Source organism: Lonchura striata, chromosome 3 (assembly GCF_046129695.1).
Source record: "Lonchura striata isolate bLonStr1 chromosome 3, bLonStr1.mat, whole genome shotgun sequence".
NCBI lineage: Eukaryota > Metazoa > Chordata > Aves > Passeriformes > Estrildidae > Lonchura > Lonchura striata.
Window position 1 is genome coordinate 64772377 of NC_134605.1, and position 72089 is coordinate 64844465.

Below are 72089 nucleotides of genomic sequence, written 5' to 3' on the forward strand. Positions count from 1 at the left end.
CCTTTGCACTGAGACTTTTCTATAGAACCCTTATAAGCTATAAACTTTACTAAAAAAAATCCCCAAGACATGAACAGTGTTAGCCTTCAAGAAATGCATGAAGAGTGTCTCCATGCTCTTTCTATAGCCCAGAGAGAATGAGGATGCAGTTCTTCTTCTCTCAGGTGGGAGAGAACCACCTGTGTGTCCCTTGCAGAAAACTATGGAAGGAAAAGATCAAGCCTGTCAGTACATTAAATCACCTCACTCAAACAACAACAATGAATGAGATAGAACCTGCTCACTGCCCCATAGCAGGGAGCAGCTGGTTCTTTCTACCTTTTTTACCAAGCTCTGCCTGGCAGGGCATCTTGGACTGCATGTGCCAAGAACACAGTTCCATTCACTCCCCAGAAAGACCCCCCTTCAACACCATATCTATGAAATTCTCATAGCCTTCTCCTTTTTTATGCCCTGTATCATCTCCTACTAAAGTTCTGTACATAAATACACTGCTATGAGTGAATTTGGAAAGTAATTATAAACCCCCAAAAGATTTTACTTAGGACAAAATCATTAACTCACTGATAGTATTAGAGGTGACCTCTGACATAAAATGTAATGTGGCAGTAAAGGGGTTAGTTTCTAAAGATACATTCAAATCCATTGCATGGTAATAACTCAGAAATTGGCAATCATTTTCCAAACCTCTTGTGCAGAATATTGCTATCTCTTTGACTATCTCTTTCGAGAGGTGAGTTACAGAAGTATGACATCTCTTGAGAATAGTTAAAATAAGTCTTTACTGACATGTTTTTCAAACAGCAAGAAAAAATCTACTACAAAGAAGCTTCAAGTTAAAATGTTACCCAAATTGAGATTCAAACTTTCTATTTGCTAGAAAAGATGTGTGGTTGTCTCCAGGTGCTTGATGCTACTTGTTCTGAGCAGTGGAAGTAGTGATGCTACTCCAGGGGAAGCATCTTTGACTCTGGAATCGTTGATCTTAAAATACAATGTAGTATAAATACACAAAGTCATGTCAATCAGACAGGTACTATTCTGAGATACAAATTACACTCTCATGATATACATACAGAGTAGTGCTGTGTAGGTGTTGAAAGGAGCTGATCAGCAGTATCTGACTTGCAACAGATAAGTTTGATTTATTATGACCCCTGCTTGGGAACTGAGGTGTCAGCATCTACACTGAACCCCTGTAAGGGAGGAAGGTTTTCCTGCTTTGTTTGTTCTGTGTTGTCACAGTAAGCTCTTTTGTTGTTACTGTAAGCTTTTATGGGTTGTGCTTTATAACCAGTTCCTTCAGCCTACAAAAACAAAGAAAATTTCTATGCTGAAACGCACATCACATCACATAGCAAAGTAGAAAAAAAAAAATAAATTAAAAAAAAAAAAAAAATATATATATATATATATATATATATATATATATATATATATATATAAAGGCTTACTGCATTGGTTTATAAATCTGTTCTAGTAAATAGCCTGGAGAACTTTGGTCTGTTACAGGTCTGTTGGGTTTGGTAATGAAAAAGCAAAACTGTGGAAGCAAAATACACAGCAACTGAGATTCTAAGATTTCACACATGTTTACATATATACCTGTCATCACTGAAAATTATCTCCAAAAGTTGTGGGCACTCCTGACAGGAAGTACAATAAGCTTTGTGTGCAGAACAGGAATTGAAATACAAGCAGAAAATACTCCAATTCAAAGGAAATAGGATAAAAGCTGTTTTCTGGCCATGCATAAAATCTGTGGCCAAAATAATAAAATACTTTCCCACTGATGACATGGAAACTAAGCCTTTCACTAATTTTACTATGCCACTGACAACCCCTCAGATGGAATTTTCCACTTCATAACAGTAGGACTGAATAAAGAACTGATACTAATTGGACCTAGAAAACAAACTGTCATTGCATCCTTCCAGTAAATAGAGATGAAAGGCCAGATTCTGATCCCAGGCAGATGATGTTGGCTTGCATCAGCAGGTTTATGAAGAGCACAACAGCATCTGTAAGTGGTGAAGGGTGGCCTGTGACACAATGGCCAAAACCACCCAAGTTCCCAAGTGAACCACTTACTAGAAAAGTTGTACTTACAGCTGCCCCTTCCTAAAAGATGTAACTTCCCTGTCATTTGAAATTAAAGGAATCCAGGGACGCAGAAAGGGAGCTCTTCTACCTTAGAAGTGAAGACTGATGAATTTAGACAAGGGACAGATCTGAAAGTAAACTTTCTATTAGATTAAGAAACCCAGCTCATACAGTAAATCATTATTCATTTCATCCCTGACTAATGGCCAGGGGCTTTAGTGTACTGAATGAGATGTTGGGCTGCATCTATGTGAATATTTGCCCGTGCCAAGTTTCTTTCCAATAACCAGTATGTCATCCCAAGGAAATTATGACCTGTCTCATACAAAACACAGAATCTTCCAAGCCTCTTGCTCAGTTCATGCTTTTGGGTTCACATATTTGTGTAGAAAAATAATGGAGGAATAGGGAGCTATAAATAGTTTCAAATATTAGGTAATTAAAAGTCATTGGAGTTAAAACATATAATGCATGTGATCCAGTGAAGACAAGTGCAAACCATTATTCTAAACAGGAACTACCAGGTAACTAATTATAAATGCAAAATTTCCATCTATACAGAAACACTCTGAAAAGGGATCCACAAAGTTAAAATGTTCAGGAACAGCTCAGAGTCAACATTATCATTTCACTTCTCTGCTTCTTTTCAGGCCACCTATTTGTAAAATGGAGCTTCTTTCATGCAATCTTCCCTCATAACTCAGAGAGGTTACAGCTCAACCAACACTTCATTATGTCCTTTTGGCTGCCAAACCCCAAGAAAGAAGCTAACTAGAAAACGTCCACAGAGAACAATAAGGGCGAAAAAACACACAAACAAACAAGTAAAAAACTCAAAAGTAGAGAAAATAGACCCTTGAATAAAAATGGGAAAAGGTGAAGTTTAATTTTCTGAGTTGGGGAATAAAAAATACATGGTAACAATTTCCAGATATTTAAAAGATAAATGTTCTTTGTGTCTGGTGGTAAATGAAAAATCAGTAATGGTTTTAAATTAAGAAAATAAAATGTAAGATAAATACAAGGGGTAAAAAATGTCTATAATTCAAAGGATAATTAGGCAGTAGTGTAGAGGAACATGAAGGAGAGTGACCCACTTGACTGCGATACTTTTAAGAGCAGAGTATGCAAAGATGTATGAGAAAGTCACTCAGTATAACTAAATCTCTCTCAATAGAAAATGAATAGGAACTCTCAAGGACCCTTCTAGCCATATTTACCATAATTATATCATTTTACAGTTTGGGTAAAAACTTTTGCACTTGTAATGTAATAGACACTTTGAAGATACGTAGTTGTTGTACCTGGAGAAGGAACCCTGGTTATATATATATATATGTGTGTGTGTGTGTGTGTGTGTGTGTGTGTGTGTGTGTGTGTGTGTGTATGTGTGTATATATATAGATATACAAGCACTCCTGGTTTTGAAAAAATTAGCTGTTCTTTCGGAGAAATGTGAGAAGCAAATAAATCTTCTCTCAAAGTGAGGGGAAGCAGTTGTTGCTACACCCAGAATCTCAGCTTCACATAACACCAGTCAGAAACTGAGCTATGCAGAGGAAGAAAAACAGGCGTAATTCACCGTGGGCATTCCGTACATTCAGAGATCTGTCTGCTGTTTGCGGAAGCTGTCATTACACAACCAAAGCCTGAAATGCCAGATGCATAAACACAGGGGGTGGCAGGAGGTCTGACAGGCAGAGATGCACTTATGTGGTCTAGAAACAAAAATGAGAGGATTTTTAAATGAAATGCAGTAAAAGACTGTAAAAGACAGCAGGGGAGAGGGGGGAAGGAAGGCTCAGTTTATCAGGAAAGGAAACTACTTTCTTTTACTCACTTTTACCATATTAGAAGTCTTGGAATTTTGTAGATTATGGTTCTATTAAGAAATTCTCCAACCTCCCCTTACAAACAAAAATAATATTCTAAAGGCCAAACACAGTCAAAGCAGTTCAGTCAAAAGGAGTTAGATAATAAACATGATAATGTGCAGCTGAGTACACAAAGCTGACATTGGTGTAAAGTTCTCTGTTTGCCTTAGAAGTCAGACACATGATTTTAACAAAAATAGAAGCTCTGTATTTAGCCTCAATTCATTCATGTTTTTTTTAAGGGCATTAATAGTTCAAGTGAATGCAAGCATACTTTTAAAATTAGTCCTATACTTATATTTTTGTATTTGGTCATCATGTAATGAGTGAAAATGGGAAACATAGAAATGGAAATATAGCTTTTCATTTCACAAAAGTTCTGTTTATCTGTCAACAATCTTCTTTTTTAAGGTCTCAGACAATGTAATAAGCCCACATCATCTTCATGGCTAAATTAGGACTTAAGTAGGGTTTTTCTTTACAAACAAATTCTATTTATATGTGCAATTCACTTCTGAAGGTTTAAGTCAATATATAAATCTGCAACAAATTCATTGCATTATTCTGAAATAAAAGAAAGACTGGGAAAGCAGGGAAAAAATTAGGTGCAGGAGGTGAACATTTGTAAAAAGTAATGCGCTAGTTACAATTTTCTTAATCTCATTTTCTGATACTTGAGTGATTTTGAACAAGGAATTTCCTTTTCTATGACCCAGCTTCTTCTGTTAATCCTCCTCCAAAGATATAATTCTTTCTTATGGCAGTTCAACTCCCTGCCATGCAAATGAACATAAATGTTATAAACTCATCATTAAGACCATACTGAAGAAGCGACAGTAAAAAACGAGCTGTGGAGAGAAGAAAACGCCATTAAAAAAAATATTGGATGATTGGAAGTTTGGTAGCTCCCTTTTCTCTCTAGCAAAGAACTCATTTAACACATATAACTCATTCCAAAGCTATTCAGAACCACTTAGCTTAAATCAATAGGGCTACTCTCAATTTATATCGGTATTAGAAATATCAGAATTTAATTTTTATGTTTCCATTTACTTATGTATTAGTAATGATCCCTCTTGCACATATTTAGGGTAATTAGGGAAAATAAAAGGTTTAGGAGATGAAAAGTTGAGTACTGGGTGAGAAAGAAGACATCTATTTTAATTTTTGTAATTTCTAAAGGTAATTAGAAATCACCCACTTTCCTTCAAAGAAAGTTAATTACCTTCAGAAAGAAGCTATGGTACTCCCATTATTTCCCACATTCCCACATCATAATTCCAAAACAACCATTTTCAAATCATCAAAAAGCAACAGCACAGTGAGCAGGGGGAACTGAATCAGAATCCACTGTTCTAAAGAAAAAAGATCACTGTCACAGCATAATAGTTGTATTCCAGATTAGAACAACAATAAGAGTTTGGACAACTGGACAAGACAAATCCAACAGTATCAACCACAAAAACAATAAAATAGACATATAAATAAATAAATGTGGATGTAAAAAAAAAAAAAACCAAAGCAACGCAACATTTATAATTGGTATATCACTGGCAAGATTTTTGATATTATGGGTTTTAGGACACTGTCCTCATGGTTTTTTTCAAAGCTTCCTCACACAGTTATTCTGTAGAAAAGATTTAAACAGGTCTTCATTTGTATTATGCATTCTTTCTGATGGCTTAGAAACCACTTTGACTCAAATTTGGAAAGCAAATACAGTGAGACAGGAGTTTCAGCAGAAGCCCAGACTCACCAGTATCTGGGGATTAGATATAACAATAGTCAATATACTGTGGAGAGGGAGAGGGAGAGGCCAAAACAAAATTTAGGATGGAAAAATAGTTAGGAGGAGCTGGGTGAACTGTTGATAAAACCAGGTACAAGGGAGTAATGAGGAAAAAACACAAGTGGTGCTTCTCAGGAGAAGCAAAGGAGTAGGAAATGGAGGAAGCCCAGCATCTACCGCTGTGGTCTGATACAGTGGAAAAACTAAAAGTTAGGTAACTTCCCAAGCAATAGAGCTCAGGTGTCAGACACACCAAGTAGCAGAGGGGCAACAATGGAGAGGATTGACCTATTCATTTTGAATAAGACTGAGGGAACTTCTGGAGTATGAAAGAGAAGGACACCAGATGGACACAACGCAAAGGAAGGCAGGGCAAGAGGATAGCAGTGGTAGCAGTGGTGAGAGGTAAAGGGATGCCTCAAGAAGAAAAGGAGCTAGAAAAGAAAAGAGCAAGGAGATGTAGGGGCAGAATAAATATGGTCAGTTGCAGACAAGCACAGCTGCAAACAAACCAAGAAAAATCCTCTCAGCTCTTCTCTGGGAAAATGGCATGTGCTCCCCTCCACCCACATGTGGAGCACTGCAAGAACAAAATGGAGTGTGTGGCATCACAAAGACAGTGTGCTCTTCCACAGCCAGCAAAGAGCACACACAAATTCCTGCAGAATAAGTGCTTTCAAAGAAAACCTAATATTCATACATGTAAGCTGATTTTGACTTTATTTCCCATTTCCATGCCACTCAGCATGTTCAAATCACAAGTCAACCATGCTCACTGCGCAACAGCAGGTGCAGGACAAGTAGAAGCTGCACTGCAGAGTACAGGGCACTGACTGAGCTGTGCTGCAGATCCAAACCAGAAACACACTATGTGGGTCCCAGCTCAGGAATTTAAATGCAAGTCTGACCATCAACTCTTTGATGGATGGATAATCCTTACATTTTGCATAATCGATATGTCCATTTAATTTGATTTAAGCAACTTTAATCGTAAAAGAGCATCTCTCACTGAAAACTCTTGCCGCTTCCACCACAATATTTTTTACTCAGCAATGATCATTTTTGTCAGAGGTAGGGGGTCTCTGCTTGTTCCAGTCTCATTCCACTACCTAACTTTTTTATTGGACAAAATTGTTTTTATAAAGCTAATATCCTACAGCATGTCATTCCATTCATTTCAGTGTCCTTTATCTTTTTTATTACCTATCTACTGATTTTTCTGCCAAGACCTTTCCATGATTGATCTGTTACAACTTTAATAGAAACTGTACACTTACAGAAGGCTTGAGGAGGGTCACATTTACTCCCAATGTAATTAAACTGACAGCAGTGGCTTTATCCCAAGAAAAATTTGGCTGTGTACATTCACAATAAATAATGAAATCCAAACTTACTCAATTGTTTCCATATCTCATTTCTCTTCTAGAGAGTTAAGGTCTATATTGAGCCGTGTATCTTGGTCTTGTACACATCCTTTACTATCAGGAGATAGCAACAGTAATTACATCAGTAATTACATCTGGGTTAGTTAATTGGATTTAAAATATTCTGGTCTTGAATGTAGATCAGACCTGGTTTTGAATCACAGGTAGTTTGAATTGCTGGCATAGTAAATATGCCAGAAACATTTGTTCAATAAATCACTCATCTGCATTTCATTCATTACTTATTGTTACAGCGGCAACAGAAGTCCTAAGAATCTCAAGTAATTTACAATTACAGTCTTTCCTGCTACACCTACCTTATCACACATTTCACTCTTCTATTTCTTATGTGCTGTGCATGCTCTCACTGCCTCTCCTTTTTACGTCCAGTACATGAGAGGTTGGTTTATGCCACCACTTCAGAACTAAGTAACAGGCTTCCCTCTAACTCATGTCTTGTATTCACCTCCTCACCTTTTTATCATCTCCTGTCTGCTCTTCATAATCACTGTTCTCCTTTCTTTTGTGGAAACTTGCCATGACCGCCCAACTCTGAATCTACAAACCGGTTCGCACCAGAAAGTCTAACACTGCCAATTTCTCTTCATCATGTTATTAAATGCTAGGGCTGGCCCCTGGGATTTTCCTGAGAAATGACTCTGTGACTAAGTTTTTTGACAAATGTGAGCTGTGAGAGGAAAAATTTGAAAGGACAAAGAGAACTCTATCCTTCACAGCAGTAAGAAAACCAAAGTAGCTGTAAACTTTGCCCAGTTGATAATATTTAAAAAATCTTCTGTTTATTTAAAAGGTATATCTAGTTACAGATCTCCTAGGTCATAGGGATTATAGAGATGAATTTTAGGCTGTACACCATTTCTTATGTGGGCATCAGCTATTTAAATATTGAGGAACGTTACTAATGAAAGGACTTAACAAGGAAAATAACCCAAGAATACCATGGGCATAGCAGACACCAGCATCATGCTGGATCACAGTGCTGTAGCACCTCATCAACATCATATCACATTATGAAAAGGATGCTTTCTGTGGCCCTAAATTGGTCAGACTTTAAATAGATGTGCACCATGTAATAGTATCAGTCAGCAGGTAGCTCTGCTCCCTTCAAACAAGTGCTCCTGTGCCTTTACTTCTCCAGCAAAAACAGCAGATGTGATGCTTTCATGGCCTCCAAAGACACTGAAGGGACAACTGTATTAGGTTCACTTGGCCAGCTTTTGGTACTGGCAGGGAGAACTCCAGGAGTCAGAGGATGTGAGAATCTTCCTTTATATCCAACAAAGCCAATGCCAGCTGGCTTGAAAAAGGACCCACTGCTGGCCAAATCTGAGACAATCAGCGATGGTAGTCATGCATCTGTTATAACATATTTAAAAAGGAAAAAGTTATTGTGCTGAAGTATTTGCATCCAGAAGAGAGAAGTGTGAGAATATGTGAGAGAAACAACTTACTCAGGCCCCAATGTCAGTGCAGAAGGAAGGGGAGGAGGTGCTCCAAGCACTGGAGCTTGGATTCCTCTGCAGCCTGTTATGCCAACCATGCTGAAGAAAGCTTTTCCCTGGCAGCCCATGGAGACCCATTCTGGAGCAGAGATCCACCTGCAGCTCACAGAGGAGACCCAGGCCAGAGCAAGTGAATGCATGAGAAGAGGCTGTGGAGCTGTGGGAAGCTTGTGCTGGAGTACAGTCATGCAGGGACCTGCAGACCCATGGAGAGAGGAGCACATATTGGAGCAGGTTCCCTGTAAGTTTTGTGCCACTTTGGAGGAGCCACAATAGAGAAGTCTGTTCTTGAAGGAAGAACTGTATCCCATGAGAAGGACTCACATTATAGAAGTTTGTGAAGGAGTGTCTCAATGTGGGAAGGACCCCACATTGGAGCAGGGCAAGGACTCCTCTCCCTGAGCGGCAGCAGGAACAATATGTGGTAAACTGACCATAACTTGACCATGAGCTAAATTGCTCCAGTTCTTATCAAACAAAACCATCAAACTGCACAAAGTCTGGCTCACATATAGCAAGTCTACTCCTCGGGTAAACTGTGTGCTGAATCACTGAAGGCAGACCAGAGGCTGAACTTCCTTGTATCAGCCACCTGCCAACTGATACTGAGGAACAACAGTGAAATATATGTTTGTAAGTGATTTGCCTAGGGGGAAAATAATGTTGTTGGGGTTATAAATAAGTACTCTGATGCAAATACAGAGCCTCATTATTTATTTGCCTCATGACTTGCTTTGGTCACATATGCTGAAAATACTTTGGTTTTAATACCTCCAGCCCTTGGGGAAAGACAGTTATTATTTTCCATTTCCTTCCCTTTCTCTCAATTGCACATCCACATTTAGGGTTTCAGTTCTGCTTCACTCTTCATCTTCCAGCAAATTCTATTGATATTTTTTTTAAATGGGTAGTTATGGGGGATAGAGAAATTGCACCATGACCCATATTCTGTGACCACAGGTTCTGAATGCTTGCAGGTATATAGCACAGCAAAATGTTCACTTTTACACTGCACCTGTCCACCAGCAAAAATTAATCCATCCCTTCTATCCCTTAGAAAACAACCGCGGAGCATTGCAATCTGCAGTCTCCTCTGCCACACCGGGGACCTATTCTTCCTGGTCTGGATTAGGGAGTGATACAATATCCCCATCTGTTTAACGTGGTTTTGATTAATATGCTGTCAGCCATCCTGAAAACTCTCGCTTATTAACATCCTCGCTTATTAACTCTCCGATATGGGAGCATCGCTAATTAATGAGTGCGTGTGCGCACTCGCGCAGGTGTATCCCGGCGCTCCAGTGGGTCCGCGCCTGCAGGCGCCTCTGGATCCTCTGCCACGGCTGTAGGGATCCCACCTACAGCCCAGCAGGGAGGTAAAGCCTTCCCTGGAGTCCCCCGAGCCACGCTCCACCGCTTGTTGCTCCTCTGGAGCCAGGCACAGCCACAGTGACACTTCTCTGCGGTAAGCTTTCGGATTTGTCATGTCTGCACCCACTGATGTAGAAAGTAGGGAAGTGGCACCAGGAGCATTGAGGAAAGGATAATTAAAAAATAATTAACAAGAATAATTTGCACGGGGCCAAGGGACAAGAGTTTTTATTTCATCAGCTGGTGTAAGTGATTAAATAGGTACACAACACTGCTGTAGAAGTATCCCTTTTTATAAATCGAGAGGAGGGGTCGAGCACACGGAATAATTACCAATTAGTTTCTTTATTTTGTTCTTTTGTCAGACTGACTAACTTGCATGACCAAGTAGTTTACTCCAAAACAAGCAGTTAACAAATCACCTACCCCCACTGTGAAGAGTAGCTCTGGCAGCATGATGATATCTGATGGAGAACACAGCTGCACAGATAAAAGGAAAAGGAAGCAGCAGAACAATAGACTCTCTGCACTTCAATGCCCCTGGATGGGGGTATGATGGGAGGAGGGGAGGAAGCCTTACTGCATCTCCCATCAGCTGTCACAGTGCTTCTCTCATCTGAAATAATTTATTGCTTTTTAAGAAAGGAGAACCAAAAGAAAGAGTTCCCTCGTGATATTTTCTGGTTTGTTTTGGTATCTGAAACTAAGATTACATCTCTACGAGATGCATGCTCTAAGACTTACTTTCAGCCAGACACATCTTGCTAGCAGCTGAATGTCTTCCCCGAGCTAAGGCAGCTTCCCTGCGGCTAGTCAAAGTTGTTGCACTCTGCATAGTACCAAAGGGTATCCAATTGAGATTAAATCCCACATTAAGAGAAACAATCCCCATGATTTCTCTGCATTCCTCTGAAAACAATCCAACATCTTTCATTTGAACACTGGCTTTTGTTCCTACCTTCTTGCAAGTCTTTGAACTCCACAGAGGTTCCTGCATGTGGACGGGACCCTGCTGTCGACCTGGACCATGGACAGGGCCTGCACTTTCTGGTTTAGATTAAGAATCAAGAAGGCAAGGGCTTTTTTTCCCCCGAGGTAGTTTCAAATCCTAAATCTACTGCTTTCTCTTCAAGGTACATTGATCTCAGGGTGCCGGGTTTTTTCCCTGCAGCTCCTTGTTCTTGACATTCCCTTGTATTTGACCTTTGCTAGCAATGTGATCAAAATGATACCAACAGCTAAATGATTCACAGGAGTAAGTAGCATAAAACATACAACAAGCCTAAGAAGCAGCCTTCTGTTATTAAACTACCTCAAAAAGAAAGAATTGAAATCCCAGCTCAGCATTCAAGCTGCAGATTTTATGCCAGATTTCCAGGCCAGTACAGCATGAATATATTTCTGGGAAGTATCCAAGCCTTTGAATACTTTTATAGACCTTTCAAGTTCACCAAACATTAATGACTGTATGAAAAATGCAAATTAAGTACCATATGTGAATTCCAAATCAAAGCCTTAGATAGAACAATGTGGAAATGTATATTCCAGATGCATTTCTGCTTGGGAGCTAAAAGAAAAGCAGCTTTCAGGATTTTGCCAGGTTGCCCTATTGTAATTCTATCCTCTATTTTGAATAGCTCTCTATGTAAATGATGATATGGCAGTTAAGCACCGTGATTGTTAAATGCTTCCTACTGTTCTGTGGGGGTTTTATCAGAGGATTTCAAATTCAGCATCTTTATCTGTACTGCCTTTCAGTCAGCACTAAGTGCCTGCTTCTCACCAGTCCTAACAAATATCTCTTCTGTAAGTTTGATCATCCTGCTGTCACAAGTACTATACAATATAAAATCAGGTTCTAGCAGCAGGGAAGTGGATCTAGTCACATGCCATATGCATATTCATTCACTGCACTCAGTCCTGTTGTCTTCAGTTCAGGGAGTACAAACAAGTTACCAGGAACTGCATCAAGGGCCAACATCTTGCCTGCCCTAGGCTGGAGAGTCTTGCAATCAAAGTGAGGTTTCCCCAGTGCCTCTACAGCACAGCACATTCCAATGAAACAAATTACCATCAAGTACTCAAGAGTGATCACATCTCTCCTGCAGATTGCTCTTGACTGAGACAGCTTAATTGTCATGTTAGCCTCTATGCACGTAGGCTTTGCAGTAACAAGCATTTCCAAAGGAAAGCTTGAAGCTCACAAAGTCCTTATTTTCCACATTATCTGTGTTGTTTTCAAGATACTGAATTTCTTTTTCTATTTTTATTTCTCTGTAATTACCAAAGTCTTTTCTACACAAAGGAAATGCTTGTACTATTTCAGCATCACGTTCTATGTCCTGCTTACAAACATGCATAACTCTTCACATTAGGACTCTGCCAGAATAAATTGGAGTCCACAGATGTTAGGAAAAAATGGGACATTGTCAAATATCAACAAGCACTACAAAGCTGTTTCCCAAAGCGATGCTCCAAAGTCATTCTTTTATTCATACGCATCTACAAAATCCCCTGAAGTGTACAGTATTTTGACAGAGGTTTGCACAGCGCTATCTCCCCTGGCACAAGGCAGTCTTGCTCTGCCTCAGAACATGGAGCAGGCTACACTACATTTAGCTTCTTTACTTCCTTTCATCCCTTCAGCCTGAAAGTCCATATGCATACTGGAAAAATACTGGGAGCTGTTTGTTTACTCAAAACAAGTCTTTAAGATTTTCCATTTTCTCTAGCTTCTGCTGGGTAAAATATACCAAAATGTATCCCAAAGAACCTAAAGAGCTGGCTGCTGCAGATGGAATTTCTCAGATCCTAATACAGAATTTGTAGGTAATGGTGGAGTATCTATTTATAAATAAAACTGATGAAATATCAGTAAGTTAACTTTCAGACTCAGTGGTATCACTCACTGAAGAGGGAACTTCTGGCTACTATAGATTTCTAAACATAGGTGGGCATTTTATAACCTGCACTAAATCAACTAACTATAGGCTTGACCTCTCCATTAAAAATGGACTATCATACCACTTTAAAAAAATTTACTTTTTTCTGAACGTTGGAATACTTTGTTTTGGTATTTTTCGTTAGAAACTTGAAAGATTTGCTAAACAGCAAGAAAACCATCTCATTCTTGGACAAATTAAATATCTAAGAGAGGGAGGGGTATCAAAACAGATGTTACCAAAAATGCTTTCCATGGTTTTGATTCAGTCACTGAAAAACTCTGTTCATGTCTATCCTAACTCCTGAGTACAACAGATAAACTTCTGTCTTCTACAAAAACCTTAGTGCTATCATAAGGGCTAAGTGCAAAAAAGCCACATAAGATGAAGTTCAGCTGCTAAGAAGAAAATATGAGTTAGCTAGAAATTGCTTTAGACTGGAATCCAAATGAAGGTTTCTCACTGATTAAAGAGCTGAGGTTAAAAAAGTTTTCCCATAGGAAGAGAGAGGAAAACCTAGCAACTATCATATGGATTTTGCAACTTGACTGTGCATTACTCAGGAATCTTCATTCTTTCTAAGACCTTTATGAGAGTCACCATTTACAATAATAATTTCAGAATATGTGGAAGGAAAACTCATCAAGCACTACATATGCATCTTGTAACTAGATCTCTGTGCATGCAGGCAGACAACAACTGAAGGCAAAATCATTTGTGACTGAGCACAGCCACTCCTAGTAGAGGAATAATCCTGATGGAAAGGAAATCAAAGTGGTCAAGTGCTATTGAATAAAAGTATTTAGAAGCAAGACATTGATAGTATGGTAAGTGGCTTGAGCTCTGTCCTGATAGGGCTTTTTGGTAGAGCAAGGACTCTCTAGTATTGTGTAAGAGTCTCTACTCTCCTCAGGGATCCTAGGAGATCTACAAAATAAAGAACTTGTGGGATAAAATTTGAGCTGGAAGTTACTGTGAAAACTTTAGCTTTTACTAGTGAAACACCCAAAGGTCTCAGCTGTACTACTGACAAAGAGCAATACATATGAAAATGTACACTGCAGCTGTGAACCCAGAATCCAAGGCAAATTTTCTCATAAAAACAGAATCCTGGTGAGGGGTGGATGGGATGAAATGCTGACACCTGGATATATTTTCACTCATCTTGCAAGCATGACACATTGGGCAAAGCTTTTGGCTAATGCTAATAAATGGAAATAAGTAAATCTCTCAGACTTTTATTGTGCAAGGTTTTCTCCTAATTTTCCACTGGCTCAGACCCTCCAGCTTCACCAGACCACTGCTGCAGCATATTTTTCTGATATCATCTAGAGTGACTGCTTTATTTCCATACAAAATGCCAAATGGAGTTTCTGAAGTGGGAACACTTTTTCCTCCAAGGAACAGTCTTATATCTCCCATCTGTTTTCAAAGAGGCAGACAAAAACTTATCAGATGATAACCTATCGTGACTATCCAGAGGACACATACACAGTTCAATAACCTAAAGTGAAACCCTCTGGTTTTTATTACTTTCTATCACATCTGTTCTTCTAGCAGAATTGCTATAATGCTGAATGCTTTAAAAAACTGGAAAAGCTGGCTATAAAGAGAAAAAGCCACCACTGCCATGTGTTGTAAGTGTGCTTCTCACAGTTCTTTACACAAGGAGTGACCACTCCAGTGCACTTCACTTTCATTTGGCTCTTTGAAAGAGGACAGTGACAATTTTAATGAAATTACCTTGTCTTCAAATCACATTGATACACAAAATCAGAACCATAGAATGGTTTGGGTTGAGAGAGACATTAAAGATCATCTAGTTCCAAATGCTGTGCCACGGGCAGGGACACATCCTCCTAGACCAGGCTGCTTAAAGCCTCTCTCAACCTGACCTTGAATACCTGTTTATCCAACTCCCCACGCTACTGTGAGAATCCCCACACAATGCTTTTTATCATCCTTAACAGTATAAGTACAAGAGGAAAAACATGTACCTTACTCACAACTGGTACAAGATAAACCAAGATAAACAAGAGAGAAAACTAACACACTGTAATATTTTAGATACGCAGTATGGGAGACAATAGAGAATCGTGTTAAAGAGACTATACAGTTAGATGTTGTCAGATATGCAGTGGCCTTTCATTGATAACACATGACATCATATAGAATAGGAAATAGAAAAACAATTTGAAGCTTTATGTTTTTCTTTGTACAGATAGCCTTAAGAAAATAGCCTATGGTGATATGAAAAGGACCATATTGACCCTTTTCCCTTTTGGCAGTTGAGCTGGCAATAACTGTCTCTTTTTATTAATATTGTTTTTATCTAGAGCCATAATGACCATCCTAGATAGGTGAAATGAAAGACATTTGTTTTATACCTAACACCTCAGTGGAAAAAAAAATTCAATGTATTGCACTAATTTGCTAAATAACTTCTTGCTGTCGGGGAGAAACAGCCCTCGAGGGCCAGGCACCTTACCTGGCCTGCTCAGAAGCTAATTACAAATCACTGTGCCTGAGAGGTGGGATCTCAGAGCGTGATGCAGTCTGCAGCCCTCTGTGTAATGTGATCAGCAGTGATGACATCAACTACAGAAAGGTTCCTTGAGGACAACCTAAATCTTTCTTAAAACATTAATCAGAGCTTGCATAAAAGGTAACAGAAACTATGGAACAGCAATGACAAGCCCAAGCAAGCTGACAGATACTGTGCCGGGCTGGGTAGCTTGCTGTGCTGAAATCAGAAGTGAGACATCATCATCTCCAAGGCCCCAGCAGCAATGAATTGAACAGAGATTAAAAAGCAGTTCCTTTCCAGTTGCTCCTCCCTAGAGGAACAGAGAAATTTATTGGATATTTTCAGGTAGAGAGTCCTATCCAGGGCATTTAGAGAAAAGAGGGGTATTTCTCCCCCTGGCCAGGAATCTATGGTAGGAGACATTGCTTTCCTATGGGACCTGAGGAAATATCTGTGGTGCAGCTACCAACCAGTATAGCCAGAATATCCTACCTACATTTCTCACATAGCTGCCAGCAGTGGAGATACAGCTCTGTGCTTCTCAGTGCAGGTTATAAAACCCATCTGAGAAGCTTAACATACAATTGAGAAGGTTTAGCAGCCCACACTAAGTTTTTATATTGCCATAATGATTCATTTAATGCTAACTTAAAGATAGCTCATGTCTAGTCTGAAGGACAACTGTCCCAATTTCACCTGGAAGAATAATCTGAAATAGCAGCAGTGAAAATTAAATTATGGTTTCACAACTTCATCACTATCAGTGTGACTAGGACTGCTCTGAGTTTTTTTGTGCTTTTTCAGTGGGCACTTTTTCAGTGCCTGTCTTGCAGATGGACTGGTCTGTCTCAGAAACACTGAAACTGGTCAGTTAAAGAGGAGGCTAAGAGGGGATGATGAAACAGCAGATCCCTAAGTCTGCTGAGTGTGATAAATGCAAGCAAAACACCTCCAAAACCAACAATTACACACATTGAGGGATGCTCCTGGCATAATCATATTTGTTTTTCTTAATTTCTTTTTAGAAGCCCAGCTCTGCTTATAAGAAAACCCTGTAAATAGTCAGTTGAGAAGTTGATGCTGATGCAGATACACTGAAATTTCACCCTTTCACACCTTTTATTTTATCAGAAAGCAGTGGTTTTCCTAGCTTCATCCAGCATACAAATCCTAAGAAGAGTGATGTTTTTCTTGAAGTCTGGTCTTTCAAATATATATACTCAGACTTTGTCTTTTATGTTTTTCTCTCACTCCTAAATATTTTGGTTTATTTTATCTTCACTTTCAATCAAAGACCTAAATTATAGTTTTTTCCCCTTTCTGTCTGGATACTAAGATGACATATGTAGGTCCTTTTTCATCAGAATAACTTGCAGAAGTTGTTCCTTCACCTTATCACAGCAATAGCACCTCTGCATATTGTGTTATTACCACATGATAAACAACTCTAAACAGTATTTTTGAGAACAATTTGTGCCTGATGTAACCTCTCACTCATACCATCTTATATTAAAAAAAATGTATGCTTTTCTCTGTCCTCAGTCATTCACCCATCTCAGATTTTCTTATAAGGTAAATTCTTCCAATTACTGTGGGCATTTGAAGATAATTTCTGGCTGGGATAGAAATACTTTCCATTAATAAATGTCATTTTTTGCCTATAATTTACAATCTAAAATATATAAGTAAGAAAACATATAGTGAAATTCTTCCAAGACAGACACAAACAAAAATAGATTTAAAATAGCTTCAAAGGATTTACAACTCATAACATGCCCGTCTGTATAGAAAATAGCAAGTCAAAATGACATTGAAAGTAATGAAGTCACATGCAAGAAGGTCACAGAGTTGTGGAATCGTGGAAATCTAAAAATAACTATTCTTCCAGAAAGTACCAGGTATCAAAATATTTGTGTTTGCACTCTCTGCTTTGAAACCCCTTGTCAATAACTCACAACTGCTCAGTAAAACTGAAATCTTACTATCTATTATCATAAGAGGATGAATTAATGCACAGCAAATTTGAAAATGCTTTTCCTTACCCATCAAAAAAGCTCTATATGGGAAATTCCCCCATGGAGTTTTCTCTCTTTCCACTACAACTCAAAAAACATCATCACTTTTCCTATCTAAACCAAACTGTGCACCTCACTCAGGGCCAGTTTCCAAAGTATGCTGTAGTGAAAATAAAGGATTTATTCCAATGGTTTACAGCTTAAGCTTTTAGAAAGTAACCAAAGTAAATTAAAATCTTATAAAAAGATTTTAGTCAAGCTATAATTCCACAGAGGTTTGAAATTCAATATTATCTAAAATTTTAAAGCAACTTTATTGCTGTATGGCTTATAATGGGCATCTCCATTCTTACTGCTGCACTGGGCACTTCAGCAAGATTTGACTTGGGTCACAGTAGAGGAGGAAATAAAGTTCTTCAGAGCTAGATGTGTGGTAGAAACAAAACCAGCAAAGCAAAAGTTGGCTAGAGTGATGAAAGGCCTAGCAGGGAAAGCTATTTTTTAAAATTCTCAGTGGATGTGACAATACTGAGGGTGGGAAACATAAAGTGTCATTGACAAGGGCTGCAGCTGTGCAACAGAGATGTCAGACAGGAATGACTAGGAATGAAAGTGGAAATCAGGCACACATGCTGTTAAATAATAACAATAATAATGATAATAATGGATAAAAATTGACATGTCATGAGGAAAATTTATGAATAAGTTATTCCACTCTGAGAAAAATATGTATGATATTATGAATTGGCAATATGAGATTTTAATTAAATTGTGGGTATTTGATTCCAGTTGTTTCTTATAACACTATAAAACACTGTGTAAAAAAGCAAAGCCTTTTTTCCTGATATATATCTGTGCACACAAATATGCTGCTACAACAGCATGGAAAATTTACACCAAGGTGTTTCTCTTTGATTTTTAACATACTTTAATTTTTCTTTAATAGACTGAGAATTTCTGTTGTATAGATTATTTGTATGCATGAAAAATCATCTAGGCAGGGGAATAGGAAAACAAATCGCAGGTGGATAGAGAAAGAAACAGGACAGCTCAATAAAATTAAGCTGCTGTAACTTGACTATTCTCATCCTCAAGAGAACAACCAGTTGCTATCCTCTTACTCCATGCAGGGTGAGTAACACAGACCAAGGCTAAATGGGCTGCCTGTATCTCTGCAGAGAGAGGGTTTTGGCTGCTTGCTGAGTGTTTTAAACACAGAACTTGCCAACACGTGCATTTCCCTGCGAAACTGCACAAACTGAACTCTCTTGGGTTTTGCTGCATTAGCAACTTAATCTCCTCAGCCTCTCACTTGTGTTAATGAAGACTGGAGAGGAGCAGAGCGGGGCTGCTCAGGGTCCCCGGGCAGCCCCGCTGCAGCCCCTGCACTCCGAGCAGGACCTGCAGGCAGCTTCAGTCCGTGAGTGCTGCCACACCGCAGGGCATGGCTCTCCACCATCCCTGCCCAGCCGGGGCGGCAAAATGTGGGAGCTGATCCTGGGGAGGATTCTCCTAGAATGCCATGGGAAACCACAGTGGTATAAGGAAAATTATTGCCCCTGGATTCCTGCTTCCCCATGTAAATAAAGATATGCCCATCATATGTTGTATCTTCCCCAGTTTATGCTCATCACTGGTTGTACCATCCTTTAGTTCTAGAAAGTTCTATGTTCTCTGTTTTCCCATTAGTTCTCTCGAGTTAACCATTCCTTCCCCTTGTTCCCATTGGTCCAGTTTATGCCATTCCATCCCTGCTCCCCCCTTACACCCCCTTCCCATTGGACTGTTTGTACCCCAGCCACCCCTTGCCTTTCCCCGTTATTTCCTCTGGCTCTCCTTCCCCGCTCGCTCTTGCAGCCCGCTCCCCCTGCATGCAGGTGTTCCCCTGCTCCCGCTCCCGTCTCCTTCGTCCTCGTTCTCCTCAGCAAACCCACATGGATTGCAGCGGCTCAAGAGTCCTCCTGTCCTTTGGTGGAGACTTTATTACGCTATCCAGGCACCTGGGGTCTAGCCAGCAGCGGGCTGCCCTGCAGGACAAGGCTCAGGTCGCAGCAAACCCGGCAGGCAAAGCACGCCGGAGGGGCACCAGGGCAGTGAGTGCTCCGTGCCAGAGCTGCATGCCCGCAGCCCGCCGGGCTGTCCCCGCCAGCTGCTCACTCTCAGTGGTGCTGCAGCTGGTTAGGACATGGCATTGTCCACCCACATGCACAGGAAAAACAGGATCTTCGTGACGCTGTTGAGGCAGGATGGGAATGAAGAGACTCTGAGTCAGAAGGCTGTGAAAGTATAACTCTGATTTATTTCAAAATGCACTGCTCTTTATACAGAGCTTCGTCCAGGCCAATTCCATTGGTCCTGAAGTAAAAACAACCCACACCATTGGTGCAGAGTGCATGACGCACAGTGGTAGAACTTGACTATAAAAAATGTGAACAAGAGAAATAAAGAACCTTATTTACATTCTTTTCCAACAGATTCCCAGGCTTCTGCCTGGTTAGAAACTCTCTGTTCCTCTCTTTGACTGAATCTGAGACTGACATCTTCCTAAAACCAGCTCTGTGTTTACACAGCAGGGAGGGCTATATGCCAAAATAAATGTGATTATTACCCTTAACATTGTGAAGGGAATTGCTCAAAAAAGAGATCAATAGAAATTTGTTATAAATGCGTGACAGACAATTTTAAAATTGGGATAAGGACCTATAGGGAGCCAACTCAGTGAAAAACAAATATATAATGAGAAATATGAAATTATCTTTTTTTATGTGGGAGGAAGATTTGACATTAAGGATTTTATCAAAATATTTGTAAGCTGTGTAGTGACTAATATTAAAATACCAAAATGACAGCTAAAATCTTATGTTAGCACATCAGTTAGCAGAGGCAGTATGAGTATGATTTCTGGGATGTTTGAGGATATTTAGAGGCTGACTGAGGTTGCAACACAGCTTTAATGAAAATACTCAGCAAGACATTCTGGTATTCAAAATTGCAAGTAGTAAAAAAAATTTATGCCCAGACTAGTACAAACAGGGCTTGCCTTCCTTCATCTTCGAGGCTAGTCTAGTTAGGACATGGCCATGTTTTAGCTCCCAATCACTTAGCCATTTCAAATTGTACCTACTTTGCTTTTCAAATTATAGCTCTCTGCTTGGTGACCTTATGTGTAGAGGATTAAGAAAAAGTGTATATAACCTCCAGTGGAAATTGCAAAAATTGGCTTCCCTTCTCCTTTCTCATGTTCTACATGTAAGCAATAATCACTCTCACAGCATATAACAATTTAGAACAGAATTTTACAGAAACTTGATTAAAATTACACAAGTTGGGAGGAGGGGGAAGATGAGAGCAAAATGAATTTGCAGCTGCCAGAGGAAAACTCATTAACCTTGGTGGGCTTGTTAGGAGGTTGTTTTTTAATGCATCCAGACACTTCTTTTGATGTCCAGTGTATCCAAAAGCTCTGTTTCCCTGGTCACTACAACTGACCACTACCAAGAAAGAGCAAGGGCTCCCATCCAGGGCATGCTCTGAATTTTGTGTCTGAAAAAAACAAGTGAGAGGAGACACTCAGGAGAAAGAAAAGAAGATATGGAAAGAGAAGAATGGACAGAGGAGACTTGCTAGACAAACACTTAATATGAAGTTAAGACGTGCCTGGTGCTTGCGGCCAGACAAGGTACCTGGAAAATTCTCAAGTGTCGAGTAATAAACACTGCTGGGTTTTTGGGGTTTTTTTTGAACAGCAAATCCTTATCCAAGGCTCTTCAGTAACATTCACTATATTAACACCTCAACACTTCAAAAAATTCTTATGCATTTAAATTTTCTTCCTTAATTCTCCATTAGTCAAGGACTGCATTGAATAAAACAATTTCAAGTACTGATGACAGTATGCACCAAGGAAAATGATGCCTAAGGAGGGATGGGCAGGAAGAAGAGCATGGCACCTCAAAGATATTAAGGCTGGTCAGAATCTCCCCTCCAGACAGCTTGCCCAGTGCTTTGGGAGGTGGCAACTCTTGCTGCCCTCTCCATGCCATCTTTGCAGTCTTGGCTCAGGAATGGTTACAAATTCAGGTGAGATGTCCAGGCCTGTGAGGTGGATGGGGAATTGCATCCTGAAGGGGAAAGGCAAAGCAGGAAGAACGAGTGAAGTTCATGAAGATTACACTACAAGTTGCTATCACCAGAAGCAGCACCAGGCTGCCTTCAGAAAAAGCAGCAGCTGTGCCTAGGTCTGCTCTCATTCTACCCTTCTTCTCACACTAAGAATGGGGAAAGGAAGAAGATACACATTTCTTACAAGGAAAATATAATGTGACAAAGAAGAAAAAAGCTACCCTGCAGATGTTCCATTATTTTTATGTTTTTCACATTTTCTCATCGTATTTTCTTGGCTAGTACGCTGGTTTTGCATGCATTCATTCCACTAAACCACTTATTTTGTAGGACATTGGAAAGCTCTCACTCCTCAGAAATGCTAAATCAGAACAAGGACCAGACCTATGCACTTACTGAAATATAAGACCATTACCTAGTTCATTTCTTTCATCCTTTTCAAACTACAGATTCCTTTCCCTTGTCTTTTGTACACTGAGAAAACAGCTTTCTAGAAGGCATTTTTGGTTTCAGTTAAAACAAACAAACAAAAACAGGGCAGTCTAGGTAATTTTTTCTAGTTTATTTCACTTTAATAAGCTTAGGTTTCAGCCAAAGCTTACAAATTGTGAGGCTCTGAACTTCACTTTTTTTTCTGAGGGAAATTAAACACACATCAAAAATTCAGAAATCATGGATAAGCATCTGTTTTATTCATAAACCATAATAAAAATAATTAGAAAAATAATTTAAGATGCAATGAAGACTGGTATACACAAACATATAATCACTGGCTCAAGAAAACCCTAAACTGCAGAGCAGAAGAAACTGGAGAGAATACTAGGGAAAATAAACTCATATACTTCCCCATGTTCTCATAAACTTCCACATGTCTTCATGCTAGTTTTGCAGTCAGGATACCAAGCTCAGTGGATCTCTGCTCTGATCCAGTACAACCACCCTTATCTTCCTAAAACACATAATTCTGATAAAGTCTGACAGCACCAAAACTCACATGGGCTGTAATTAGTGATTAACAAAACATTGGGTGTTACTGGCCAAGCCTGGTTTTGTTATATTATTTGCACCACAGCCAGCTTCTCCATATATGTCGCAGTTGCTGGCACAATAATATGTTATGAAAAGCAGCACAGAGTGGGAGGGGATGCCAATCACAGCAGCAGGGAGACCAGTCACACGGTCCCTCTGCACACAGGGAGGCCTGGCAGAGTACAGGAGGCTCCAACCTTCTATTTACTAAACTCAGGCTCTGCGTCACATCACAGAGGGTCACCCCTCCACCAGGCAGCCTTGTGTACACACAGCCTTGCTATCACAAGCTGAAACTTCAGTTTGCCCTGTGTTCTGCCTTCTGTAAATAAATGCTGTACAACCTGTCCATCTCGAACTTCCAACTTACTTGTCATAAAACAGACATTCTGCTTGCTTTATTTACAGAATTCCAAATTACATCTTCAGTTTTGATAATAAAGCATCTGCTGAATCCACATCTCCTTCTGGAAGGCTAGCCAAACTCTAAAGAAATTGCTGTAAGTATTAAAAAGTTCAGAAGTTCAAAAAAAAGTACAAAAAATAAAAGCATATGGGAAAGATGCTTTCAAGCCTCCATAGAAAATTTTAAAATATACTTTTAAAAGAAAAAGTAAAAGAAAAGGAAAATCTATTCTAATAAGTAATATACCTTTTATCTTTACTGGACTGTCACTGAAGCCCTTTGGCAGGTGCAAAGAAAGTGATCCATGATCTCACACATCTCACAAGAAATGTGAGAAAAAAAGTTGTCAAAACTTTGAGTTCTTTCTGTGCAGCCAAGCACCAGCTTTGGCATTATACTCAGGTGTAATGGAAAATCAGAAATGAGTGGATTCTCTTTTTTATCCCATGCCTCCATTTCTATCATGCACATCCATTCCACTAGGACATCTGCTTCCATCTGAAGATTCGCTGTTATACTTGTACAGAACACCAAGGGGCTCAGATCACAACATGCCATGGCTCTTCAGGGGAGCTGCAGTAAGACAAGGGTGAAATATGTTTAAAAATATATTCTATAAATGTGTTAAAGCGAAGGGTAAATTTCATCCTAAGAGCCCTTATTTTACATTGTATGCTTACACATGCTGTCTGATTTCAGTATACAGTTCAATTCTATGATCAGCCTTGTGTTGACCTCAAAAACTTTCTTGGCAAGGTGAGCAAGAGTCCATATCCAATACTCACTTTTCTGTCCATATGCCTCATGGGCTTGCCCTGGATGCATCATGCAAGCCCCCGTAGACAAATATTTTTGCCTCATAGGTGCACACAAACATTAGATATTCCTTAAAAAATAGAATTATACACATATATGTGTAGCCACATAGGTGCACACATGCAACTGCATGTCAGTTTATTTGACATCAGTACTCTAGTACACCTCTACCTCTAGCAAGTTGGTGCCCTGATACTGTTATTCTTATGGCCATCCTGACATTTTCGACAGCAGCAGCAAGAGTCACTTTGACACTGAACCCATACTTGCCTAATGTCCCTGGCCTCCACCTCTGGTGGATATCGTGTTGCCAGTTTAGCCCCCATACATTCAAACTGGGCTCAGCGTGTACAGGTGCACGTGGTTCACATTAACAAACCCGTGCTGCTTTCAGTGGCAGAGTGAGCACAATGAAATCCAGGCAAACAGTTTAGGCTGATTTAACCCCAGCTGCTCCTCATTGCTGAAGCTAGGCAGACTCTGGTCTGTCTCACGTCCCTGTAAAGCCAACTTAGAGGAATTCACTTTTTAATTAGGCTGTTAGCTCCCCTTGGCTTTACTGTTCTTAAGTCACCCAATAGATATTGATCCTTTCTGAAGACAGTGCATATTCTTTTGCACATCGGGGCTGCACAGTGATGTCATGCCTGCATTCAGCATCCAGTTGCCAAGACAGACTAACCTCTCACATATCTTCAGCTTATCCCAGGCTGGAGCCCTACCCTGACCACCCAGGTCTACTACAATTCCTGACATCATTCCTGAATACAGTTTCATAACATCTCTAAGATATTTTTTAATGTCTCCAATACTGTTTATCCTCTCTCATGAGTTCTACAGAGAGAGCAGGCTCTTGTCCTTCAGAAGGTGCTGCAAGGTACAACTGGGAGAAAGGCAGCTTTGAAGTTAGAGCTCTTCAAATGAGAGATCAAACCATATCAGAAAGCTAATGATCTCAGGAAAGAGATCTGACAGGCCATTTAGAAATGTCAATAAAATGTCCAGGGAAACAAACATTATTTTTGTTGATTTCATTAATCTTGGCCCAAATTTTTTTTGAACCGGCACAATTCAGAATGGCAAGCACTTAATCCATATGACAGCATAATAAGAAAATTGCCACTCAGGCTTAGAAAATGAGCCTTTTCCATTTTCTGACATTCATTTATCCAGGGAAAAATCATGCAACATCTGAAATTATGTAGGCCTTATCTTGAAAAAAGTTATTGAATCATAGAAACTGTTGATATAGTTTTAACCTTTGAAGAAACAGTTTCTTTTCAAAAGCAGTCACATTGCCTTTTACAAGGACAATTTTGAAGTGACCCATGAGCATATTCCAATGAATTCTTTCTTACATCCTCTAAAATTATTTCACTTTTCTGTTCACTCAAATAATTAGCTTAAAGAACAGCACAAGAGCTATAGCAGCAAAACAATTAGTTATACAATGTGCAAGTTATCACCTACTTTTAACAGATCAAAACCTGACAAACTATTTCTTATCTGTTAGCAAGATAGCAGGTAACTTATTTGAACAAATTTAGCATTTAGATACCTTCTTTTACCTCTTTGCATCACACAATGTTTCTAAACTTTTAATTAACTTACCTAAAGAAGAAAAAAATGCCTAGACATTGAAGATATTTATCCTTGGTCCTTGACTCAGTTTTAGCCTATTATTTCTATCTAAGCTTCTCCCTTTCACTCTTTTATGTTATTCTTGTAAAGTATTGGTATAGCCACGGCTACAGGAATATTTCACACAGATTTGAGCAAGCAAAAAGTAATCCAAACCAGTGAGAACTGCATATACACTATAAAAATCAGTATATGGTGCCTCACAACACTAGAGATGACTGATTTATTCATCATGAACATGGTAAATGATTAAGAAGTCCTAGTTTTTTTCACAAACCATTTGCAATTCGTTGTGATTATTGTAGATCTACTGCTCAGGTTTTTTTGACACATTCAAATACAGACTTCAACCCTCTGATCAGCCATAAAACTATTTATAGTTATTTATTTTTCATTTAAAACTATGATTGCTGGCATGTATTGTATCTCATTTATGCTGTGGAAGAAATAGCAATGGGCATGCAGGTAGTTATCAGACTGTCTATGAAAACATTCTCAAAGTCTTTTTACTAATGTTACAGAAATACAGATGGCTCTCTAAACCTTTCACACCCTTTATTAAAATGTAAAAGAATACAAAGCTATTTTTTATGACTGTGAGGCAAGAAATGAAAAGGGCATATTTTAATGCATCAAAAGATAGCTATCAACATACAGCTCAGAGTTTATGAGCAAAACATCTGAATCAAGTGGATGCAGTTCATTAAGCCACAAAAACCAATACTATGAAATGAGGTGGATCATTTGGAAGGACAACATCAATGCGAAAAGAATAATTTTCAAAAGCATTTGCATGACGTAAAAGTCGTCTTGGTAAACCAAAGGGTTTAGCTGACAATCACAGCTACAATTCTACAACACAAAGCATCCACACTAGCTGTGAAATGGACCTAGCACTGCTCTGGCAGTGAACTAACTCTCATGAGCTGTAGACACCACAAGGCACTTGCTGTACTTAATGAGGCAGCCAGTTTTTATCCCTCCATGTTTCTCCACAATTGGGGTACCAGCTTGTTCCACCACCCCATTCCAACTGCAGGGGTCAATACACCTGCCTGCATTTTTACAGGCTTTATACCAGTGAAATTTCTTTCCCTCAATCTTTTTTTTCCTCCACAACAGAAGTCAAAACCAGGAGGCAAAACCCTTGCTTAGGAAATTAGGTAGCAATGGCCTAGAAGGTTCTGTTTTATGCTCTTTTACAGGCAGATTCAGCATTGTTTTGAATAATGGAAAGAAGACATTGAGCAACTGTTCACCTGTCATCTTATTAGCTCTTCAAGAAGTCTGTCCCTCTCCCATGTCCTTAAATACAGATCTTCCTGTGCAGATATCAAAACCAAGATCAAAAATACACCAGCACATGTTAAGTGCTTGCAGGTACAAGGTTGAACAGGAAGCCATCCTTCAAACTTATGACTGAGTTGTCAATACAAGAAATGGAACAAGCATTACAGTCTAATTGTCCTCTGTGACCTCCATGTATATTAAATGCTGCTGCTGTTCTCTTCGTTGCCAACTGCCAAGGTGAGTGCAATGCAGCAATCTGCAGATTTTGAGTATTGTCACACATATTTCTCAACTACAGCAATTCACTTGATTCACTCACACCTACAAGATAAACAAGTATCTGAAAGCCACACCATGTAGGTAGGCAGGGAGGACATTTTTAAGTCATTTCAAATACAGGCTCATGGCACTGAGGACTCTTTAGAAGAGGTGGATCTTGGGGCTTCCCGAGTCAAAGGCAAAATAAAGTACAGTGGTTCATGAACTAATCTCACCAACAATTCATCTTAAATTTAGACCTTGAAATACCAATTTCTACTGAACTAAGCATGAGCCACAAGCTATTGATGAATCAATTAAGACCCAACTGATTTAGTGCTTTAAATATTTTTAAAGTCTATCTGAACTGCTTAGATCATGTTTCAGCTCCGCACCTTACACAAATGAGTTCAAAGCACTCAGCCAGTAAGTCCTAGGATATTGGAGAGTATTTAAGGAAACAATGGATTCACTGAAAGATAATTGCTTACCAAGTGCCTGATGCTTTGCTTGTCTATCCTCATGCCTTTCTATTCTGCTTTACTTAGGACTGTTAATTCCCTCCATTCTGTGGCTCTTTTTCTCCATTTGCTTCTGGATTTAACTGTGTCCACCTCTTTTCTCTGACCTTCCCTCCTTCCCACAAATCCCTTTCTTCAGTTCTCTGCTCAACTCCCATTATTTTGATCCTCCTGTAAAACCAGGTCAGCCCTGCTGCCTATGTCCACCAGGGCTTGGCATAAATTTTGCAATTACTGGCTCACTCAGCACATGTGCAGCCAGTCACCACAGTAGGTCCTGTGTCCTGGAGAAGCCGAGATGCTGCCAAGCCAGTGACAATCGACTCCTTGCTGATTATTGACTCATAAGGAACTACAAGCTTCCTGATCCACAGCCCCACTGAGCTCAAAAGCAACACAGCTGAATCTGAGAAACATTGATCTCACCTCCAGCTGTGGCCAATACCAAATGCTTCAGAGAAACAAAACACCCTTTATGGGCAAATACACCAGAATTTGCTGTGATCAGATGGACAAAAGCTACAGCTAAAAGCAGGTTATGTGACTCTTCTAAAAATAAGGTCTAAAAACTCACTTTGCTTTTAAATATACTTCAACAATATCAGGTTTGGAAAGAGCTCCTTCCTTGTGGAGGAAATAGTAGAGAAAAGCTTCACAAGTGTTATTTGTAGATATATTTGTGAAGACAAGGATTTTGTTCATTTCACTGACTGGTGACTTACAGCAGTGAATCCCACCTGGATTTTCATTTGAGCTACAAATTTATCTTCCCTGTAGCATCAATTACTGGGTATGTTTTTACCATGTTTCTTCAACACAGTTTGTTTCCTTTCTAAACTATAAGAAGAGAAGAATATCTCTTACTTGTTTTAGAGGTCTAAGCCACAAGAAGAAAAAGGAATCTTCTCTCATAAGGCTTATCTCCTGCTTCTTATCCTCCCCTTACCTTCTAAAGTTCCTATTTATAACAGGGAGACAAACACAATATGACCAACAATGAAAGGTAATACATTGCTATCACTTGCATTCTCTGTACTATTCTTTTCACAAATCCATGCTTTATGCTTTATATTTGCCCACTTCTGATTTGCCCTTAGAGGCATCCAGAACAAACAATTGATTACATTTTGTCATGTTGAAAATTAGTATTTTTATTTTCATTTTCTTCTTCCTTTGCGATCCATTATGGCACTTCAGGTGAGTAGCTTTCTAACAGTTTTATGAGGCACTATGGCCTTTGAAAGTCCAAATAAATCCTTCATACTAACCTCCAAGGTTGAAGAGAAGTTAAATCCCCTTAACATTTTTAAAATAAGGGCACTTCTTCATTAATCTTATTTTCATAAGAAAAATTTCTGATAATGCTTCAAATAATTTTTTTAAAAATATGAAAAAGAGTTGTGTTTTCAAGTCAATTCCCACACAAAGATAACTGGAGTTATATCAGTATGAACTTATACCAGTATAGTACTACACTTAGACATTTTTCATTGTTAGTATTTCTAATATAGAGTTGACTCTTCCCACACCATCATTGTCAGGAAAATGTTTATTGCATCTTCATCTAAAGCAACAGAAGACACCATTCCTCATTTTCTCCAGAAAAAGTTATTTTCTGTACAGAATACCAATTATCAGTTCTGCCAGTTGGCACAGATCAGACAAAGGAAGAATTAGTAGTTTAGGCATAGCAGAGCTCTTGTATTAACAGTGGCTCTCTTCATTACTGCTTTTGGTCTCAGTTTTCAGCAATATTTCAATTTTACAACAGAGTTCTTCTTTTCCTATCTCAGATTCATGGTGCCTTATTAAATGTTAAAATGAACAGAAGAGATCCTTCTATTAGAAGATCTGTATTTCAGCCATATTTCTTCAGATGAAACAGCAGAGACTGAAGAGTTTTGGTGTGCTTGTGTCTTGGCCTCTCAAACACTTCCAGAAAGACACTCCAAGAGCTGAGTTTTGGGTTCTCCCCTTATTTATTCTCCTGTCACTGAAAGAAGTGAACAAACAAGACACAAAAAGAAATTAATTAAATGAAATTAATAGACAAATGGAAAAGAAAAATCATCTATTAATAAGAAATCACTTACCAACAGCATGATCATTTAAACGTTGGCAGACTCTCTGAGATGTATTTGTAACCAGACGGAAAAAGAACAAATAAAAAATTAACTAGTCGCTGTTGCTGGCAGAAAACAGTGAAATTAAATTGCAGGGTGTATTAGTACTGAAAATCAAGTCACCCTGACAAAACAGTCCCTGTCTTTTTATGATTAGTACAGTTATCACAGTGACAAGCACTTTTGCAAAAACTTTGCAAATTCTACACTCAAGTTTTTAGTCCCAGTTTTTAGCGGATATGCATCTGTATGTACTTTTATATCCAAAATCTCACTAAAACACCTACATTTTTTTAAAAATTAAGTAACAAAATAACCTCTCAGACTTAATTAGTTTGCTTGTACTTGGAATATTAGAAGAAAATCCAAAATTAATGTTAAACAGTATCAATAATCTGGTGGGTTTATCAGCAGTTGAGCTGCCAGTGGTTTTAATTTTTCCTTTCAATACAATACCACCTCTCAAGCATTGCAATGGGTTTTCCTCGCCATTACTAATAGAAATGCAACCATTTTTTATCTCCCTACCGGCTGTACACATTCCCTTGAATGTCTCATCATCTTCTATGAGCAGATAAAACAAAAAACCCTGACACTGTTAAAAATTCAACACAACACCCTCTGTCACTCCTGCTGATGGTGCTGCAGGCTGCATCACTGGGTCTTCACATCTACCAGACATGCACTGAGCAACACAGTGACAGCAGCCTTGTGAGCCCTTCTTTCTTATCCACTCCTTTGGGAGAGATCTGTATGTGTTGTGCAATATCTGTCCATCCAAGTGAAAACATCATATTTCAAAGTAATTTTTCTAACCCATCTTCCCACTTGGGATGGTAGAGGCTTCATCCCTGGAAACATTCAAGGTCAGCTTGAATTAGGCTCTGAACAACCTGATGTAGTTGAAGATGTCCCTCCTCATTGCAGTGGGCTTGGACTAGCTGACCTTTAAGGGTCCTTTCCAATAAAAACTGTTCTGTGATTCTAATTACAGCACACTGGAATTTATATCTCAAATTTTCCACTGAGTCCCAGTGTTTCAGTAAATCAAACAAATACTTTCATTAGATGCCTGACTCTTAGGTTTTGTCATGCTTCTCCCTTGTTTTCCTCTTCTACCAGCAGATCACTCTCCCAGATGCTCTAGAAGACTCTGAGCTTCCTGCCCAGAAACAACTTCAACACCGAGTTCCCTCATCAATATATGCATATACATCCTTTTTCAATCTAAATCACTGCTCAAAATCCATCTTTATTGTTACACCTATAAAAAGAAGTCATGTAGTTAATGACAGCTTGAGGAACAAATAGACCATCCAACAACTTATAGAAAGAGTTAAACAGTGTAAATGTGTCTCATCTCAAAACAGATTTATTTTATGTTCTCCTTTGTTGCTCTTTTCAGGTCACATCTTTCCTTAAATTGTGCATGTTTATACAGCATTTAGCACAATGTGGATCCCAATCTTGGCTGGGCCCCTGGGAGAAAAACATTACAAGCATTAAGTAAAAATGTCACACATGTTTTATGCTGATGCAAATAATAATGTCTTTAGAAGAGGAAATTTGATTACATAACATGACAAATGTGATCAGCTAAAACTGTGGTCTCATTGCTTGCATACATTGTATTATCAACTGTGTTCTTGAAAGTTATGTTCATTAAATAAAGTACTAAACTCCTAAATATTGGACCACATAAATATGCGAGCATAGATCACACCATATTACTCTCATCTTCCTAAGCTTTGTTTTCCCTGTTAGCAATCCTTACAACTATCAAAGAAAGCATCAACTCCATGGCTGGGAAGAGAAAGACACATAGTTCCAGGCACAGTTTCCTTATTAATACATATTTGCTGACACAAAGAGGTTCAAAAGCTCTTGCAATACAACAAAACCTTTGGAGGACTGAGACTCAGGAGGGGTCTCACCACAAGCACCCCACCAGCCCCCATGGCCATTTGCTGTGCTCACATCCTTGTTGAGCCCTGGTGTTGGAGGGACGGGGGTGATCCCCTGGTGCCCCTGGGGACAGGGCATCTCTGCCCAGGGCCAACCTCCTGCCCTTGTCTGTTCCTGTCATGCATAATCACCGCCTCACTCCTTAGGGCACAGCTGTGCATGTGTGTGTCACGTCCAAGATCATCCATGCACCATCACTGGTGAAGTGTGAAGCAACAGAGGGAGCAGGATCTACACTTACTCTACTCACCTCTCTCAGAAACCTTGGCACTGGGATAAACCATGTTCCCCATGCTTGTTCTCTATCTTGCATCATGGATTTTGCAAACAAATGGCTACATAAATCCAGACACACGTTGGTCTTCATTTTACACTCAAATAGAAAAGACAGGAAAATCTAAGAGCAACTCAACTTTTGGGGAACTTTCTCATGACCATACCATACCTGCTGCTCATGGCATGCTCCAGAGAGATGTCTTTGAACACTGCCAGGCAGAGGAATGAATTGACCTGCATCTTCCTCTTCCAGGAATAGAAGATTTTATGTGGAACACCACTCTTTCTTCTTAGCTGCTACCTTTTTAAACCAAATATCTACACCTCCTGCACTTCCTCCTGCCAAGCACAGCACAGACTACACACTTACTATGCTCATGAATACTGAAACACTTACACATGAGATTGTCACAGCAGAGGTAGTTTCAATCATATGCATGTCCTTTAGCCCTCTCCAATTCACAGGCAACTCCTTCTACCATTGATTAGTGCATGTGGATAGTGGATAGATAATGCAAAACAGAACCAGTTTGAGTTATTACCTTAACTATTTTGGATTTTCTTTTTCCTCTGAGTAACTGCTGAAGTAGCTTAGTTGTTTTATTTATTTTAAAAGTGCAAAGAGATGGGGTTTGTCTTCAAATTTAACTAGGGACACTATTAGTAAGTATTTTTAAGCTAATATTTATAAAAGGACAGGATCAGACATATCATCATCTGTCACTGAGGCTCTATGTGACTTTAGCTTTGCTCTGCACAGCTGAGCTTAAAGCAAAAGCTTATCCATAGACACACAGCTCTGTGATCATCTTCCTTAAACAATGAAACAAAAAACTTTTCAAAGGAGACTAGAGATATTCCGTTTTTGAAAACTGACACTGGTGCTCTATAATACTGCCCAGCTACAGATAAGCAAGTTTGCTGAGGCATTGCAGCTGAAGAGGGGTATCTTCCTACTACATCTGTAACAGTCAGCTGCTCTTGTCAGTGCAGATAGGAATGTTTTAACTACTGAGTTTTATACATCAGCCAATCCCCTACCCAAAATTAAAGCTGGGAAAAATGGCCATAATTTACAGTAAAGTTTCTTTGCATGTTTCCTGCCAGTTGCCTAACTTTTATTATGGCATAAAAGAGAAATTACTTGATTCCACCAATGCAATACACATGCTTTACTGTAGCTCCTTTCTGCCTCAGGCATGGCACAAGTTTAGTGGAATTATTCTCAGGAGAGCTATGGAAGAGATCATCTGTATGATGAAAAAGGGCTGGGGGGGTGGCGGGTGGCAGGAGAAGCAGCCAACAAGCAGCCTAACCTTGCATTATCCATCTGCAGAGTCACTCAGCTGTCTGTTCTGAACTGTATCCTTAGAGCAAACATTCAGTGCTGCTGCTAGCAATGCCGCTCTCATTCACTCAGCACGGATGGGCATTGCAATCATTACAGAAAGATTGTTCTATCTTCTTTATTTTAAGCATCAGCCTTCCAGCTTTTTCACATTTCAATGGAAGAGCCTTTCCAATTTGAGGTCAGATGAGATACTGGTGTTAAGACAGAAACACTCATAGTACACTATGACTTACACTTGGGGTAGGTATTGAAATACACCAAATACAGAAATGGACTATACACACTGACACGCTGCACTTCAGGGAAAAAAAAAAATCTTTTTTTATTATAAAAACTTGTTAGCTTTGAATCAGCAAAGACAATGAAGATCAAGATCTTTAAAAGCTTGTGTTATAAATGCATATTTTCAGAACTCTTACACATAATTGTTCAATAAGCATCACTGAAACCTTTCCAGGTGAAGAAGAGGTTAATTGTTCAGTGAAATGATAGAAGGTAAGCACAAAAAATAAAGATCCATGATGCATATAAAAGAATTGGGAGACTTGGTTTTGAAATGGCTTATATTACTCATGAGCGACAAAGCCTCATGAGAATTTTACAGGTCACCCTAGGTGTCAATGAGGCTGCCATGCCCCAAGACACCAATAACTTTTGCATCTCTCTATCTGTATTGCTGCATTTCCTTAGTGCAGCAGGTCTAACAGAGGCTCTGAAGAAAATTAAATTGTAACTCCTAAATAGAACCTAGCTCAAGCCAAGCACCATTATGGAAGTTAACTCCTGCTGGGAATCTCACCTACCTAATAATTTTCTGGCCCATAAGAATTTGGAGCACTAGGAAAAAGTGGGATTTATATGACTATTAAAATAGTCCCTCCCTGTGACAAATGCTACTGCTAATTTTAAGCAGATTTCATGCAGGTCAGGTCATTATTGAAGTTCAGGATTGCATCAAACACACCAACCACAGCATTGGAAATGGCCTTGTCTGACCAAACATTCTGAATGCTGCTTTGGGAATGTGCCGATAAATCCAGCAGGGAAGTATTTGTGGGCAGAGAGATACAATTCAAATGTAGAATGTCAATAAAGATTAAGCACATAAATATTGCATCCCATTCATACACTGTACATGCAATGAAATGCTATTGAGACAGTAAGATCAGCAAGTCACACCATTCACAGTTTACAACTGGGATATTACAAGAAGGAACTGCAATCACCATTGAATGGGAGAACATAAATTAGGATACTCCATACAGAAAAAGAACAACCTGTGCCTACATCTGGACAACCTCTGCATTTGTCTGGAAAAGATTTGTGCAGAAAAGGCAACCAGAGAAAGCCAGAAACCTTTTCCAAGAGCTACAAGTTTCCTCCAAGAGACTGACAGCTAGGGATTACCAAGTGCTGCCATGGCAAGAAAGCATATATGTTCATGTGTCAGTCTCTCAGAAAGCAGCCCTGACCTGCATGGTGGCCAAAGATAGGGAAAATCAGCCTCTACTGACCCTCATACAAGCTTTACGTGGGATGATGTTTGAAGAGCTGTCCTCCTTACTTCACACTTTGAAAATATACAGCCAATGTCTTTAACATATACATTTATATTAAATATAATTCTACCTGCCAGTCAGAATTCTCACTCTTGCCTAATCAGTGTAGTCAGGCTGGAAGATATTGGTAGCTTTTTATATGAAAAATATTTATTACCAAATTCAAACACTTGGTTTCATATGGACAGATGAAGAACTGAATTACAAAGCACAACATTTTTATGTGGGTATATGACTTACTGAATTATCATTATGTCAAAAGGTCTATATTTCATAACACAGAACATTAAAAGGCCATCACTCGGGTATTATTTTTACTCATGCAGTGGAAATAATACTAAAGGACGATTGTTGACCAAAGGTTTGACCATTTCTATTCATAAAAGCAGGAATTAAAACAAATTTAATGTTATATTTCATCTCACCACTTTCTGTGTCTTTTATGACCACAGTATTCAATTAAATTTTTTTCCTTTCACTGATCATCATGGAAAAAGACAAGAGGGGAAACTGAATAAGACTCTGTTAGGACCTGTCACATTTAATAACAGTAGGTGTAGGTATTACTTCTAAATCAAACAAAACCCAACAGTCTGAGCCCTAGATTTCCTACCCTGCAAAGAGACCTTTACACAGAGAAACCCCAAGGATCACAGGGAGTTAGCAGAGATTTAGAATATAACTGATTGTGATAACAGGCACAACACAGGCAAGGGAAATGTGGACTTAAGAACAAAACAAAAGGAGAGGGCATAGAAAAATGGGGAAGAAGTCCTCTGTCACCACTTCTCTGTAACATTCTTAAATACTACCTGTAGCAACGTGAAACGTAAAATCATGTAGACAGAATAACTATATTTAGGTTGGTGGTTGCTCTCTATCACTACTGTCAAAAGAGGTATTTGTACATAAAAGAAAGTCATTTTTCAAAAGGATGGTGCTACACAGGGCAGAAATGCAAATGTCCAAGTTAGATTTTGAGCTAAAATGCTAGGATCTCCATTAGTTTAAGTTGTCTGTGATTTCCATACATTTCCCTGCTGAGGGCAGATTATGCCTTAACAATTTTTACTGCATCAACTTTCCTTTTAGGCAATCCAAAACCCTTGTTTAAAATTACAGCCTTGAAGTGGTGATAACCCTAAGGTAAACAAGATGTAGACAGAAATGCCTACTGAGTGCCTTCAGAAATACATCAACTCTGTGTGTGAGATTCCTCTCGTATCACTTTCATATTCTAAAATGTAGACTTATGGTTGACACTAATGGTCCCCCTGTAACTTGGAAAGGGGAATGCTGGCCTGTTCCCAAGGTGATTAATTTAATCAGAAAATAAATTGGTTACACATTCTGCTGGAAGTGCCTGGGCTTTCTTCACTGCCTACAAAAAAAAACCTCAGGACAGCAGAGCCAAAGAACAAATATTCATCTCCAAGCACTTAAATGGTTAATGGTGGAAGAGAAGAAAACTTACCCCCATTGTCTGTGGAGTCCACAGAGCTATAGGTAATTTTGAAATATGAAGTTCTCTGATTAAAAGATTTCCCAGCAGCCAATTTCCAACATTTTTCTTATTCTGGCAAGCTTGTATAAATCAGAACTACTAAGAGGTGAATGTAGGCCAAACAGATATAGCAATATGACATTTTATAGGCAGCTTTTCGAAAATAAAACCAAATGGTTTTATTCACAACTTATGTAAATTGGAAAGAGGTTTAAATTAGAAATGGAACTGAAAAAGAAGACACTTATAAAATGGCATGGGCATTCACACAGGGAATCAAAATTTATTAGAATAACTCTGGGAAAAAAATAGGTCTGAAGAAAAGATGGGAAGAATTACAGAGCAACTCAAAGGAGACGAATGACAGTTTATTACATTTATACTCATTTTCTTAGTTTTAAGGTCACACAGACTAAAACTTCTTGTAGATGCCTCAAAATGGTTCTTCATCATGGGTAATCTATACCTTCAAGGGATATAGTATTATGCACAGTCTTATACAGCACTTTGACTAAAGGACATATACTTCCTCCCCAAATTTTATTCCTGGGTGAGAGGCCTCCATTTTCCCAGTTTGAAGTGGAATGTGAATTAATTTTTTGCAGTTTCATAATTTAAAAATTCTAAAGGAGTCTGGTGTCCCATTTAACACATATTGCAGTACTTCACTCAGAAATATCTTCAGTACCTGCGTTTTGCTTCTCTATCACAGAAGGCAATGGCAATGAGACAGAGAAAAACTTTGCTTGCTATGATTAAACCTGAATTGGATTGTGTTCCACAGTCATGCTTTCCAGTCACTTAGTACACAGTCTTTGGATTTTGGAAGAAAATGCCTGCATTTTTTTCTCTTCTATTTTCATCCAAAAAGAACATAAATTCATTGAACTATTCATTAGAAAAGCTATTCCACAAGCAATTATTGTAAATCCATAGCTTTCAGATATACATGCAGTAAAGAATATGCATTCCTTACAAAAAATTACAAAAAACCAGTCTTCATGCAAGCCTGAAGTTTGAATAAACTCTTGTTTTTAGTACTGACCATTACTGAGTGTTTCCAAAGGGGGAAAAAAAACCAAACTATGCAAATAAGACCAATTATGAAATAATATGTCACTGAATTAAATTTTTTCCCAAACAGATTAGTCTATGCCCTGAAACATAAAGAAGATAATCCTCACTATTTGTTTTCTAACATGATCTTAGTTCTTTTAGACGATTACTCACAGAAGCAATTAATCTTCTTGGATTACAAAATCTTCTTGGAATACAAAAACTATGTCAAAATTCAATATTCAGTGAAAATCAGATGCTCCTGTCTACATCTGGGATGTCAGGTGTCTATCCTAAAGCTCTCAGGGAGGTGCACTGTTACTCAGCAGGATAGAATACATAATTTTAGTCATAAAGCATCCCTATGAATGAAAGCAGACCTACTCTTAAAAAGTATTTATGAATATGAACTCTCTTATTTGGTCAAGGACTCTAGCCATCCATGAGACTAAATCATCTTGAAATATAAATGAGTGTGTAAACTAATTCTTGCACATTTAGCATATATATTCTATTTATAGGCTAAAGGTGAAAAAATAATGTGTTACAGAGAAACAAAGTATATCTGTATTTATGGAAGAATCACCAAGACACTAGCACCATATGTAAATTGCACTGCAGGAAAACAGAATCTTTTTCCCCTGTGTGACTCTGAAAAGTGTACCTTCCCCATATTTGATTAGATAAATTCCCTGCAATTGTACTCTTTTGGATGATCTTTTACATCTAATTGTAATCTAACAGGCCTATGTCAGCACAGCCTTTGCAGACATAAATCTTACTAATGACAACATCTTTAAAGCTTTTTTGTTTCATACCCCAAGCACAGCAAAATTGTCAGATCAGTTCATGAAGAAGTGACAGGCTATTGTTCTTCCTTGCATCCATGATCAGATTATTAACACAAATTTAATGCCCATAACATTTCAGTGGCTTTGATTAGGTATAGAAATCTCACTACACTGTGTAAGGGACAAAAGTGTATCATCACATTACAGAACACAAGTGAATGCTCGCAAAAATCCAATTGTTATTTTTTAAAGGGAAACAAGAAAAAAGCTAGCAGGTTCATTAAAAGCAATCATTTCCAGCTGGTCTTGAAGGATAAATACTTTTGTTTTGAAGAGGAATACATGAATTATTTATTTTAGTCAAAAGAGAGCAGTACATTAATCCAGGTTCTTTACCTTATGCTCAGATTCAACTGACTGTGGGCTATAAAGTTGCTCGAGGGAAGTTAGTTTCATTTGGATTAGCACTCATTTTAGTGTATAACTCACAATACAGAAAGATCTCACACTGGGACTGAGAGAATGCCTTTTAATAAAAGAGATCTGGATTGCAATGAAGTCATGAGAATTTCTAGTCAATGGTGTATGAAATACAATTTAAAAATTGGTTATTCCATAACCTATGTTTCAATATCAGCTTAGGAAAAAATAGACTTCACTTTCTTGCAGTGCAAGTTGACTTCAAGTAGTAAAAAAAGAGCAAATGGAGCATCAGACTGTTCTGTAGGGTCAGATGAAAGGAAAGCCTCAATGCAGGAATAAATTTCAATACCTAAAGCATATTAAAACAAAGGGAGTTAAGCAGAAATTTACACTTAAGTTTTTGGTAGTGTTTCCTCAGGTCCCTAATCAGGCAGTAGCACTAATATTTTTTCAGTAAAGACTTCATATTTACAGCCCACTGCTTTCTCACTTTCAGAAGAATACTAAAAGGGAGGTACAGTGTTCACATTTCTTGGTATAAAGCTGTTGCAGGGATTATAGGCTGCTAAATTCTACAGCCAGTGACAGGATTAGAATGTGGCTATTGGCACAAAAGAGAAACCAACAACCCAACCAACAACCAACAAAAAAAAAAAAAAAAAAACCCAATAAATTTAAATGCATGTAAAAGGAAAGGAAAGAAGGACTTTCCTGATAAAGAACTTTGCCTGAGATTTGGTACTGGAATTTATTCCTGCCTTGCAACTTAATAACCCTTAATATTTGTCTGTCTGTTCCAAATCCTTCCCTGCCTTCCCTACCACCACAGGGTCAACTCAGAAAGTGCAGTTTTCAGAACAGGGATGTCACTCTAGTGCCCTAAATGAATAACAGATTTATAAATATATAGGAATTCAGAATTATCAGCTTGTAGCACACCAACCACATATGCTTTCTGTTACATGATTCAGATTATTAAACGTGAGTTTTTCTCATAAGCCTCTCGAGCTGAAAAGGCATTCATCTCTACTCTGCAGGCTGCCTCTGTGGCTGGAAGGTTAAACATATTTTTAGGTTCTGAAATACTACTCCAGTGTAGCCAGTATTCTCTGCCCACACACATTTCCTGTGCCTTCAACAGGGCTTCTACAAGTGACTGTATGAATATGTCCTCTCTCAAAAGTGAGAGAATTTCAAAAATTCCTTGCAAATGAAATCCAAGAAGAGCCTGCAGGGTTCCTGGGCATAACTGAAGCCTCCTCTCAAAGAGGCTCTGGAGGAGACAGCATTTACAGCATCTTGTTTGCATGAATAATGTAAACCATCAGGATGATGTTTGTGCGCAGTGAAAAGTAACAGCATCATGCTTACCCAGTATTCACAGTGTCCAGAGGGCTTTTAGACCAGAATTTTCTCAAAGTACAAGCACAAAATAATTTTTTTCCTAGCTGCTGGCTCTGAAAACTTCAACTGAAAGTCAATCTGAAATACTTACATTTATTGCATGTTGCAAAGATTTTGTGAGCTAAAATGCACTCTAAACTACAGGTATGAAACTGCATTTGTCTTCAAGGCGTTAATGTCTACCTTGGAAATCTGTCCTATGTCTGAAACTCTGTTAGCAATTGTTAATACAATTGTTAATACAATTGCTAACAGAGGCAGAATCAATTTTGCCTTACTACAACCACAGGTTCTGTGATTTGAGCAGACATAAAGCTGTAATAAAACCTTTTTATCTGTGAGAGTGGTGATGACCAATACTGAGTCAGAAAATGTCATTTCTATTCTTATTTCTTAGATACAACTGCAACTCCAGGAACTACCATGAATTAATTATGTAATGAAAGTGATATTCAAAAAAAAAAAAAAATCAAATTTTTTAAAATTACTGGCTTTCACATGTGGCTTCTGGTACTAGGAGGAAAATGCCAGCTCAATCATTTGGGGGGACACCCCATAGCTGGCAGTTGTGAGATAACACACATTTTAGGTAGGCAGAGAAGCAGGGGGAGCTGCCACAAGTTCACCACAAAACCACAGCTTGTGTGAGCCCAACTGGAGTCCCTGCTAAGTGCTTTCTATAGCTGTAAATCCATATGCTCACCTGAAAATCTGCTGTTACTTTGTGTAAATCCCTAACACTCTTTAGCCTACACGACCCTTCTAATACAGAGACGTGTAAAGTGATAGCCAGATTATTTCGATTTCTCCTCCATCAATGACTACAATATTCCTTTGGAGCTATGCTCTATTAAGAAACACCAGCAGAGATCAATACTCAGATCTTTATCTGTTTCAACTTTATTTGCTTATTCCCCACCATGCTTTCTGTGGGGGAATGATATCTAGTATTTTCTGGTTTATGGGATTGTGAACTGCACCAAATAATACAGTTCAGGAGAACTGTTCACCTGAATACTAAACTCGTGCATGTAGGGCTGAAATTAAGATAAAACTTTGTTTTGTTGGTAGAAAAAGAAAGTAAATTCAGGGCCTTTTTCTCTGCTCTAATCTTAGCATTTTCTGCTCAGTCTGAATGAGGTAAAAAATCTCATATCTTGCTATAAAACCTTCTTTAGAGGCTCTGTGGCAGCACTTTACAGCATCCTTTGAGCCTGGAGGCAATGGATGAGGAGGTGGGAAGAACCTGCAGACTGCTCTGGATAGACAGTCTCTTCCCAGATCCCTGTGCCAGCTAGGAGCATGGCCCCTCATCCAGCCTTTCCCTCGTCCCAAGCCTCTCACCTGCTGTCCCTCTGCTGAAAGTCATTGTCCTCAGTCTTTTCCAGCAGAAGGGCTGGTACAGAAGCTTCAGAAAAAATCATTATATCTCAGGTGTCTCACCTCCTCTGTGTACAGCCTTAGGAAAGCAGGGCCCTTCTTCCACCAGATGCTGATGAGAAATACAAGGCAGTAGCATCTCCCACTATCCATTAGTGGCCAGCTGGAGCACAGGTGGGAGAGGGCTGGCTGAAGGTATTTCTTTAGATGTTCAGATCCTCACAGACAGGTGAGGAGAGAGGCCTGAGTTTCTGGAACCAGGAGTCCCCCCTAGCAGAATCATCAATTATGGGATTGCTAAATCCAGCCATGAAACCAGCACTGCCAAGCCCACTACTAAATCATGTGTTTAAGCTTTACATCTATCTGCCTTTTAAATTCTTCCAGGGATGAGGACTCAGCCGCTTCTTGGCATCCTGCTCCAATGCTTGATAACCCTTTCCTGGAAGAATTTTTCCCTAATATGCAATGTAAACCTACCCTGGCACAACTTGATGCAATTCCCCCTTGTCCTGTCACTTGTTGCCTGGGAGAAGAGACTGACCCCCAACTCACTACAGACTCCTTTCAGGTAGCTGTAGAGAGCAATAAGGTCTCCCCTCAGCCTCTTTTTCTCCAGGCTAAACATACCCAGCTGCCTCAAGATGCTTCTTATTAGCCATACCTTCACCAGCTCTGTTGCTCCTCTCTGGACATGCTCCAGCCCCTCAATGTCATTCTTGTAGGGAAGGACCCAAAACTGAACACAGGATTCAAGGTGAGGCCTCCCCAGTGCTGAGCACAGAGAGAAGATCACTTCCCTGGTCCTGCTGGCCACACCATTGCTGATACAGGCTAGATGCCTTTGGCCTTCCTGGCCACCTGGGCACACACTGGCTCATGTTCAGCTGGCTGTCAACCAGCACCCCCAGGTCCTTATGCAAGAGGCAGATTTTCTACTGTTCTGTCACAAGCCTGGAGAGTTGCATGGGGTTGTTGTGACCCAAGTGCAAGATCTGGCACCTGGCCATGTTGAATTTCATAGCATTGACCTTGTCCCATCTGTCTGGTCTGTCCAGATCCTGTTGCAGAACCTTCCTGCCCTCCAGCAGATCCTCACTCCTGCCCAACTTGGAATAGTAACACATGCCTGAGCCTATGGGCTGCTGAAAGACAGTCAAGTCCAGGCACAATGTTGTGCCAGTGCAACACTTAAGCATAGCTCCTTCTGGACACATCTGCATAATTATTACTCAGATACATTCAAATTGTATTTTGAGTTTTCACAAGAGCAAAAATTTGTATTTTTGGCAAAGGTACAAGCATCAAAATGATCGGGTGCTTATATTCCTAGCACTTCCGTGCTTTCCCGTGTTTCCTGGACTTTAGAATATGGCTCCTTGCCTTGGTCTTCAGTTTTTCTGTGAGGAAGAATTACTCTATCCTCACCACGGCTTTTACAAGTCGTTGTTCATTTGCAGGGCAAATATCTGATGAATCTCAGCTGGAGTATCTCCATTTAGATTTATTCTTTCCAACATGCCCACCCCATTGTGTGGGACTTAGTAACACACCCACATACTTAGAAGGGGCGTTCATGCTTTAGAAACAGGCATGCATCCAAGAGCTTTGCTGGATCAGGATCAGAGTATTCACCACCAGATGGCACCCACAGGTGGAAAGTTTTTATTCCCTTTATTACTTACTTTTATGATTTTTTTGTGCAGTAGTGACTAGACACAAGAGTATGAGATACTATCCCAACAGCTGTGATTGCTTCTAATTTGTTTAAAACAATACAACATTTTAAAACCAAATTATTTATCATTTTTATCGGAGTAGTCATGTGAAAGCAGGTGCATCAGCAGCACAACAAACAAGTCAGACATATGCTCCAACACCACATTCCCCCTCTGTTCAGACCTGTTAGCCTGCTGCGTGTTCTTGTGTTTTAAGATCCAGCACAGCCCTGCAGATTCCATTTAATTTTATCCACAAGCACACCTAAGCCACAGGACTATGGACTAAGAAAGACTGAAGGGCATCAGAGGCACCAAGATGAGATGCCATAACTGCTTTGTGTGTATCGTGTCACAGAGAGACACAGGTTAATAACTAGGTCTGAACACAATGTCTGCAGCATCTTCTGAGAACTTAGCAACAAATCATTACAGTCTGTGTGATGTCAAGCTGTTGCCATGTCAGTAATCCCAACTCTGTTTTATAGTTCACTTTTGCAAAGCCAAATGCCACTCTGCTATGATCACAGGTATTCCCAGACATACAGAAAAGCTGAGTCACATAGACACAGTTTAAAACCTGTTAATGTTTATAAGAGCTGTTGTCCAACACAGTGGAAGATGTGCATGCCCCAAGAACGTTTTTTTGGCCTAACTAGCAGAGCCTGAATATTTGCCTCCAAACATTCAGGCATGGTAGTCACAGAACCTCAACACCTCATGGAAATACCTCCTGGCTGTGCGCAACAAGCACACTCACATGGATGTTGAGTCACAGAATGACAGAGTAGTAACAGAATGACAGAATTGAGTCACAGAATGACAGACAGGATTTCATGAGAGAGAAAAAAAATCCCCAAAACACAACACAAAACTAGTGCCACGTTTTCTTCTAGCACAGTAGAAGATATCCATATCTCCAGAAATCTTCATGGCCGTATACTCCTATGGCAAGTCCATACTCCTAGCATCACAACTCACCTATAATGGCTCTTTACTTACCTGTATTTTTTCCCACAGGTTGTGCCACAATAATCCCTCAAAAAATACCTTTATTTATTTATATATTTATGTATGTATGTATTTATTTATTTATATTAATAATAATATTTTGCAACTCAGAAGAATTTATTTGAGTACTCTCCAGTTTTCACGCCTCCTTATTCAATCCATTATTAAGCAGGTTCCATTATGAAAAAGAGGTTCTGATATGGAAAAGTACACTGACATACAGGTTTAATAGTTAATAGCTGTTTGTATTGTTTTTAAACACTGACAGTGAAATTCAATATAGACAAATATAGAAGGATACAAGTAGAGAAAAACAATCTAAGTTTTCAATCTGTAGGAGAGGGCTTAGAGCTGACTCCTGGCCAGATTGAGATCTTTAGCTTATAATAAATCATTTAAAGAAAACGTCAGCATGATACAGAGTAGAAGCCAAAATAAATGTTCAGAATTATGAGAATTCTACCATGGTAGCTGGTATGTTTTGGATTAATGATGAAAACAGTGTTGATAACAGAGAATTTTAGCTATTACTGAGCAATGCTTTCACAGAGTCAAAGCTATTTCTGTCTCCCATGCTGCACCACCACTCAGGTGGCTGGGGATGCACAAGAATTTGTCAAGGGGACATGGCCGGGACAATTGACCAGAAGTGGCCAAAGGTGTTTTCCATACCATGTGGCATCACGCCCAGCATACAAAAATGGAGGAAGGAGAAGCAAGTGGGAGATGTTCTGAGTCACAGTGTTTGTCTTCCCAAGTCAATATTATGCCTGATGGAGCCCAGCCCTCCTGGGGATGGCTGAACACCTGCCTGCCCATGGGAAAGAGTGAATGAATTCCTTGCTTCATTTTGCTCGTGTGCACAGCTTTTGCCTTACATATTAAACTGCCTTTATCTCAGCCATGAGTTTTCTCACTTTTACCCTTCTGATTCTTTTTTTCATTCTACTGTAGGAAAGAGACCAAGCTACATGGGGCTGAGCTGCCTACAACAGTAAACCCTGGTATGCCACTACATACATTTCTTCATGAATACTCCGTACTGTTATTGTGCCACTCTCCATAGCAAAAAGGAGCTCAGAAAAAAAATAGCAGAGAAGCAAAACAACATTGAAGCCAATTACAGAAGTCATCTGAAGCCTTTTTCAGAATGATTCCCATTACAAAGTACAACTGAAATTACTAGTCTTATATCCAGAGTCCATCTGAGGGTGCATTGCAGAAGAGATCTATGGAACTGTGAAGATGTGAACAAGGAACAAATAAATGCTCAGAGTTCACCAGCTCAAGATGATGAATCCGTGTAAAAGTAAGTGTGGCAGAAACATGTGCAGGAGAACACACAAATCAGTAAATACACATGAGATTAAAAGGGGATTGAACAAAGAAGAGAATACCAGACATTATATGGTTCAGGAGCTGCAATATGTTAGAGCATAATCTAGGGAAATATCACACTGTGTTTGCTCCTCTCTTACACACTTCCATGCACCTTGCTTCTCAAATCAAGGCTGTTCTTGCATCCATTTCCATTTTTAAAGAATTACAGAAAGCAGTTTCCTGGTTTGTCACCTGTGTAGTAAATGGCAGGGTGGTTTCTATTGGAAATATTAATTTGCAAGATTCTCAAAAATCCATATATATAACAAGCTTCTATTTAATAGAAGAATCTAAACCAAGTGGATTATTCAAGTTATTCTTGTATATGGGAAATCATTGATGAGCACAGTGGTTTGCAGATGGGTTAATTACTAATCCTACAGATCTTCAAAACACAATGTTGACATGGAAGACAGTCCACATGAGAAGTATGACTTAGTGCTTGCCACTGCCTTGTCACTTCCCAGGACAATTTCGTTGTATAGCCTAAACTGCAGAAATAGAGTAAACTCCCATGGAGAAAAGGATAACCAAAATGGTGACAGTGTTAAAAGGTTAAGCAAAAAAGAAAACACCAATAAAGCTAACAAAGATCTCCAGGGAAAATTCACAAGGAGGAATTGTTATCAACAGGGCCAAGTCAAGAAAATACCGTGGTTAGAGGAAATACAGCTTTCATTTGTGGAGGTGAAAGAAAAAGGAGCTTTTAGCTCCTGGTCCTTAAAAAAACTATCTGAAAAAAACCCTCACAGATAAACAGGTGCAAATAAAACCTCTGCCTGGAGACCTCTCAGTTCAATAATTCTCAAGAAACTGAACTGGCCTATCTTAATTTAGTAGGCTATTAGCCCCAAGAAACTAGGTTTTAAAGAGCCCTAGCAACCATTACCTCCAAGGTCTCTCAAATTCTTAAGGTACATTTACATCAGACTAAGAACAATAAACTGCCTTCCTCTCACAAAACCCCAGCTACAAAAAGCACAAAGAAGAGCCCTTTGTGCAACAGAGAGGCTCTTACCTGGAAGGCAGACTCCTGGTGACACGACAGGAAAGAAAACTCTCTTGTGACTCCTGTTTGGTAAACAGGCATCACCCTAAATCACATTAATTACTTTAATTTAAGAGTCTCACAGAACAGTACAGAGAGGCAGGAATGCAATACTGCAGTGCACAGTAAATGGGAAATTGCTAGTGGGCAGTTTTTCATTCCTGTTCATCACAGATCTGAGTGGATAAAAAGTGTTGGTATTTTCCTGACTGTAACTGAATACCAAAGCTGATACCTTAAGGAAAAAGGTAAAACACAGGAAGGAATCTGAATGAAGAAAATATAAAATATGAATGAGAAAAATTCTGAATTGGCTTAAAACAAGACGATTTAGACCCTGCAGCCCAGAGCAAGCCTGGAGACTGGCCATAAGTTCGTGCAAAATAGATATTTAAGTGGATCTGCAAGTTTGGAGATTTCTTTATTGATATTTTGACATTGCTTCAAACTGTGTTACACATGTAGTCCTCTAAATCCATAAGAAAAGTATAAACACTCAAATAGTGGATATTTTTATCCCATCTTCCTTGTGATTAAGCTGGAAGGCTGTCAAGAATGGACATCAGATAGGCACAACATATTTTCTAGGCTATTTCTGAGCTTTTCCTACACTGAGAGTGCTGGGGGAGTGACAGTTTAGACTGCTCCAAAACCACACAAATGGGCTCTCAGTGTGGGATGAAGCATCCCTTTGGAGAGCTAATTGAAAGAAGCAGTTCCACAATAGCTGCTCAAGGCCAGATCTCTATTGAAGACAGTTTGGCCAAAACAACTGTTGACAAAGCAGCCAATATCCGAATCAGCTGCTTGAGCCAGCCTCTGGCACACTCTGTTCTCTGCCTTGCTCTGGCTGGAATGCAGAAATTGCAGGTCCCTGTGTGGTGCAGTGGTTCCCAGTGCTGCATCCCTGCATTGTGGGAAAAGAAGCCCTCCAGTTCTGGACATGCAGCATGCTGGCAGTGTATTGAGAAGTGCTAGATCTAATAATTCATATTTATAGGTTAACACTGGCATTATTTGAGAGATAATATGTATTGTTAGATCAAAATGCAGTAACTGCAAATTGTTTAAAAAGGAGGTGTAAATCTACATGTGTTCAGAGATTTAGTTCCTCAGCTGGATGCTTACAAAGTCTGTAAATTGAGTGCTGTTTGTACTGATTTGAACTTCTTTTATCACGTTAGAACTACCTCTGTGGGAGATTGAGTGTCCTTTTCCTCTCAATGCAGTTAACAAAGCAAAATGATCAGAACATTTTCCCTGCAAAATTCCTCATTAAAGGATGTTGACGGATAAGCAGAAAATAATGTGGTGGGAAAGAAAGAATTACTCCACAGATTATTTTTTTTCCACCCAAGATCAGAAATTAGATTCCTCAATTTACAGTGATGTGTTATGGCATATCTGTCTAAAAATAAATAATATAAACTTATATCAGATGAAGTCATCTTTACATTTTCTGTGTAAATTAAATCAGATCTGATCAGGAATTCACTGACACAAGCAGTGAACTCTAAAACGCTCTTTTCATCCAGACACTGTTCACAGAAGAACTGCACTCAAATTATTTTCACTCTTTTCACCAACTTAAATGTCAAAAGAAGAAAGATGCAAAAGTGCACATGAGGGCATATAATTTTTCTCATTCCAATAATTTAAGATATTAGTGATATAAGTAGCAGCTATTTTAAGAATGGAATATATGCATTTCCATCTATGCGTTTCCAAAACTGTTTTTCTTACTGTACCTAACAGTCTTTGCAGTGCTCTCCACAAAGTATAAACATAATTAACTGATTGTGGTCTGTATTAAACTACTCCAGCAGGGGACATCACACATGCAGCTGTCAGCTGCAAAACTCAATTCTGTCCCTCAGAGCTTTGTCTTCCACATTTACATTATGCTGCACCTGGAAGACATTTTTCAGCATTACCAGACATATATAAACTGTAGCTTGAAAGTATAACTAAACATACAGAGGAGCTACTCATTAAGACTCAAGCATCTATTACAGACAGTCATCAGCACCAGACAGCACTAGACATACAGGATGGCTTTCTCTTCCATTTTATAAATTCTGTGAAAGTTTGCAAGTCTTCTGCCTAAAGATCAATTGTCTCAGATTTTCACTTTTTTAGCTCATTAAATTAAAACCAATATTACTTACTTTATTACTAGACCTGTTCCTCAGGAGAAAGTGGTGATCATTTAATATATCAGGCACAAGCATTGCTCTACATTCCACTCATTGGACTACATCAACACCATTTGCATGTGTAAGTTAGCACTGTGGAGTGTCCAATTGTTCCCATTTCTTCAGTAGCTGAAAATGCATGGCAGTAACTCAGTCAAAGTCTGCCTGCTGTCACAACCAGATGACAATGAATGATTGGGTGACAGTGGATGACGTTCATTTCCTTTTCTTGCATACTGATGATCATCAAGCATAAAATTACAAATTTCAGTTAATCTGGCACTTCTGAAAGTCTGCTGAAATCTGTTTCAAACAACTGCTCAAGAAATAAGAAGCAACAAAGTGTTCATAGATCAAATTGCCTAATAACATGTAAACATACGCTGAGTAAATCAGCTTGAAAATAATAACAAATAATAACAATCTAAAAGATGTGTAGAAATCTGAATTGGAATTTTTTCTGCCCTGTTTAGTTAATGCATTTTGGCACTGATTCATAGCCTTATCTCCCCCATCAGCACTAATATTTTAACTAACGTAATTCATTTAATTATGGGTAAAAGCTGAGGAATGTTGATTAGTCAGACCATAAGACTGGTTTAAATGTTTTAAATTGTTTTGTTCCGTGACATAGACTGCCTTGAATCTTAAAACTTTTTTTCATCAATTTTGTTCTAAATTTGCAATGCCTTCCTCTCTATATTTTGCTGTTGTAAGTATACTTATTCTGAAACAAATTCTAAATTTGTTAAAAAAATACTAGCTTTATCTGCTTTTATTTTACTTTAAAACACAAATGTACTCTTTAAAGTGGTTATATTTCAGGGTTTCATATCTTGCAGATAGTGAAACATGGTTGGAATATGCAGTGTCATAACTTGCTAGGACAAAATAACTTCATACTGTCTGTGAGTGGAGGGTTCCTTCTTTTCTTTTTTCACTCCAGGTTGCATATTCCTGGGCTCAGAGGATCACAGAAGGACAGAATCATTAATTCATCTCCCTGAAAAATAGTAAGAACCAAACAGAGAGTAAATAAAAATTGAGACATAAAGTATCTCTTTAGGATATGGAAGTTCTTTACACTATTAAATCTCTAGGAGATATAGATTCCCCAGGGGCTGGCAGCACACAAACCAGAGACCAGGACATACATCTCACTTACACTGCTCCTGAGCCTGGGCCTGTCTATCAGCTGTGCTATGAAAACATTACCACAGCATAAATGTTTAATAGTGGAGAGAGACAATGTGATTGATATAACTAGAGAGCAAATCCAGTCATGTATTGACTGTGCTATTCCACTTCCTCTGCAGCCTGACTCTAAGACTTAATGAAAGGAGTACATTAAATTCATGCTGACAACAAATACCAAAGCAGGGATCTTTTAGCTATTCTAGGAACCATCTGTAAAAGTTAGTTAGCTTAGAGCAGCAGTAAGCCAAAATCTTCATGGGAAAATATGTGATGATGTAATGTGGTCCTCCCAAATGCACAGCTGTAAAATTCTATAGCACATCACACTTTGCAAGACACTATTAAGATGCATCTGGGATGAATGCTTTGCTCATGAGAGATGGAGCCACCAGTGAGTTATGCAAGTCTTTGCCAGGGGAGCAGCAGAGAACATAAACATTTTTTATAGGACTCCATACCATCTCATGTAGTAATCCGAGGATAAACTTTCTCATTTTTACTTATTTTTGGTCCCTGTTGGAAGAGTAATGGTTAAAAACACTGTTATATGAGGAACAGCAGAACCTGTTTCCATTGCCACTCCCTTCAGCAACTAAATATATAATGGAAGTTTTATCAATTTGGTTGCACGGTTGTAATGTGATTTACAGATGCCTGTGGTATTGCCATCACCACAGATGCAATGGACATATGCTTAGGAGGAGCCAGGAAGACAGCAGTGGCCACTGTGCTGGGAGACTCACCATGCCTCTGCTTCCATAACCACTGCGCCTCTGAACACATCGCAGAACAAGAGGAAACCATTCCACTGCATTCCTTTTGGTGGGCTCTGTGCTATGTGGGTTTTCTGTATATCAAGTTATCCAGCCAATATACAACACAGTTCCTATAATTAAATTTGCCCTGTACAAATCTGGGCCCCACATGTACACAGTGACCTCAATAGAAAACTATTCAGCTGGTCTCCTTCCCCATTTTAAACTGGGCAAGGTTATCCAACAACCAGAGACCTCAGAGACCTACTTGAAAGGAGACCTATCCAGCATCCTCAGAGACCTGCTTGAAAGGAAATGCCACTATATAGAGCCAGGATTTTATCCCATGTGTTAAAAGGGATCCTGGACCCACCTAAAAAAGTACTTGGGACAGTACCCAATCTGGAGACTGCCATTGGGGGGTCTACATCATTTGAAAGAAACAGAGCTAAACCTGATAATTTGAAAGAAACAGAGCTAAACCTCTAGAATCCAAAACTGGTATGATCTTATGAAATTACTTCATTTATTTTCTTATGTTAGTATGTTGCATTCATCTCTCTTACATGCAATAGTGGTGGCCTTCTCTGCACCTAGAGTTCAGGAGGCATATTGCTGTTTCTTCCATGAATCCTTAAGTACACTTAATTTAGTGAAGAACTAATCAACACACCGTAGTTTAACTGGTCATCCTGAATAGGGCAAGTTAGCAGCTAGACAAGGTCTACTGGATCCTTCTTTTTCAAAAATGTTGTTTGTTTGATTTTTAAGAGATTTGTATTCTTTTTTCTTCACAATCTGGTCAAACTATCCATCAAGAAAGAAAGACTACTTTAATTGCACAAACTTCCTTTTATATTGTGCTCTTTAACTGCCAAAGGACTACTGTTGGGTTCTGTTCTGTTAACATTTCTGTTAACTACTGTTCTGTTAACATTTTAGAATTTTGGGGATTTGGTTTGTGAAAAAAAGCTATTAGAAAAATATGTCAGAGCATGCACACTTTTGTTAATATATGTGCTGCTGTATGTATATATGTATAAAACATATTTTAGTACTTCAAGTAAAGAAATAAAGTGCAGAACAGTTTGAACAGCAAATGTTCTTCAACCTACAGAGAGATGGTAGGATGTATTCATCAAATGGGTTGTATAATCTATGACAAGATTAGAGGGGGCTACAAAAGAGTACAAAAGAACAAGAATAACAAGAAAACCAGGACCAAATATATGTATTTGTTACAGTGAGCTCATGGGCCCCTTTCCCTGGGACGCTGTGAATCTGATCAAGATAACCCTGGACCCCTCCTTCCTGCCCCAACCGGGTTGGCAGAGAGCCAGAGAAGCCCTCCCTGTCCAAAACATAGATAAACCCCTGACATTTCCTGTTCGTCCTCTTTTGCCCCGCTCTCCCCTTGGACACCACAGAATAAAGAGAGCTGAACCAACATATATCGGGGTAAGAGTCTCTTTTGGAAATCTTTGCCATCTCCTGATATTCCTCCCCTCACAGCCTCGGGCCTCTGGGCTAGCCTGATATTCAGGGGGCTCTGCGAGGGGGGGAACATCATATATTCACATACTAAAAAACACAGGAAGATGGTACATATTTCCTGTTGTCATACATCAACAGAAGTGTTTAACAGGCTACAATCACCTGAGTAATACTGGGGGTTTACATTTGGCAATGAGGTCCTGTTCATAGATGGTAGTCTTGCTATGGTGTCACTGACTTAAATTGGTCCATTGAGTGCTCTATTGCTGGCAATCACAGGGAGAAGAAAATAATCCAATGTGAACTTCAAGTTTAGGTTATGTATTTAGGGGCTGACAGACATGAACAAAATTTAGTGTCTTTTTCATTGCTCACAGAGGACATCTGATATGGAAATAATGTGGAGATGATGGGCATGGAACCTCACAATGACATTTCCAGAACCATTTTTCAGCATAGAGCAGGACTTTAAAGTACTGTCAGATAATCTAAAGATTTGGGAGCAGCAGATGATACTACCACTATCTGATGCTATTACCTTTTTGCCAAATACCATCAATTTATGTCTCTGAAGAAGAGGAAAAGCAAAGAAACAGCAGATGAAATGATGAACCAGTTGCTCTCTTTTGATCCAGTGGCATGATTGAAGGAAGACCCTCAACATCCAAGTTCACAAAGTGAGATTAATGGAGTCCTGAACCATCTGCCTTGGCAGCTTATTGTTCATCAGTTGCTTTGGGGAGGAGGATGGGGGTTGTTCTGCAAACTATATGTGTTCAACACTTCAACACTGAAATCAGTGCTTTGTACCTCACCTTGGACACTCCTGAATGTCTAACCTCCCTCCTGTCATGGTTTGACACTGGCACAATACCAGTGCCCCATGAAAATGTAATCTCTCAATTGAATGCTGTGAAATGGAATTGAGAACAGAGCAAAGCAGGCCCAAGCTTAATAACAGAAAAAAACTTTATTAAACTACTACTACAAAAGAAAGAAAGAAAGAAAGGAAAAAGGAAAAAAAAAAAAAAGCACACAAAGATCAAAATTAAAACCTTGCAAAGCATTCCTCCTCCCACCACCCAACTCCAACAAATCACAGTGAGACACAATCTGGACCCCAATCAGGTTTCCACTCTCCAGACAATCGATACTCAGTCCATTGAGGGAAAAGGAGTCTCTCCTGTGCCACAGAACCCCCAAGAAACACAGCTGGAACATCCTGTGTTTCCATGTCACACATGGCACCGCCCGGAGAAAAGTTTGCCATGGTGACCCTTCTCCTTTCCATGCACAGTGCTCTCACCACCAATGCATGGATGGACAGACTGCTTTTAGGATTTTTCCTTTCAAGGATGCCCTGCCAAGAGGGGAGAAAACAACAGTTCAGTTTTTCATTTTTTGGGACCACAGCCCCCCCCCATTTTCCCATTTTCCCCTGAGGCCGAGGGTCCAAGAACAGAGATCTTCTTCTCTTCTCCTTTTGAGGACAGGGGGCACCACCACAAACTCCCTAACTTTTCTCTGTTCACTCCACTTCTGTCTTTTCCCAGCTGAAGCAGGTCTCTTGGTTCACTGGCATCCTCCTAAAATACAGTCTCTCTTGGAGGAGAAGATTGGTTCAGTTTGTGGCCAACACAGAAAAGTCCAGCCAAAAGCCACTCCTTGTCCCCCTCCTATCTAGAATTCCTCCTTCTAACATCCCAGGGTCCAAGGTGTCCCTCTTCCTCTCTTTCAAACCAAGGAGGGGGAAAAAAAAAATCACAAAGCTTTCATTTCTCAAGGAAGGGTTAAAAGTCCTGACCCCCAGGGATGGCTCGATGCCCAGACTCCGGCAGCTCCCACGCACTGGGCACCTTGCGCAACCCCTGCTCCTCCTTCTCCGCGGTGAAACTGCTGACAAAACTGCTGATGTCTCTTTCTCCCTCCCTCTCAGGAGAAAAACTCTGGGGGGTGGGGGGAATGGAGACATCCCAGATTTCTCCACCCTTTCATCTGCAGGGCCCAGCCTGGTTCCAGTCCCTCCACCTTGGGCCCACCTCAGTCAGGCCATGGGCCTTCCCCTCCCCACCCAGCCACGGCCGGGCAGGGGAGAGGCTGCACTGCGGCTGAGCGGAACCAAAGAGAGCGAGTTCTCCTGGGAATTCTGCTTTTAGCCCCTCTGTGTTCTCAGAGGCGTGTCCACCTTCAATTGGTCAATATCCAAATTGACCTCTTCCTTCCGGAACAATTATTTTTCCATGTCAAACCACGACACCTCCTTAACAAATTGACAGCTTCACCAGTGAGAGACAACTCAACCAGAGAAGAAGAAATGTCTGGGGAAGACACCTATTAATCACTAACCTTGTGGCTTGCAGAGCTGCACATGGGCTGGGCATGGGTCCTGTGTAGCAGAACCCAATGTAAAAACAGGGAGCCTTTTCATGCAGTTCATTGTGGCCCTGGCAGCACCAAAGCCAATTTTACAAGAGGAGTCAGCACATGGAAAATTGAGCAAGGCATTACTTAGAAACATAGTTGGAGGGCAAAGGATGGAAGGACACAGAATCTTTTAAAGATACCCACGAGTGTCAGTCAGGCTCTCACACCTGTATAGACACCCTTTCTCAGCAGCTGGCAGCAGGTTCTGCTCTGGTGCTTTAAGAGAAGTTTATCTAGCTTTGCTTGTAGTGAAGCGTGAGATTAGGTTAGACAAAATATTCACATGGCTGTCTCAAATACCTTTCTGTATTGCTTTTCTCTACTGCTAAATGACAGTGACTCTGTATGAAGAAGGATTCTGGTCAAGTATCACAGTATTTCAGAAGAAAGGAATTGCAGGTGCCTGAAACCCAGTTGGAAACAGAATGTGAGGAACTCACTGAGGTGCATCAGTAAGCTTACATGTTGTCCTGGGGATGAAAGAAAAGGGGTCAGTGTGAGTTGGATTTTTACCTTAACATAACTTCAGTGCAAGTTAAAACAAACAAACAAATAAAAACAAAAAATCTTTTCAGATGTGCAGATAAGCCTACAGAAAGGCAACAGGGATACAACACTGGAATCACAAACATGAAAAGGACTCCTTCCACAGTGGCATGCATGGTAGTAAATCCTTCATCTGTAGATGTCTAAGAATATAAAGACAGAAGGTGAGAGCATCATGTGCAACACCAAGAGACTTGATGCCCACTGATATTTCTTTTTTAGGTGGGCCTAAATGACTTATTTACAAAGTCCTGTTGGGTATTTTAAAAAACTTAAATACTCACAGCTCATTACCATGCTTTTATCAGCACACAGCTCAACATGGTACACCTCTGGCTTGCCACTGGTAGTCTGCAAATACTGTAAAATAGACCAAGCAAAATTAAGCACAACACTTAAAGATTGCCTATTTTAAAAAAATGTTAAGTGCTTTTATTATTTGAGTCCTGTCTTCTGTCATGAGGCTGTTTGTGAAATCCTACTGCAAGGGTGGCAATCCTCAGTGCAAGGCTGCCTTGATGTTCAAGGTGGATGACTTGCTAACTCACAGTGCAGACCTCTGCCTTTCCACTATGCTTGCATATTAGTTTAAACTGGTAATTTCTCTGAAAACTTCCTGCTTACCTTGGTAGATGAGGTGAGGCTTGTTTATTATTGTCTTGTCATTCAGAAGTTATGCACTAAAGAAGAAGGAAGACTCACAGAATAAAAGGGAGAATGTATGGAATCCAAAGTTGAAAACTTCTGCAAATATTTCCATTAATGTCATGTTTTAAATCAATGTGTTTTCTTTACCTATAAACAAAGTGAAGTGAAAATACCACAAATCATGCTTGAGCAATCTAACATCCTATGTGTTCGGTCTTCTTGTTGTACATAGCAAGGAACATGAAAATTAGATGAGGAAGTGTTTGCTATGTGCTGCTATCACGCTGTATGATGGCACAGATAGGAGATAATTACATCCCAGCACTCCAAACAAACCTGTGAAATTTGGGTCTTGTACTGAGGCCACATTTGAGTTGTAGCTGGTTTGGGATCCATTGTCTCTCTCTTGTGTCTTTTGGAGGGCATGGCACAGAAAAACTTATGGAGGAAAACCTAAAGGCAAACAAGAAAATGAAGCTATTTTTTTTGAAACATCAAATGAAAGATACTTCTAACAATGGAAAATTCCGCAAAGAGAAGGAATAGAAGTCCTTTTATTTGAGCCAGTAAATGTGTTCAAGACTGATGTTCAAGAGCTATAATCTTGCATTGACAGAGCAATGAACTACATCACTCAAAGCTTTTCTGTCTGCTGTGGACTAGTTTTTTTTATGCCCTAGTATAAGTCTGCTAAAATTTCAGATTGACACTGTTGTAACTGAGGAGAAGGGGGCACTGTAGCATAATTACCTAAGATTCTCCTAGACAGGAGTCACACCCTGAGCTCACATTACAGCTCTCCCTCCACTGTGGAATGCATTAGACCAAAGTGTCATTCCCTCCCCATTCCAGCACATCCCACATCAGCTTCCAGCAACAGGGTCAAACCCCTCAGGAAAATGGTCCTGAGCTACCCCCAGGTGGCTGGGATTGACATGGCTCTTCAACCATCCACATGACATTACATTAAACAATTTGAATTTGCAGTGAAATACCAATGTCGAATTTCAACTTGACTGCTCCACTTCATCACCATAAATAGTAAAACTCTCTGCTTGGCTCTGTGATCCTTCAGAGGTAGAGATACACATATCACTCCCAGTATTTCAATGGTGTCTTTTTTTTTGAGAGAGAAAAACTGTCTTTTTCTCTTTCTTGACGTCTGTGCGTATTGAGCATAAAGAACAGATCTTTCACAAGATCCTTCAACAAAATGATTATATTAACTTTGTAATTAAAGATCCTTTGAAAACAAAATGCAGTGGACACAGAATTGAACAGAAGAGAATCAAATAGAATTTTCCACAGGCTTGCCATACCTACAATATGGCAAATCACACTGAAATGTAGAAAACCAAACAGCGACAGTTCTACAGTTAGGTAAAAGTTGCATTTCAAATACTACCAACCAAGACAGAAAATATAATCTGTTACATGTGACCTCTTATTGGTTTCTTATTTAAAATTATCATGAGATCTTTAGCTTCTACCCAGTTCCAAGTCATAAACAGATAAAGTGACTCATCTTATGGCATTATCCAAAGGAAAACATTTCCTAACAAATCACAGATCCAAAGCTGAAAGCCCTGAGGCCATATCTATATCTACACTAGTAAAGAAAATGTGCCAGGCCTGTTTTCTGGCTCTGAGATCAGCTGATACATGTTGCTACATCTTCTACTAAGTTCCCTTAGCATCCAAAACAGGATCATCCAATCTGCCGCAGCAAGTACAGTCCCTGGCATTTACTAAGCCCCACACTGAGCCTGGAAAGGCTTTGAGAAAATGCTAGTTATTCTGGCTGAAAAGAGTGCCAGGGTCTATTTCAACAAGTGCCTGGGAATGCTGTGACATCATTTAATTCAGCAGCATAGGTGCAGCCTAAATCTCAATTATCAGAGCTTTAAATCTGTAGAAGTAATAGCAAGGCTGGAAGTTCGATCCGGGACTTTTACATATGGGACTATCTTTAAACTGTGTGTCTGACTCATTACAGAAAGGAGACTTACCGTGAAAGTCACAGTAGGATTAAGCATCCTGACATTTGAAAGATGTTCAGATCTAAGTTATCTGGGTCTAAGATTATGCATAAAGTATATCTCTAACTGAAACACTCTGCTGACATCAGCCTTGAGAATTGAGTATAAGGTACTTTCCCATTGTAACCACAAAGGTAATATTAATGCTGAGAGACTATTTTACAGTGCTACTTTACTGCAATGAACCAATACAGAATTTATTGTACCTGGAGAACTGCCTCAGAATATCTTAAAAAAAAAAAAAAAGTGAAACTGACCTTAAATAGCTCCTTGGTTATGAATGATAATCCCACCAAGCCCTTGTTTTCTGGTCTGCAAGATTCGAGAAGCAGACTGAAGCATATAACTTCAGACAGAGGTATTGCAAACTGCCTCTGATTAGGAAGACCAGTACATACAAAAAGATTTAATCAAATGCTGAGCAAAAGATCAAAGGGAATTAGAGCTGTACAGCTCTGGAAAGAAGCTGTACATCTTTCTCTTTCCTTTCCTCTTTGCCTCCTATGATCCCCAATTCCTTTTAAACCAGCAGGAATTCCAGAAGATTCATGCCACTGACAAGAGCTCTTTCTGTCTGTGCTCCTGTGTCTCAAAAAGAAGCTACTCTCAAAGATCAAAATCTACACAGTTCTCCAGAATCTGTTTCTTCATATGTTTTTAAATTTAAATCTACTCAGTAGGCAAAGCACTTTACTTGGGTAGTCAAGAGAAAAGCAACTCACACAAGGTAAGTAAGCAGGAGCAAAGTGAAAGGTGGATTTTGGCAGCTGTTAAACATAATCCCAGTCAGGCTGTCTGGTTGCTTTTTGTTTCTCACAAGCCCTGTGGCTCCCCTTAATTTCAAGGATGTATCTACCGCACTAATTGTTCCCACAGCTGTTGCAGTCATGAGCATTATCCCTGCAACTCCTTCTACTTCTATAGAAGGCTATGCATGAGCAAAATGCTGCAAGGCTCTTTGTTTCTCTTAGAGGAATGCAATCCCAGTTCTCCTTGATGCAATAGCAGGACTTTAGAGAGGACTATCAATAAGGATAGGAGCTAAACCTGTCTTGTGTGAGGTGTTGTCCAAGTGATTAAAAAGCCCAGATGCAAAATGTCAGCTGAAAGACAGAGAAGCATCACAGCAGTTGGAAACCTCAGGAAAAGCCTCACAAATAGTCTTCTCAGTCACTGGAATATCTGTATTGCGTGGTTCGTTTTTCCTCTCTGCCTATTTGCTCTATAAAGCCAAGACCTGAAATTTAAATGGCTACTTGACATGTCTGTTTTAAGCAATTTCACTTCAATGGACTTCCTTCAGCTTTGGTTGTTTATCAAAGTGCTGACCCTTGAACTTTATTTCCCTACTAATCTTATTTTTTACTGATCTCTAGGAAGTTGACATATGGATCAGTGTCACCAGAGTGACTGAACAGGGTAAACTTAATAATCCAGTCTGTGTTTTTACATATTTACATAGAAGGGTGAAGCAAATGCCGGAGACTAATCTATGTTTGATCTTAAAGGACAAGAGAACATGATGTTCTGATTTAGCTAGATGAAGTCCTTCTGCTTTCTCTATTGTCCTTATTGAAAAATCCTAGAAATGCTATAACAAACACTATTTGAAAAATAAATTACTAGTTCATTTCAAGGCAATAGGTGCATCTTGGGCTAAATATAACTTGGTAGCAAAAGGCTGAGAAGTTATTTACTCACATAGATGTTACTGACAGGTTAAAGTAAGTATCTTTAAGCTTCATTTTCTTTATTCTGAAATATTTCTGGTCTAAATAGACCTCCTCTACTTCTGCTTCACAAACATTTAAATAATCTTTTTTCTGCTCCTGATCACAGCTGATATAAGTAGTTAAAAGAGAGAAAATGTTAGGACTGATAGTACAAAGGAATAAGGCAAAACTATGACTCCTTTCTGTCCCTGTTCCTATAGACACAACTTCTGCTCCCTTCCCATTGACTGAAGGTTAAAATGAGAAAAATCAACAACCGTCACTAATAATAAAATGTTAAGAAAACTGTGGAAGCTCTCTCTGCATTTGTAAGAAATTAATATTAAGAAGTCAAGGTGGGAGGGCAAGGAGGCACTTTCCTCCAAGGCAAAACTTAAATGTCAGTAGAGATTATCAGCTAAAGCTTCATTACTTTGTGGCCATTCCTATGCCAAAAAATCTAAACACAGGCTTAATAATAGTAATCAAAACACAGATAGAGGATAGATTGCCAGTGTTATTTTCTTCAGGGGATTGGTATAAGCAGTATAAGCAATCTCCATTTGCTGATAAATCTGCACCTACATTTGTGTATTTTGTCAGTATGATTAAAAAAGCAATCCTTTCCCCAGTGTTGGGTAAGACCTCATCTGGAAATCACAGAAGAGAGAAATCGTTACTTATATGCCGAAGAAAGGGCAGAGAAAATACTTCAGCAGATCCCTACTTGTAAGAAATGTTTAGCTTTTGCGCCACGTACATGAGTTGTATCTGCAATCATAATCTGCAGTTATTTACTTATGTTAACACACAGTCTCTGCCATTTTTTCCTGTTGCCATATTCTCTAAATTCAAGGATAGTGCATAGTCATGAAGACACCAAGTCACAGATGGCACTGCTCAGGTTTTTACGTGCTATGCTATAGGCTTATCCTGGAGAAAAATCTGTCATTGTTACAGGTGGCCCCAATGTGAATACACAAAAACAAGGTTAAAACTTATTAACTGGTTGGCCAATGCCAAGACAGCTCAGTTGGCAGTGTGGGTGTCGGTCTGCTCTTGGCATGACACTGTAGGCACAAGGGTCTGCTGTGAAACACTGTCTCTGTCACAAAATTACAGACCAGAATGTCCTTCTGCTTCATGTTCACTAATTCCTGTGACAACTGACATTTCCCGAAGCAGGCAGCATGGAGGAACTCAATACCAGATACAAACCACAACCAGCTACTTATTTTTCTAAATTATCTCATTCTCTGTACTTTCACTGAGAAGTATTATCTAAGCAGAAATAAAGAACTTGCATAATCAGTACTTGGTTATTTCCAAATAATATAATGATCATGAAAGTCATTACTATACATTGGATTTTATAATTTCTTTTCTAGAGAATTTCCCCGTGTATACAAATATTTCTTTTTAATTGCTATCAGAAACAATGCTTCCACCCTCCACCTCCTCAGTTCTCAATTTTTCTCACCATGTGAGAAAATGTTTCCCAGCCCCAAAACCCACAAGCTACTTCTTTATAAATCTTCCTTAATTTCAAAATGATAGCAATACAGTGTGACAGCATAGGAAAGGGAGCTAGAAACTTGAGAACATGCAAAATGTCAAGCTAAAGTTTCCATTCAAAACTGAAAAAAACTTTGGATTTCAGTTCTACTATTCAAAAAGCTCCTTCCTTCAGCTTTCAATTTCCATTTGATTTCCAGTATTTTCTGGTATTGGAAAAATACACAAGATCAGAGCCAAAATAAAGGAAAAACTGGTCCTAATGGTATGCTCACCACTTTTGGAAACAGAAGTTCACAAGAGTTTGAATCTGCTTAGCCATCTGGAAAATATTCATATTCTTTAAGTGTTTTTCTAAAGTGAAATTTCGGTGGTTTTGACATGTAAGTTTTACCAAACCTGCATGTTTGCCTGGAACCCTACTCAACTCCTAAGCAGCTTTTTTCATTGTTGCACTGTATTGTGGTATTCACACCACTTTTGACTTGAGACACATAGTTTTCCTACACATCCATGACAGAAATTGATGCAAGTATAAAAGTAAATGCCCAATTCTACTATTTTAATACACATCCCATGTAATAAACTGTTGGGTTTCAATCCCACAAATTTGCACACCTAAGAAACTGGTTTCCTTGAATTATATGGAAGAAATTAGGGACTTAAAATATTTCCCTTCTTGTTTTCAGAAGCTGGTTGTTACCCACACACTAACATGTGCACTTTATAGATTTTTAGGTAAAGATTGCCATTTATCACTGACTTTTGAGGTTACAGGATGTCATTCATAGTAGTTCTTTTGCAGTAATGTCTTCTTTCATGATCTGCCTTCTTTACGGAGACTTGTTTGGAATCATTATTTTTAAACTAAAGCTCATGCATTTTAAACAACCTATTCCACTGCACTTCTTGCTCCCCCTTGATATGTCCCTGCCCACGGAAGAGCACAAAAGATCCCAATGCCTTCCCTCCTGGCTGCAACTGAGCTGGACCAGTGCAAACTTTTCCCTCCTGGGATACGAACATTGCATCAGGTGCTGTCACATATCCATCCTGTCACTTGGATACTGCTGAGAGCAGGATGTGGAGACAGCCAGACCTCTAATCAAACACAGGGAAACTGCTTTTATCTAAATTTGTTGATCCTACGTAGGACCACCAGGTCTTACAGGCCTCAGATGGGCGAGGAACAGCTCTCAGAGTGAAGGGCTGGGCAACATTTTAAACCAGTGCAATTAGGTCTGTCCTGAGCAGCTTCTCATGGCACTGAGCTCCCAGTTTGACACAATATTGCTGTTCTGAAAGTAAGATAAAAAGAAAGCCACACAAACTAAGCAATTAGAGATAAAATTTTTGTATCTATGTGAATCTCAAGGCAACATCTGCCAGGGATTATTAGTGCCACAGTGAAGAATTAAAAACCTCACTCCTAGGATTCAGACTCACTGTCTTCCTGCTTTCTTCTATCCATTGCTCTGTCCTAATATTTTAGTTGTGCAATTACAAAACCTTGCTTTGTTAACTCATCCCACCTATCAAGCCATTTTACCTTCCTAGTACAGTATTTCAACATCCTAATCTTATTGTCCTGTGTTATATTGCTTACTACCTTCTATCAGATTGATGGTTTTAATCTTAGGTGCCTGCCTTTCATTTCTGTTGTATCACACTGTTTATACATTGCACTTGTGTTTGCATTGTCCTCTGTAGACTATCATCCATACACATAGTATTTAAATGAGAAAAAATTCAAGGACAAGTAGAGTTTATACACAGTTACTCCACAGATTCAATCATTTTTTTGCTGAGCTAACTGAACAGTTGTTAATAAATTGAAGCATCAATTCAATTCCCATACAAAACCTAAAGGAAGACAGGTTCCTTTCCCTGGAAAGTTTTCTTTTAAATTATTGATCAACAATGTAGTTAGGATATACTCAGGATATATATATATATATATATATATGTGTGTGTGTGTGTGTGTGTGTGTGTGTGTGTGTGTGTATATGTATATATATATATATATATGTGTGTGTGTGTGTGTGTGTGTGTGTGTGTGTGTGTATATATATATGTCTATATGTAATTTAAATAATGCATTTAAATTGGGTCATTTCTTAGGAAACTTTTACCCAGTCTTGCTACTCATATTTCATTCTTCAGTTTTGTTTTTTTTTTTTTCTGTTTTGTTTGTTTGTTTGTTTAGGGTTTTTTTTTGTTGTTTTTTTTGTTGTTTTTTTTTTGTTGTTGTTGTCGTTTTGGTTTTTGTTTGTTTGTTTGTTTGTGGTTGTTTTTGGTTTTGTTTTGTTTTTGGTTTTGTTTTTGTTTTTGTTTTTGTTTTTGTTTTTGGTTTTGGTTTTGTTTTTGGTTTTGTTTTTGGTTTTGTTTTTGTTTTTGTTTTTTATGATTAGCAAAAACAAAGTATGATTCTTTCTGGACACATCTAAGATATTTGCATACCACAGTGAGATTACTTGAGTTTAAATTATTTTCTAAACTAAGTTTTTGATGTTGTGGTACAAACCACCTAGTCATAAAGAATTAGTAGATGATGCCTTTTTCCAGGTATTGGAAGCAATGTCTCTCTCACAGGCCTTTGTGCTCATAGGGTGATTGAACCACCCTCCTGAACATCTGCAGTAGGGATAGTAGAGAAGAAAGAAAACCCAGGAATTTTCTGGAGTTTATGGATGATAACTGCCTGGACTGTGTGCACCAATACCTGCTGGAGACCAGCTGGCTGGAAAGCAGCTGTGCAGAGAAGGACCTTAAGGTCTTGGTGAACAAGCTGACCAAGAGCTAGCAAAGTGCCCTTGCGACAAAAAAGGCCAATATCTTCATAAGCTGCATAAAGAGAACAAACACCACCCAATGATTGAGGGACGTGATCCTTCCCCTCTACTCGGCACTGGTGAGACACATCTGGAGTGCTGGGTCCTCTTCTGGTCTTGCCAGCACAAGAAAGATGTGGACATACTGGAGTCCAGTGAAGGGCAAAAAAAGTGACTAAACTGCTGGAATACCTGTAATACAAGGAGAGACAGAGAGAACTGGGATGTTTAGACTGGAGAAGAGAAGGCTCAGAAGGATCTTATGAATTGAGTCTGTAAATACCTGATGGGGAGAAGTGAAGGAAACAGAACCAGACTCTTTTCAGTAGTGCCCCATACAAAGACATGAGTCAGTGAGTACACAATGAAAAACAAGAAAGTCTATTTAAAAATAAGAAAAACTTCTTAATTGTAAGAGTAGTTGAACCAGATTACCCAGAGAGGTCACAGAGTCACAATCCTTGGAAATATTAAAAATCTGCATATACACAGCCCTGAACTGCTCTAGGTGACCCTGGCCTGAGCAGCAATTTTGGACTGAGCAATCTCAAGATGCCTTCCCAAAGTCAGCCTTCCTCCATTTCTGTGAACTATCTTTATTTGAACACTCAGTGAATAGGTTCCAATCACCCAGCCTTAGGCAACCAGCCTGCCCTTCCTTCAGTTCTCTAGATGGGAAAGTCAAAAGGTCTTGCTCTAATCAATAGAGTGATGCTAATATCTCCAGTGGCAAATTTTACCTGCCTAAGCATAAGGGGCTTTTTAGTTAAAGCTGTTTAAAGGCTGTTAGCAGAATTACACAGACTGGAATTCATCCATTGATTTTTCTGATGACTGAAGGCTACAGCTCCAAAAACCTATTGAACAAGGGAATTTAGCTGAAGTTCAAGTGTTGTGTTTATCAGAGAGTTATTATTCGAATAACTGGAGTTAGTACAGAAGTCTCATCCATGGCTGTTTATTGTAGCATACCACCATTCAGCTGGTGCACTATAATGTCTTACCCTTAATTAAATAGTGAGTGTGCCTAAATCAGTTCTGAGTTTGGAGTTATGCGATGCAGATGATGTTTTCTGTTATCAGAAAGCAAGTCCAAGTCCCCATGCAAATACACATTCCTGCATACATATTTTTTTTTCCTGCCCCAACCATTCTACCTCTATAGCACACCTTTAAAAAGTAATAACCAACTCACTAACACAGCAGAAAATAAATGCTTTTTCTCACTAGATTTTTTTTTCTACTAATTGAACAAGCTTGCCCTGGCTTGGAGCAAGATCATAGAAAGCACATAGTCAGCTCAACAGAGAGGTCACGGTCACAAAGCAAAGAATTGTAGGTAAAACAGGAGAGAAATGGGACAGAGAGTGATGGGGTCAAACTGCCCTGGAGGCATCCCTGAACCTCCAAACTGGCTCAAGCTGTATCGCACAGCTTTAGCCTTAGCAAACAATCATAATTCCTAACACCCCCAAGCATAACCAGGTGACAAAAGCAAAAAAACAAGACTCCCAGTCACAGACAAAGGTGAGTATGGCATTGGGAAAATGAAACCACAATGTGAGTTTTCTTCTTAAAGCACCCAGTGCAACACCCAGTGCAACACACACATGGAGATCCTCATGCAGGGGGATGCAGGAGAGCAGATGATCAAGGCTAATGTCACTAGCAGAACAAGGCAGGCTCCCACGTCATATTGGCAGGAAAAAAAAGCTGAACAGGATCAAACAGAAGTGAACTTTTAGATCTAAACTAGTGGGTTGGCTTGAGATATCGTAAGAGAAAGAACCAAAGCAGGAAAGAAGTTGTTGTTGCAACATATGAGGCACAGTCCCCAGAAGTGGTATATCCAGAAAAATTTATTAAATGTATGTATATAAAAGTGTACGTAGCTTTTCTAATATTTTCACTACCAGGTTAGAATAGCATGAACCAGTATAGCCAATAGGATAAAAGTTCAGATGTCTCCTATCTAATAATGTACATGACCTATTCCCAAATAGTCACATCAGCTATTTTTTTTCCCTAAGACAAGAGCTTGTGTAACAATTTCTTCTGCAAAACTACTGTGCTTCTGCTAGTTGCTATATTTTAGAAACTTTGTTACATCTCTCCTGCCTTGACTGACTAGTCCTTTCTTTTCTAACTAAAAGCTCTATGTTTTCTTTCCCTACATGTTGTGATAGCTGGTGCTTCATTTTAGGCTTGCACTCATTTCCATCAGTATTGCTAGATTTTAAACAAAGTCCCACATAATCAAAACAGCTGCTAAGAACAGAAAACTACTCCAGGTAATGTATAGTATTATTTCATATCTTCTAGGAACTCCTGCATCCAAAATATAGTCCTTCCTAGTGGTATTATGACAAAAACATGCTTTTTTTCTAAACTAAAGTATGAAATCCTAAATAAGTGTGTAAAAAATTCCAGAAAAATACCATGTCTGTTCATGTAATTGTACACATAATCTTTTATATCCAAAATCTAAGAGTTGAATCACTGAGGTTAAAGAGCTAAAAATCCAAAATCTAATAAGTCATGTTTTGTTTCTGAATACACAGAACCACATATTTTTTCATGTTTTGCCTATTCTAATTTAAAGCATTTTCTGAGAAGAAACTGACAGGTCTCCTGAGTTTTCTCTTGATATTCAGCTGTTGTTCTAAACATAAATTGTACTTTGAACACTTTCTTGTTCAATGTGATGAAATATATAGTTTTTACTGTTGAATTTTATTACAAAAATAAAGACTTGTCATTAAATTATTCACTCATTTAGGAAAATCATTGTCAAAATCAAATAATGATTAATAAAATGTGTTAGATAAAATTTTTGGATAACTGGAGCTTTAAAAGTTATTCAAAATTAAGTTTTCATATATAGCAATGGAAGAAGCTTTCCCACTCAGCAAGGATGTCACTGAATAACTAACAGCATCTTGATGAGGTACCTTTTCTTGGATTTGTACATGTGAATAACCAGTGAGTATAGAATTCGTTTCCCTGAACCATATATCTGTTTTGTTTAACTATTTGAGTGCCCTTGGCATCACTCTGTTACATGCCAGCCACTACTCTCCCAGTTAATACACAGACATGATTTGGAGGATGGCACAGGCTGGGGACTTGTCCACATGGTGGACACATAGACACTTTGAGCAGACTGAACTCATTCTGGAGCAAAAGTAAGATTAATAATTAGAAGACCCATGCTCTGAGATACTGAGAATAGTCCTCTCTGTAATTAAATACTTTAGAAATAGCCAAAAGATCCCTGGGAAACATTTTGAAAAACTACCAGCATGCTTATTGACCATTGTTTTAAACCTATATTAAAGCATCAACTTCATTGTAGTGGCCCTTACAGATAAGCCAGTGCCTATGCCCTGTGGCAGATAATGCAGATATATAACATAAAGATAGTGCCCAGCTAATAACTATGAGGTTTTTGGCTCGATCTTCCTGTTGTTATAATTTGTTTCTTTCAAGCATTTAGTCTAGTACATGATGGGAAGAGGGGGTTCCAGCCTGTTTCTGAACTTAAGATTAGCAAACAAGAAAATAATTTCACTTGCCTGAATTTATGATTAGCAAACAAGAAAACAATCAAGGCAAAGAGAGATAAGACAACTGCAAGTAAGAAAACACCACAAAGCTATAATTATATTTGTTTGCTTGATTAGATTGCAAATAGGTATTTTTCTCTCACCCAGTAATTCTGTGAAATGAGTGAATTGATAAAAATAAATAAATGATGGTATGGTAGAAAAGAATTATCTGAAGCATGAGCACAGGAGGAGTGAAATCAGCTTATTCAGAGAAGATATTAAACATGTGCTGAAAAAAACCTTCTAATACTTCTCCTGGGTTTTTAACTATTAGTAATTATGTGTTACCTGAAGAAAACCTCAGCATTTAAAACACATTTTTTGATACAAGACCAGGTTGGATGAAACCCTGAGCAACCTGATCTAGTTGAAGGTGTCTCTGCTGATTGCAGGAGAGGTTGGACTAGATGACCTTTAAAGGTGCCTTCCCACCCAAACAATTCAATGATTCTAAGTACATCTTCTAAAGATATGCACAGGAAAAAAGAGCAGTAGCTCTTGAAATGTAAATTAGGTGACAGCATATGCAAAAATTACATAAGCATAACTGTCCACCTAATTAAGGACAACAAACTTGTACAGGGAAAATTTTAAGAAATTCTGAAAGCTGGTAGCTAAGATCCAATAAATGTAGACTTCCTTAACGAAATGAGAACTATCTTAATGCATGAAATAGAATAAACCAAAAAAGCATAGGTGGATAAATGATCAGTTTTTCAGTGATCTAAAGATCAAATCACATGGAAACTGTAAATTAGGCAGAACTGATACAATGGAGTTTGAAAGAGCTGACACAGACAAAAGGAAAAGAATGCAAAGACCGTGGCTGAAAATTAGATATCACAAGCAAGAGAAAACATGCATATTGAAATGGAAAACCAAGGAAAAGTTTCCTGCTCTGTATTTCCTAGGCACTTATAGTCCAATGCTGCCAAAAAAGAAAAATTTGCCACTCCCTTATCAGGCAGTTAGTATCATGAAAGAAATGAGTGAGGCAGTTAGTGAGAAAGGAATAAGAAGTCAGATGCAGCAGGGGAAGACCAGACTAGAAAATACTTTTATAAATTGGCTGTTTTCACATTAGTTTGGCCTGATGAGTTTCACTCTCAATGTGTAATAAACATCATTAATAAACAAGTACCAGGATGACATCAGAACCATTAGCAGCTGTCACTTAGAGTTCATGAAGGATGGAGAGATATTCCAGGAAATAAAGAAAATATAATGCTGGCATTCTTCTTTCTTAGGATAAAAACTGAAGAAAATAATCAGTGTGTAAGCTCCTAGAAAATGACAATGAAATAAGTAGCAATCAAGAACAAACGAAGGAAATCACATCTCCACCTATGATGGAGTAGCAGACCTCACAGACAGGGGACAAGCACTACCTTTGAAATACTTTGATTTCAGTACAGCTTTGTGCAGTGCCTGAAGTGACTTTCACAAGCCTATTAGAAGGTGCACTGCCACACCACAGAGGTGTGCCTGCTGGATTGCATAGGAGTCTGCTCCAGGACTTATGCTTGCACAACTTCTTGCTTGCACTCATGGTTTGAATCAAGGAATACATAGTGGGCATGCTGCAGGGGGGGTTTCAAACACCAGGGGACAGGATTAGAATCCTAATCTAAAGCCTTTTACCTAATACAAAAAATGGTCATGAAGAAAAAAAGATTCACTGCAGTCAGGACAAATAAATAAAGGTCTGTGCTTAAGTAGGAATAATCCACTACATAAATACAGAGTGTACAATAACCACTGCAGCAGTCAACATGGAGAAAAGCATTTGGCATTATGAATTACCATCTGAACTTGCATGAGTGATATCACGAAGTTGCAAAGAAAGGCAAGCAACATGTAAAAACCAAAGGCAAATATGATCTAGAAGCATGACCACCCACTGTCAGCATAGATTAATGCTTCTGTTAAGATATGGTAGTATAGAAAAACACAAGTACAACATAAGGAAGACCATATTACATCTTCCCATTGGAGGCTTTATGCATTAGTTAGACAAGTTGGGATCTGTACATCTGTGGCTGATCCTGCCTTTAGGCATGTGATTGAACTCTGTCCTTTCAAGGTACTCAACCTTACAACTTACAGATTCTGTCATCAGTGAAACCTTCCAGTGCAGCCTACAATTGTAGTGGCAACACTGCCTTCACCAGAGCAGTGATGAGACCAGCAGTGATGTGGGGAGTTGTCCTCTAAACAGAAATGAAATTATTCTTCTTCACCTCTCTCTATGAGGTCTGGTTTTCGAAGGGAACTCTACTCAAGTACTGAACTACTACACTGAACTAGATGTAGTGCTTTGACATGTTGAAACTGAGGGACAGGGAGACATATCCTGATGACTTTAAAAAAAAAAAAACAAAAAACAAGAAACCAAAAAGCCCACAAATTTCCTTGTATTTTGCCTCAGGATTTGTGGGGGAGGAGGACTTAAGCAGAGAAACCTGCATACATTTAAAGACAGCAATGAAACACCTGCACAGATGTAAGTAAAATCAGAATTTGAAGGCTGTGTGTCCAAATTTGACTCACATACTCCAAAGAAAGCAACAAAAGAAATTGACATTACAATTCAACAGCAGTGGCAGAATGAGTTGGGCAGAATGAGTTGCAAAGATAAGAGACTTTAGAGACTCTGAACAAAATAGGTCATGATAATTGTGGCAAGTCCCAGGGGCTGCAGGTGAAGACTTTTTCTCTCTCTGCCTTTCCCACTTCCCAGTTCACTTCAATAGACGTCCCTCTTCCTTCCCCAGGAAGAACTTTCCCAGATACTGAAATCCAGTCATGTCTAAATGACTCTTGATCTTCCCTCTCCCACAGAAGCTTCCCTCGTGCTCCTAGTAATAGCTGTCCATTTATCTGTCCCTCCACCTTTTCGGGTGGGTACCTCCTTGCACATCTCCATGGCGGTCTGGGCAGTGGTTGCCATGGCCCCTGTTGGAAGAAAGAGGCAGTGAAGGGAGTGATGTATCAGGGCAATCTGCAGGAACCTCTCCCTCTCACCATCCCAGCAGTGCCAGCAATAACAGCAGCTGAAGTCTCTTAAGACAAGGAAAGAAACAAGGACAGAAGTTGCTGCCTTCAGCACTCTGCTCCTGCAGGCAGCTGCCAAGGTTGGATTTATAGAAAGCCCACCCTGGCTTGTCTCTGGTGGCAATATACAGCAGTGCCTTCTGCCTACATAATCCCCAGTCTTTGAGCTTTGTACCCTTTTTCTTGGGGAGCAGCTTTATCCTTCTTGTCTTTATACCTCTTGGTTTGGGTTTGTCTGATTTTTTTGTCATTAGTAGAGTTTCAGTGTGTAGCAAAGCCAGCATAATGGATATCCCGATAGCACAGACATCTTCATCCATCATACAAAGCAAAACAAACAGAAAGAATGTGAACAAAACCATCAAAAAGTGTATGAGGTGTCTTTGAATCATTACTGGAGAAAATCATGAGGAAAACAAAATAAAACTTTTGAAATTCCTGCTCAATTAGATTGCATAAATAGTACCCGAAGCAACAGATGCTGGAACAGAGCTGTTACAGCTAAAACAAACAGCTTACACACACAGAAATTAGAATTCTTTCCGTCAGTGCATTCTTGAGTCTTATGCACTAATTTAGCTACAATGCAGCAGAGCTCACACTGCAGTAATAGAATATTGATTGTACAATGTTCAGAGACAAAGAACTCATGTTGTTGAACTTTATACTCATGCATGTTGTTGCAGCAAGAAATCCACATCAATATTCCTTGCCAAATGGACCAAATCACCACGGAGTCTGCTGACGATTTAATTACAAAATATAGAATTTTTGGTGGGACAGAGTCAAGTTCTCATTAAACTAAAGTTCTAGTAATGGAAATGACCTTAACTAAAGGAAAAGATTAAATGTTCAAACTCAGGAAAGTGTGATGCTCAATTAGTTCTACTTCTTTGCTGTTTATTAATATATAGCAGTATACTTCAGAGTTCCAGGGACTTCTCTGAAGATGAACAATATACCTGTAGCACAAATTTCACATCCTAATTCAAAGTAACATGCATTTTTGTAGGTCTTCATGGGTTTGAAGCCCAGTGTTAAATGAGTGATAATGAACCGGTGGTCACTGTATGAGCATTATTCTTCAGAACAGCTTTCCAAAACACTTCTTCAAAACAAATTAATCGCAATACAGGAGTAATTTGAGAATAATGCAGGCTGCTTGCCCCACATTCCTTGCTCCTACCTCTTCTACAGGCTACACATCCCCCTCCACAGCTGGGAGGCACCTCCAGCATCCACTCAGCTTCTTGCTTTTGTTCCACCACTGAATCTAATCACCCTCCAAAAGATCATCTCTTAACTCCTCTGTAGGATTTCCTGACAGTGGCATGAATATAGCACCTATATTATATGTATTATAAGGCAATTTCTATGTAATGGCAGTTATAAGAAAAGGTATGCAGAGTCAAGCTTTTCTTTGAGGTTTTG